General features: G+C 41.1%; 1 protein-coding gene across 1 annotated transcript; it reads right to left on the bottom strand.

Moving 5' to 3' along the window:
* Nucleotides 1-31,768: 31,768 nt before the first annotated feature.
* Nucleotides 31,769-62,171, bottom strand: LOC103347594 (uncharacterized). The gene is made up of 4 exons (XM_089312501.1): nt 61,658-62,171; nt 39,358-39,484; nt 39,021-39,113; nt 31,769-35,593 (listed from the first exon to the last, which is right to left on the bottom strand). Exons 1-4 carry the CDS (start codon nt 61,682-61,684, stop codon nt 33,105-33,107), a joined length of 2,736 nt encoding a protein of 911 aa, XP_089168627.1. The 5' UTR covers nt 61,685-62,171; the 3' UTR covers nt 31,769-33,104.
* Nucleotides 62,172-72,089: the final 9,918 nt, after the last annotated feature.

Genomic DNA, 72,089 nt, shown 5'->3' with positions numbered 1-72,089 from the left:
TGGAATTTTAGGTATATAAAATCTGGAGATACTCTATTGAAACATGCTAACATGGCATCCCAAGGGTGTCCCTGTATTAAGAGGAACATAGTTAATATCATTGATTTATTTTTCCATTGTTCAGTTGTTAGTGACACATGATCTTTCTTTGGAATTCTGTAATTAATTTGGGTAATAATTCTTAAACTTATATTATCTTTACTAACTTAAATTTTTAAAAAAATCAGTAGCAAATGAATGTCTTCATGAAACTAAGTTGTGTTTAATCATACCAATTAATAAATTGTGAGTGTCCTTTCAAGAATGTCTTTCCAGCCTGTAATCATGAGTGAAACACTATTTTTGCAGAGGGGGGTTTATTGTTTTTGTTCTTCAGCTTATATATCTGTTTTTCTGTATACATTTCTATCATAATCTTGTTTTGCACAGTAGAATGTAGGTACAATCCTGACCAGTTCTCTCACTACCACCTTCTTTCATTTTCTCTTTCAGGCATAGATCTATTGACTTCCACATGTCTACATGTTTCTAAGACCAGAGAAATTAATATATCTCAGTAACTTGCTTACTTCATCATTCATCAGCTCATTTTACATTGTGCTTTAGGACCTTTATGAAAATTTGTTAATTAAAATGGAAAGGCAAACACAACATTCATCATTAGAGAATGCACATGAACAAGATAAAGTTGGCATGGTTCTAAGACAATAGAGCCATGTAAGCTGAGAGCAAATTATTATCTTGTCTTTCTCCCATCCATGTACTAACCAGGCCTGACCCATCTTAGTTTCCAAGATCAGATGAGATTGGGGGTGGGAGGTTCAGGGTTATATGGCTTTAGACAGTCTCTTGTCTTTCTGATGCTATAGCAAAAAGACATATTTGTTACATTTCAAGTTAAAAATTAAGAGGAAATTTGCTAAATACCTATGAGATGTATTCTGAAACAGAACCTTTATGAGTCATAAAGGTGATGTTGTGCATAGTGTTTTAGTTCAAGCCTGGAAATAAACACTCAATATGCTGCAGAGCCAAGAATTATCTAGTGTTAAAACATAAACAAGGGTCAGTGCCATGGCTTAGTCAGTTAATCCTCCACCTGTGGTGCCAGTATCTCATATGGGCACTAGAACCCATCTGGGTTCTAGTCCTGGTTTCTCCTCTTCCAGTCCAGCTTTCTGCTGTGGCCCAGGAAGGCAGTGGAGGGTGGCCCAAATGCTTGGGCCCCTGCACCTGCATGGGAGACCAGGAGGAATCAGCTGGCTCCTGGCTTCAGATCAGCACAGTGCCATCCATAGCTGCCGTTTGGGGGCTTAACCAACAAACAGAAAGAAGACTTCTCTCTCACTGTCTAACTCTACATCAAATTTAAAAAAAAGCATAAAGAGGTTATTTAGGTTATTTTGGAATTGCTAAAACAGTATGATCCTTGAGAGCTTTTTGGAGCCTGTACTTATATATAGATAAGACCAGGAATGTGTGGAGGACAGAATCTATTGTGTGGCCTTAAATAATTCTCCATTCATTTTTCTCAGTCTATTAATGTAGGTTTCACAGACACTTTTTAATGTTATATTTTCAGGCAAATCATTCTATTATACATTTGAATTTTAACCTACTCAAATTAGTCTTAATTGAAGCCCTGAAACCCTTACCAGTAACATAAATTATAGTCAGAGCCAAAGGCTATCCTCTAATCATTGCATTAATTGAACCTTTTGTCATGTCTAAAAAATATTTTTATCTTCAAGAGAAAGGGAGCTAGGAAGAATGAGACATATAGGTAGAGAGAACACTTTTTTGCATTAATTCATTCCTCAACACCCACAGCAGCCAGACCTGGGCCAAGACTGAATACAAGAGCCAGAAATGTAGTCCCAGTCTCTCAGAGGTGTGATAGAAGCCTAGTTAATTGATTCTGGAAGTCACATCCAGGCACTCTAAAGTAGAACTAGGATATCTTAATAGGCATAATGGGCTGGTGCTGTGGCTCACTAGGCTAATCCTCAGCCTGCGGCACCAGTACTCTAGGTTCTAGCCCTGGTTGGGGTGCCAGTTCTGTCCCGGTTGCTCCTCTTCCAGTCCAGCTCTCTGCTGTGGCCTGGGAAGGCAGTGGATGATGGCTCAAGTGCTTGGGCCCCTGTACCCACATGGGAGACCAGGAGGAAACACCTAGCTCCTGGCTTTGGATTGGCACAGTGCGACAGCCGTAGTGGCCATTTGGGGGTGAACCAATGGGAGGAAGACCTTTCTCTCTGTCTCTCTCTCTCTCACTGTCTAACTCTGCCTGTCAAAAAAAAAAAAAAAGCATCATAACCACTACACTAAATGTATAATGCCCATTTAAATGTTTTTCTTTGTCATATTTGAAAGTACTATATATGATTTTCCCCTGGTAATTCCTCTCTGTTTCTATCATAACTCTACTGATGGTTTCTTGTATTTCCCTCCTGAAGCCATCTGCACTCTCCTTAACATTACCCATCTAGGTATTCCCTCTAATCTCCCATTCATCCCAATCTCTGATTCTGCCTGACTGATTTTGCCATTTGTAATCAGACACTTCTCTTTCCAGTATGAACGTCTTCCATGACCTTTAGACTATAGTTCCTTCTCCATCTTGAATGCTTCTTTGTAGCTGTTCAAATAATACCTCATATTTGATGAATCTCAAATGAATCCTGCAGCATTCATTCTTCTTTTTTATTTGTATATGGTATTAGTACAGGCCAGCCATGTCTTAAATCAACATAATGGGATTTTTGTTGGACTCCTCATTTTCTATCAGGTCTAATTTCAGATCTTTCTGTTTCTTTGCCTTTAAATTTGTAAACTCATTTTTTTCATCACTTGATTTCATTTTTACACTAGGTGGACAGAAAGCAATCCTCCTTAATAAAGTTGACAATTAGCTTCACTCAGAACATTTTTAGCAATGCACGTTAAAAATTCACCTTACAAACTGTTCTGCAATCCAAATATACAACAACTTGAAAAATGATGTTTAGAAAACAAAAGCCAATGTAAAAAGACAGATTAAAGGCTATGGAGATGTACCTGGACTCAAATTGAGTTTTGTCCAAAAATTGCTATATGTTGTCATCTTGCTTACGCCTGGTCCCCATGACAGTCTGGTTTATGTAATCTCTGAACTGCAATTCTTCCTGTTCCTTCATGGGTCTGAAGACTCTCATTTCCTCCTTGAATGACTTTGCATCCCTGTCCTCTGCTGAGAGTTGGGACAATGTTGGATTGCTGGTGGAACCAAGCCCACCACAAACTATAAATGCACTCTTCCTTGACTGAGCAGGTGATGGAGGAGGCTCTGCATAAGAAGGCAGATCTCATCTTTTCCTGCCTTCCACCTATCTTCCTACACATAAAGCATATTACCTGGATTTCCTGAAAGGAGCACCCGGTGTTCTGGGTTTTGGAGAACAGAGTTGGCATCTACTCTCTTCACACAGCCTATGATGCTGCACCCCAGGGATTGAAAAACTGGTTTTCCAAAGGGCTTGGAGCCTGCACATCCAGGCATATATATCCTTCCAAAGCTCATGGCTATCCTATAGAGGGAACCACTGAGAACAATTCAACATTAAGCATACCCAAGATATGGACAAAGTTGTGTCTGCAGTGAGAGAAGTTGAAGGTGCTCCTGTCACTTCTTTTTCTGCTAGGATTGATGAGAAGAAAAACAAGGATCAGCCTGAATTGTACTGAGAAGTCTTTGATACAGGTGGTGGCTCAGCTCTCTCAAAACAGATAACTTTACCAGAGAACTGAAATTGTGTCCCTGCAGAAGCCTTTGCTCTACATACTGGAATAGGTCGATCATGCACCCTGGATGAATCTGTTGCCCTGGCAACCATGATTGAGCAAATCAAAAGACACCTCAAACTAACTCGTATTAGCTCTTGGGGTAGGAAGGACCTTAGCATCATAAGTCAAAGCTGTGGCCCTGTGTGCTGGTTCTGGGAGCAGCATCCTGCAGGATGTGGAAGCAGACCTGTACCTCACGGGTGGGATGTCCCATTATGATGGTCTGGATGCTACTTCCTAAGGAATAAATGCCATCCTCTGTGAACACAGTAACACTGAATGAGGCTTTCTTTCTGACCTTTGTGATATTCTGGGTGCCCACTTGGAGAATAAGATTAATATTATCTTGTCAGAGACAGACAGGGATCTTCTTTGTGTGGTATAAGGCATACACAAACATCAAGATGATACAACCTACAGATTGCATCTCCACTCATGTGGATGTGTAACATGAGTCAGTGGAGTTGATGTATCATTCTGGAAGAGTATCTTAAGATGTATGAGGATGCTTCAAAAAGCTGATGGAAATGTTTATTTTGAGAAAACTGCATAGATTAAAAAATTCACAACATAAACAACTTTTAAGTCCTTTTTCTGCAAACCTTTTGAACTGCCCTTATATTATCTTTTCTAGTTTATCTGGTTCAACAAATGTTTTCTAGTTCATAAGGAAATAACTGAACTACCATAATGAAGAGCAAATATTAAGAAAGATCAACTAAAATCAGTTTACTAAAGATTCTTAAGAAGTAACCAAGTAATTCTCTCCTTAGTTTAATTATAGTTGGGATATGTTAACCTAGATGTCTCTGCCATAGGTTAGTTTTAAAATGTCCTTTAAAACTTGGAATTGAACACCAATTTTTAGGCAGTAGCCAGTTTGGGATGATATGGTCTGTCTCTGTGTCCAGTTCTGTAGATCCACCTAAATTCCAGTCTTTCACCTCAGTTTTAGAATCAACATGAGATTTATTAGGAGGAATTTTTAAAAATATGATTGCTATTCATATTACTATGTCTTTATTGCTTTTCATTTTATAAAAATAAACCAAATTAATAACATTAGTCCAAGCCCTAATCCTTACCCTGGCCCTAGCCCTAGCCTTAGTCCTAACCCTAACCCTAAACCTAATCCTAGATCTAAACCGATTCTGAAGCCTAATACTAGGTCTATCCCTAGACAAAGCATTAACCCTAAATTTGGCCCTCATCTTAACCATAACCTTACCTTCACTCTATAGTTAGCCAAAATCCTAATTGTATCCCAACATGGTGCTTTAACCCAATCTAAACTCTGATCCTATCCCTAACTTTAGCCTTAATAACTCAAGTATTAACCTTAATCCTAATATGAGCCCCAACTCTAACCCTAACACGAATACCAAAACTTAAACCTAACCCTGCCTTAACCCTAACCCTAACCCTAACCCTGGCCTAAAACCTATCCATAGTCCTAACTTTAACTATCACACGAGCTCTAACCATATTCCTAACTCTGGCTCTAACTCTAAAATTCACCATAGAACTAAAATAACCCTAATCTTAAACTAATTTTAAACCTCTCCCCAACACTAATCCTATCCTTCTGCTTTGGCCTAACCCTAAAACAAACTAGCATTCAGTGTGAACCTGAACATAGTCCTGAAGCTAATTTTAATGCTATATCTAACACTAGCCTTAAACTAACCATCATGCTAACCAAAGACTAAGCTTCATCCTAGTGATGATGACCCTAACTTCAACTATAACTGTACATTATATATAACCACAGCTCTCACTCTATATTATATATAGATATATAACCATATATATTTATAACCATATATAAAAATATATATTATATATAATGTATATAAAACCACAGCTCTAACTCTATCCCTAGCCCTACACCTAAACTTATCCCTAATCCTAGCTCTATCCCTAGGCCTAACAATAGTCTTAACCCTATCTATAACTCTAATCACAAATCTAATCCTAAATATAACACTAGTCCTAGACCTAATCCTTATTCTAACCCTAAAGCTAAACATAACTCTATGTGTAGCCCTAACCCTAAGCTAGCCCTAACCATAACCCTAACCATGGCTTTTAATCTAATCTAGACCTAAGCCTAAACTTAACAGAACCCTAATCCTAAAACTAGCCCCGACTCTTGCCATAAGCCTAATACTAACACCGACACTAAACATAAACCTAGCTCTAAATCTTACCCTAACCCCAACCCTAACAATAGCCTTAATAATAGCACTCATTCTAAACCTTAACACCAATGCTAGCTCTCATCCTAGTCCTAATACTAACCGTAACATTCATCCTGTATCTAGTCGTACACTTACTTCTAACCCTAAATGGCAGAATTTGCATTCACATGAACTGTCAGGGTTTATATACACTTGAGTAACTGAAATGGTCAGAGAAACAGAAAGAGAGCCCAAGCCCTTTTGTGTTTGAATGGTGCCATCCTTAGTCACCAATTCTGAAAACACCCCATTTTCAAGCAAATTGTTGTTAAACTTCTAGGTGTCACTGTGGTGATACATATGGGAAGGCTTGTGGCTTAGGATGAGGAAAAACTGCAACTTGGCAAAAAAAAATTCAGAAAACATCAGTCAGTTATTGAAGTCTAATAGAGGCTTTATGAGTAACTGCCATGGATTGGCCCTCCAGTCCTAGTGTAAACTTCGTTATAGGAGGAAAGCAAACAAAATGCTGAAAATGTATCATTTGAAACATATTAAGTGGAAAAATCAAATATAGAAGGCAGGTCAAATGAATTTTTTGTCTACAGATAAAAAAATGAGCTGAATGCCAACAGTGGCTGTGCTCTATGATGAAAGATAATATCTGAGTAGTACTTGTGAAAATAAACTGCACCTTCTCAGGAAGGCCTGGAAAAGTGATGCTCACAGTCAAGCACATAGATGTAATGGCTAAAACACTCCACAGAAAAAGAAAACCTTGGATTTGATCCCAAGTCCAGCTCTAAATAACTCTTTTTTTTTTTTTTTTGACAGGCAGAGTGGATAGTGAGAGAGAGAGAGAGAGAGAGAGAGAGGTCTTCCTTTTGCCATTGGTTCACCCTCCAATAGCCACCATGGCTGGTGCACTGTGGCCGGTGCACCACGCTGATCCGATGACAGGAGCCAGGTGCTTCTCCTGGTCTCCCATGGGGTGCAGGGCCCAAGCACTTGGGCCATCCTCCACTGCACTCCCTGGCCACAGCAGAGAGCTGGCCTGGAAGAGGGGCAACCAGGACAGAATCTGGTGTGCAGGCGCCGCAAGGTGGAGGATTAGCCTAGTGAGCCATGGTGCTGGCCCTAAATAACTCTTCAAACCACAAAAGAGAAAACAGGCATTTTGCATTTTTCCCCATCAGAATAGCAGAAAAATATGCAGTCATGGGAGCAGAGAGGAAAGGTAGGACTGAGAAACAGTGAGCAAACCTAAATCTGTTTGTGATTTAATGGTGCTGTGACTTTGCACCTGTTCTCAAAACTGCCCATTTTAAAATAACTTTATCTTTTTATCTTTGTGTGGTGCATTGGCTTTGGGAAGTGGGTTGGCATGGGGACACGGGAAGTCAACTGGACCATTGGCCACCTTGTGGGCTGCCTTAGATGCTGGAATTGAAGGCATCAAGATCAGCAATGGGGTCCATCTCTGAGATTAGACCCAAGAACTCTGGGGCTGGCTGAGGTATCTCAGCTTCCAAGCAGATCCTGGAGGCTGGGGGTGCCTCATCTTGCCAGGCTCTGCCAGATTTCCCCAGGTGCCAAAGTCTGTGCTGCAGGACAGGGTGCTGATGCGTCCTTGCCCCCACTCCTGGCTTGCTCCCACCACTTGCCTCATAGCAAGCAGCACTGGTTTCTTGAATGGATTCACTATTGTGTACATGGCAGCTTAATTTTCTGACTTTGTGTTGACTTTGAAACCAGATGCTATGGAGTTATAGAGATTTACTGTATTTACCCAGAGTAACTTGTGGGGAGCAACCCGGACTAGACTAAGTTACTGGAATTAAGACTTATTCTATGCATCTGCTCTCCCACAATATGGCGCTGGGAGAGGAGAAAACAGCTTCTACGCAGCTGCCTCCAGTTCAACCAATAAACTGTAGGACCTACTCCTGATTGGAGGAGAGCAGCGTACTCGGCGTGTGGGCAGCCGAGTTGGGATTGGTGGAAGAGGACTATAAAGGAGGAGAGAGACAACATGCACCAGGAACATCTAAGGGGAACATCTACCTGAAGGAACACCTGTCAGCCCCCGAGAGAGCCCGCCGGCGGTGTGCCGCTCCCCTGCGGAAGTGGGGAATGTGGCAGGGGGAACCGCCCTTCCACGGAGGTGGAAGGGACGGTAGCCAACCCGGGAAGAACCAGCAGCAAACCCAGGGAGGGCCGAGCAGACAAAAGAACAGCGCAGGGTCCTGTGTCGTTCTTCTGCGAAGAGGGGGAGCGACAGTAACTGAAATGCTGTTTGTAAAAATTCACCTGAGTATTTATTTTAAATACATAATTTAAGGTTTAGATGGTTTCATTTTTAGATGCTTAATTTTGGTAGCAACCACAATATTTTGACAAAACTATTTGTAGAGAGTTCTTTCAACCATGAATTCATATAATATAAAATGGGTGTTGTGACTGATGTTATCATTTGCTGCTGACACTGTAAGCTCATGAAAACCGAGGAACTCAATAGTAAAACCTGCCCAGTTCAGTAAGAGGTGGAGCTCGCTTGTGCATTTCATTCCTTTCCAGCAGATGTCTCCCAGACTTGTTTCCATTACAGAAAAGATCCCTTTTTTGCAACATTTTATGTTTTCAGGTGGGAATGCTGCTTTCATTTTACAACCACAATGCTCTTCACAAGTGCCAGTAGTGGGAGGATTGAATAAATGCTGAGATCCCTTTCAACGCCAGCTCAGTAAAGTAGAATAAACAGGAAATCAGATGTCATTTAAGGAATTTTTTCCCAAATGTACAAGGTTTTATATATATAATATATTTTATTATATTTATATAATTATATATTATATTCATTATTATATTAGTATGTTATGTAATATTTATTTTATTATTATATATAATAAAAGAACAAGCACTTGCCAAAAACAAATACAGTGCTAATCTTAAGTGATTTGGAGTGCTAGTTTATTGTGTTTTATATCTCAGCATATCAATTATATTCTTTTGTATGCATCAAATATTACATAAGAATGTATAATAGTCTTTACAAAAGAGAAGTAAATATAAGAAAAGTAAATATTACTAATATGCAGCAGCACATATTTATTATTTGCAAATGGTTCAAAGATTACAAGGCCCATTATTAGTAACAACACATGTGAATCATGACTTAGCAACATAGAGTGTAAAGGAAGTTACATATTTATATGAAAATACACATGCAAATGTATTCCAGTCTCTCTCAAGCACTCAGCATACACTGCTTCAGAAGCAGGAGGCATGAAGCTGTAGCAGTTTGAATATACACAGCATACTGAAATCTCTCAAGCATAAAAACTGCACCTAATTTGCCATAATAGTTTCTTTCTTCAAGTATTTGGATCTGAACTCAAGCAAAGAAAATAATGAACACCAATGATTTTCATACTATGAAAATATAAGCAGGTTAACAGTTGTAAAAATCTTGAAAAATATGGAGCTTATGAGAATGAGAAATGCATTTCATAAAAAAGGCCATAGTGGATCTATTTAATTGGGGCTGTATTTTTTTTTTTTAATTTAAGATCTCTTACTCAGCAGACTCATAGAATGGCAGATGTCCTAAATAGCACTCTGGCCTCAGAATCAGCCCTAAAGGCATTCCGATCTGGCTGAAAAGCCCATGAGAGTGTTTCAGGCATGGAAAGCCAAGGCACTCTGGTAAAAGATCTCTGTGAGTGAGATCCCAGTGGAAAGAACAGGTTTTCAAAGAAGGAGGTACCTTTCTCTGAAGGGAGGAGAGAACCTCCACTTTGACTATGACCTTGTCTAAACAAGATAAGAATCGGAGAACTCAGAGGGCTTCCATAGCCTTGGAAACTCATGACTGGAGCATAGGGAGATTACTGATGCCATAGACAGGAGTGTCAATTGGTAAAGTCAACAACAGGAGTCACTGTGCACTTACTCCTCATGGAGGATCTCTGTCCTTATTGTGCTGTGCATTGAGATTTAATGCTGTAACGAGTACTCAAACAATATATTTCACTTTGTGTTTCTATGGGGGTGCAAACCTTTGAAATCTTTACTTAATGCATACTAAACTGATCCTCTGTAAAAAAAAAAAAAAAGAAATTATCAACTCCCAACTTGACTCTCACTGGGATTAAACATGACAATAGGTCTGATCTGATTTCATCATCATTTAAGAAAAATCATCTATTATTTTTGACTTTATGTTTCTGTGTGGGAGCAAACTGTTGAAATCCTTACTTAATGTATACTAAGCTGATCTTCTGTATATTAAGATAATCGAAAATGAATCTTGATGTGAATGGAAGGGGAGAGGGAGTGGGAAAGGGGAGGGTTGTGGGTGGGAGGGACAGTATGGGGGGGAAGCCATTGTAATCCATAAATCGTACTTTGGAAATTTATATTCATTAAATAAAAGTTAAAAAAAAAGATAGATTCCATGGCTTACACAAAATTTACGAAGGAGAATCTTGGAGAAAATCTTTTAAAGTGCATTTTAGAAACAATTCTTCTATTGGACAAATTAAGATGAAATTCAATATGGAAACAATAGATTAATCAGTTGGAAAAGATGGACTCCCTCAAATGTAATCAAGTAAATTTTTTTAACGTGAAAGGCATTTGAGCATGTACAAAAAGGAACCGTCATCTCCCAAGAAGCTGAAACTGAGAGAACATGGGGATATTTCTAAATGCTGCTGGAGGTTTGCTACATGTGTCAAGAATCATAGGAAAATCATAATTTCAAACATGAACCCCAAATTGTTCTTGCCAAGGAATGTGATATTGGTTCAGTGTTCAAATTTCAATACTATTTCTCAATGTGTATGTTTTCTTCTTGGAAATACATGTTGGAATCAAATAATGAGTTTCTAGGAGGACTCAAAGCATCTTTATTGGGGTTTGGTGGTGGAGTAGATTAATTTACAGGTTGGGATGCCTACATTCCATATCAGAGTGCTTGGTTTGAGTCCTGGATACTCAGTACTTCCAATCTAGCTTCTTGCTAATATACCTGGAAGGTAGTAGAAGATGGTTCAAGTATTTGGGTTCCTACCACCTATGTGGGAGACCCTGTTGGAGCTCCTGACTCTTGACTTAGACCTGGCTGTTGGAGACATTTGAGGAGTAAACCAGTAAATAGAAGATCTTTCTTTCTCTTTATGTCTCTGCCTTTCTCATTTTCTGTCACTCTGTCTTTCAAACAAACAAATCTTTATAAAAAAAAAAAAACCTTTGTTTAGATCTGTGGAACATCCTATCATGATTTATAATTATACATTTTAATAGATGTCATTAGATACCAAGAAATCCCTACTATTATTCCTTCATTCTGTAGTTTGCATTCCTGATGAGTATTACTTCTGCCATCATTAATAATAATTCATCACAAAGGCAGGCACCCACGTATGATGGGTATTTAGCATGCAACCAATATTCATTTCACATTGATAACTCTATGTATCATGCTCCAAAGATGATTTATATGGGTCTTAAATATGTGAACCTCACTTTTGACAGATGTATAAAGATCTCTTGTTAAGAAATTTAAATTTATTTTTCCCTTTAGCTAATAAAATTATAGAAAATTAAAAAAAAAAGATCTCTGTCTCTTTTTCTTCCCCCTGCCTCTTTGTAACTCTGCCTTTCAATTAAGTAAGTAAACCAATCTTTAAAAAAAGAGGGACAGATATGGCTGCACATACCCAAAGGGATAGATACACAAAGGGAGAACGTTGGATACATGTAGTCTCCAAGTGCAGGATTTGACTGGTACAAAACAATCAGTGGTAGGAGGACAGCTGCACTGCAGTTATTTTCAGATCAGTGGCAACCCCTAATTCCACAATCCAACTTGAAAAAGTTAGAATTTGAAACTCTCTTTTCCCACTCAGGGATTACCTGAGCCACATGTACTGAAAAGGAACTAAGAGGGAGGATCTTCAAGCACATGTAGTCATCATTCAATTTCAAAGTCAGAGCTTTAAATGCTAAGGTTAGTCTGAAAGATATCAGGCCCTTTTAGCTTCTTAGGGAACACACACTATATCTTTATTTTTTAAGAAAGCTTTTATTTAAGAAATATAAATTTCATAGGTACAACTTTTGGAATATAGCAATTCTTCTCCCCATACCCACCCTCCCAACCCTAGGTCATCCCACCTCCTACTGCCTCTCCCATCCCATTCATCATTAAGATTAATTTTTAATTATCTTTATATACAGAAGATCAACTTCATACTAAGTAAAGATTTTAACAGTTTGCACCCACACAGACACACAAAGTACAAAGTAATGTTTGAAGACAAGTTATACTATTAATTCTCATAGTACAATTCATTAAGGACAGAGGTTCTACATGTGGAGCAAGTGCACAGTGACTCCTGTTGTTGATTGAACAATTGACACTCTTATTTATGATGTCAGTGATCACCTGAGGCTCTTGTCATGCGCTGCCAAGGCTACGGAAGCATTTTGAGTCCACAAACTCTGTCAGTATTTAGACAAGGCCATAAGCAGAGTGGAAGTTCTCTCCTCCCTTAAGAGAAAAGTACATCCTTCTTCGATGGCCCCTTCTTTCTACTGGGATCTCACTCACAGAGATTCTTCATGTAGATCTTTTTTTTTTTTTTTTTTGCCACAGTGTCTTTGCTTTCCATTCCTGAAATGCTCTCATTGGGTTTTCAGCAGCTCTATGTTTTTAAGAATTATAATTCTCGGGCCAGCACTGTGGTGCAGTGGGTTAATGCCCTGGCCTGAAGCACTGGCATCCCATATGGGTGCCGATTCAGGTCTCGGCTGCTCCACTTCCTATCCAGCTCTCTGCTGTGGCCTGGGAAAGCAGTAGAAGATGGCCCAAGTCCTTGGGTCCCCGCACCCATTGGCAGACCAGAAGAAGCTCCTGGCTCCTGGCTTCAGATCGGCACAGCTCCAGCTGCAGTGGCCATCTAGGGGGTGAACCAGTGGACAGAAGACCTTTCTTCTCTGTTTCTCCTTCTCACTGTCTGTAACTCTAACTCTCAAATAGATAAAATCTTTAAAAAAGAATTATAATTCTCTATACTCAGCTGCAAGTAAAGCCAGAACAAGCCTGTGACAACATCTGAGAAAATTTGTACTATGAGGTTCCTGAGTTAAAGGGATTTAAGTAAATAGATGTGGTTGATTTCCAATGAATCTTTATTTACAAAAAGAGGTGAATCTTGTTTTTTTCAGAATATCTTGCATGCATGTTATTACCCATTTTACAGATACCAATGTGTGCCACACCACATTTTTCAAGTGAAAATTCAAATAAAACTTTCAAATCTTTAATTATAAAATAAAGTTTCTTTCTGCTTTTTTTCTTTTATTTTTTAAGTAATTCAAAATTTAAATATGATTAAGAAATTTTATATTTGACTAGGGTAGAACTACCAAGTCTTTAAGATTTTCAAACATTTTATGGTATCTACAAATCTAAGCAAGATGATAAATAGTATACATAATACATATTTGGGAATTTTGAAGAGGTCGTTTTATTCTTTAGCTTTAGATGTGTATCATTTAGTACCTTGATCTGCCTGTTACTGCTATATATTCATTTCATAGTTTAAAAGCTTTGAAGTATTGCCAATATAATTTGTAACTGTTATTTAAGGATTAGAAAACTCAGATAAAGTAAAATTAGATTGAGTATGATTACGTCACTCAGCAATGATGACTGTGAAAGGACTGTCTTTACGCATTGTCTCAAATATCCTTTTCCTTTAGTCCTTAACTCATTCCAGTAATTTCCAGTCCCCTGACCAATCAAAGTTTGTTCTCTCCAGGTTGACAGTTATTTTTATAAAATTAGAGGTCATTTCTTCAATGTCATTTAATATAACCTGTCAGTAGTATTGTTCTCAACAGAAAACTCTTCTCCAAAATAGCTTCCTCATTTGTCTTCCAAAATATTTGCATCTAGGGAGTGATTTTAGCTCATTTGTCAAATGTTAGTTGGTTGTCAATGTGTGTGTTCATTTCTGGGGGTTCTATTCTGTCCCATTTGTTTACATGTCTATTTTGTTCCAGTACTAGGCTGTTTTGATTACAGCAGACCTCGATTATGTCTTGGAATCTGGTATTCTGATGCCTCCAGCTTCGTTTCTGCTTAAAATTGAGTAATTGGGGTCTTCTTTTTTTCCATATGAACTTTAAAATCAGTTTTTTCCATAATCGTGAAGAATGTCCTTGGTATTTTGATTAGGATTGCTTTGACTCAATCAATTCCTTGGGGTAGTATGGACATTTTGATGATATTACTTTTTCCATTCTATGAACATGAGAGATTTTTCCCATTTTTATGTCTTTTGTTTCTTTAATTAAGGTTTTATAATTTTCATTGTAGAGATCTTTCACATTCTTGATTAAATTTATCCCAAGGGTCTTTTTTTTTTTTTTCTACTGTGAATGGGCCTAATCTTACAGTTCTTTCTCAGGCAGAGAATTGTTCATGTATAAGAATGACTCTGGTTTTTTGTGTGTTGATCTTACATCCTGAAAATTTTCTTAATTCTAGTATGAGTTCTAATAGTCTCTTAGTGGAGTCTTTTGGTTCCTGTATATAAAGGATTATATTATCTGCAAACAGGGATAATTGGAATTCCTCCTTTCCAACTTGTATCACCTTTTTTTTTTTTCTTAATGCCTGACTAAAACTTTCAGAAGTCTACTGAAAATATAATAATGAAAATGGTCATCTTTGGTTCCAGACTTAGTGAACTTCCTCACAGCTTTTCCTCATTCAATATGATGCTGCCTGTGGTTTAGTCATATATTGCTTTGTGTCAATGTATGCTTCTTCTATCCCGAATTTTAAGAGTTTTTATTATGAAAGGATGTCATTTTATCAAATGGTTCTCTACATCTATCGAGAAAATCAAATGACTTTATCTTTCATTTTATTGATTTTAAATAACATATTTATTTATTTGCATATGTTGAACTACCCCTGAATCCCTTGAATAAATTCTACTTGGGGTCTTATTGATGTATTATTGATGATTTTATTGGCGTATTTCATACCATTTTGTTGAGGATTTTGAATCTATGTCCATTATGGATATTGGTATGTAGTTCTTATTTATTGCATCTCTGTGCTTTTGTAATTGAGCTCATTCTTGTCTCAAAGAATAGATTTGGATTGACTTTATCCCTTTCAATTGTTTTGAATAATTTAAGAATGGGGATCAGTTCTTCCTTCAAAGTTTGATAAAATTCAGCTGCTTCTGGGCTGGCTCTGGGGCATAGAATGTCAAGCTTCCACCTGCAGTTTCTGCATCCCATCTGGGTGCTGGTTCAAGCCTCAGCTGCTCCATTTCCAATCCACCTTTGTTCTAATGCACCTTGGGTCCCAGCTCCCATGTGAGAGACCCAGAAGGAGCTCTGTGCTTCTGGATTTTACCTGGCCCAGCCCTGACAATTGCAGCCATTTGGGGAGAGAAACAGCAGACTGAAAATCTCTTTCTCTGTCTCTCTATCTCTCCCCCACCCCGTATCTCTGTCTTTTAAATAAATAAATAAATATTTTAGAAATGAATTCTGTCTCTTCTATAAATGATGTTTGGAAAGTTGGATTTCCACTGCTGTAGTTCAAAATCAAACCTATATCTTACTCCCTATACAAGAATCACAATGGATCAAGAATCTAAACCCAATACCTGAAACCATCACATTACTGATAAACAACATAGGGGAAAGGCTATTGGCCTAAGCAGTGAATTCTTGAATAAGATAGCAGAAGCACAAGTAATAAAACAAACACCAATAGACTAATGTGATTACATCAATCCAAGAAATTGTTTCACAAAAAAGAAAATAATTAACAAAGTGAAGAGGTAATCAAAACAATGAGAGAAAATATTTGGAAACTATGCATCCAATAAAGGATTAATATCAAGAATATATAAGGAGTTCCAGAAACTCAACAACAACAAAATAATCCAGTTAAAAATGTGCCAAGGCAGGAACCAGCATTTTCAAAGGATGAAATAAAAAGGGCCAACATAGGGCCAGTACTGTGGCATAGCAGGTAAAGCCACCACCTGCAATACCTGTATTCCATATGGGTGCTGGTTCAAGTCCTGGCTGCTCCACTTCTGATCTGGCTCTCTGCTATGGCCCAGAAAACAGTAGAAGATGTCCCAAGTCCTTGGGCCCCTGCACCCACATGGGAGACATAGAAGAAGCTCCTGGCTCCTGGCTCCAGACTGGTTCAGCTCTGGCCATTGCAGTCATTTGGGGAGCGAACCAGTGGATGGAAGCCTCCCCCCCTTCTCTCTGTGTGTAATTCTGACTTTGAAATAAATAAATAAATCTTAAAAAAAAGGCCAATAGACAGATGAAAAAACTCCATGATCACTGTCATCAGGGAAATGCAAATACAAATTACAGTGTGAGTCCCCTCACCCCAGTTAGAACAGCTGTCATTCAAAAATCAAAAATGGAAAATGCTGGTCATTATCACTCATAAACATTCTGAAATAAGTATTAAAACTATCACTCACCTGACTTTCCTATTGCTTTTCTAGTGTATCCATAATAGCCTGTTTCTTTTGATTTTTTCTCATCTCTTCCTTTTTAAAGAGAAGTGCTGTAGAGCTCAATCTTTGATATTCTTTCTAATGACTTTTACATCCTTGTTTGTACTAATGGTTTCCAAATTTGTATCTCCAGCCCAGGAACCCCTCCTTAATTTCAGATCGGTATATCACACTGCCTACTTGAGACCTCTCTTTGATTATCTATTGTGTATTTAAATCCCAACAGGTCCAAAATATTATTAATGTTATTCTTTCTCATACCTGTCCTTTAGGTAGTTTTCCCTATGTGAGTTAATGGCAACTTCTGCTGAGATCCACAGTGCAATTATTTATTTATTTATTTATTTGCCAGGCAGAGTAGACAGTGAGAGAGACAGAGAGAGTTATAGACAGTGTGAGAGAGAGACAGAGAGAAAGGTCTTCCTTCCATTGGTTCATCCCCCAAATGGCCACTACAGCTGGCATGCAGCACTGATCTGAAGCCAGGAGCCAGGTGCTTCCTCCTGGTCTCCCATGCGGATGCAGGACCCAAGCACTTGGGCCATCCTCCACTGCACTCCTGGGCCACAGCGAAGAGCTGGACTGGAAAAGGAGCAACCGGGACAGAATCCAGTGCCCCAACTGGGACTAGAACCTGGGCTGCTAGTGCTGCAGGTGGAGGATTAGCCTAGTGAGCCACAGCACTGGCCCACAGTGCAATTCTTGATTAATCTCTCTTTAACAACTCCTCTCTTGTCTGTAAACAAATCCTATCAAGTTTACCTCAAAAATGTTTCCAGAGACGAGAAATATCTACCTTTAGTTCACCAACAGATGCAGTCTATATTAGTAGGCTAATTGCTTTTCTTCATTGTTTTTTTATATGAAATACTCAGTTAATTGATTTTAATACAGGAGTCTGCTACAAGTGAATGATGAAAACTGTTTATGTGATCAGGATAAAAAAAGGTAAACTAAATCCGTCATTTTCTTTTGCAAAAATGTTAGCAGTGACAACTTTTCTGGAAATAAAACAGGATTGTATCTCCCCTGGGTCAAAGCAAGAAAATATTTCACTATATCAATGACCTTGAATACTTTACAGCTAGCTGATAATTGAATTTGTTAAGGAACCATTTCAATAGATGGTTGCTATAGAATTTTGACTGATATGGTTAAGTTCAGAGAACTTAAAACAGTTTTACTAAGCAAGGCAATAGAAAAGTTGGTGATAATTGAGAAATGTGGAATTCTAAGAAGTTTTCTTTTAAAAATTAATCAATTACAATATGTTTTTACAGTGCTTTAAGTGATCTGGTAGAGAAGGCTGTGTTTATTCTATATACTTTTGTTTGCATGTGTAGGCAGTACAAATCTTGAAACATATTTTATAAATTTACTGTGACAAAATATACGTATGTTAGCAAAATTGAGACTGTAAAATGTGCATATTGTTTACTGCCCTTGTCTATACTCTTGAAGAACAGTGGTTTTCTTACTTGATATCTATTGAATTCTTTACTTAGTGGAGTTTTAAAAGTATGTCATTGTAAAAATTAAAAGAAAAATTAAGAAGAGAAGGAAGAGGGAAGAAGGGAGCTAGGGCAAGAGTGAGAGTTGGTGGGAAGTATTACTATGCTCCTAAATCTGTACATATGAAATGCATGGATTTGTTCACCTTATGTAAATAAAAAATTAAAAAAGAATTCTGTTTAGAACTTCAATTGCTTTATAGTTCATGGTTAGATGTGATTCTTTATTAAATGGCTCAGAAATAGAATTAATGTCATTTTTTAAATTTGGAAGGCATAGAGACAAAGAGATAGGAATGTAATGAAAGAGCTAAACTCTTCATGTCCACTCCATGAGTGCCTGAACACTTGGGGTTAGGTCAGCAGAAAAGGCACTCAATCAAGGTCTCCTAGGTGGGTAGCAAGAGCACTTATCTGTCTCCCAGGGTCTGGATTATCAGGAAGCTTGAGCCAGGTTCTAGAGCCAGAAATGAAACCTAGGTACTCTGACCTCTGACATGGGATGCAGGCATCTTAACTGCTAGGTTACATACCTGCTCCACAAATGAAATATTCTAGCACAACTGAACACTGAAATGCTGAACTGAAAGTTGACCTATCATAAATTTATGTGATAATAAACAGAAACACTAAGGACATTCTGAATATAATTTAGCCATTTCTTTCCCTCCCTAGGACTCCTGGAAAAGGATGACATGAGGCAGCTGTGAGAATCTCTTCGGTGTAGACACTTGAAAATTAACTTTTTTTATTGGCAAGATAATACTGGGTTATGCTGCAAATTTGGGCTTTAGGTTTTGTAATTCACTTTCATGAAATTAATTTTATTTTCCATTTAGAGTTCTGATGGTTTCTTGTAGTAATAATTATTCCTTTTTATGCAGAAGTGTAAGTTTACTTACTTAGAGCTTTGAATGTAGTAAATTATCCAAAGGAGATAGCTGCTGTTGAGAGCACTGCATTTCTAGTAATAATGTCTATTACTGTATGAGTGTCTCTAGAGTAGTTGCCACAGACTTGGTGTTCTTTTCCTTTTGAGAATTACCCTAACAGTTACCCCAGGAGGCCAATGAAGTGATCTTAACCACCCCCAAACTTAGAGAAAGCAAATGAGGACATTGATTACATCCTGGAAGGTCTTTATTTGTGGTGAAGAAATAAGCAGAACTCATCATACATTTTGGTTATTAACATCAGTTTTGTTTAGATAATTCTGATTTCCTAAGCTGGGAATTTGTACAACTGTTGCATGTGCATGTATATTTTGCTGCATCAAAGTAGCTGCTATATGTTATTCAGATTTTTTTATATTCTCAGAGTTATATTGTAGGATTTGTGTCTAGTAAAATATAATTCTTGCCTCACGTGCATTTGGGATTGTCTTTTAATAAAGAAATAAGAATTTTAATTACTGTTTTCTGAAGGCCAACCTCATATGTATTTAAATTTCATAGTAGCTCTGCAAAGTCGGTGTTTTATCTCTGCAGATGAGGAGACAGATGCTGAGGAGCAAGATAATTGGCTCAAAGTCTTGTTACAGACTAACATGTTGTAGGACCTGGATTGGAACAAAGACTGGTGAGTTAAGTACATGTTGTCTCTAATACTCAAACCTGAATTACACACTTCTCCATATTTCTTTTTATTGTGCCTTGTCTTCACTCGAGTTTGGCTTACCCGTCTCTCTGGTCCATCCAGCTACAGAAGCTGGGGATGTTGAAGTAGGGCTTGGGGATAGGGTATAGGCTTCAGTGCTGCTGACCAGGGTAGGGGCCAGCCAATGAATGATGATGGCTACAGTTCAGCTAGGGGAGAAGTATGGCATCTGTTTGATGGCTGACATTACCAAGAAGGCACCAGACCCTGGACAGATGCTTCATGAGGTGGAGAACATACTTCAAGCATCATGTTGAAAAATGTGTTTCTCTTCTGGTCTCACTGGAGTCAGCCTAATTGGATTCTTTAGCTGTCTTTTCTTCCTGGGGCATCTCAGTTTCTGGGAAGCTTGCTTCTGAATTTTGGAAAGGAAGAACTTTTGGTGTGGACCATCACTCTTTCAGCTAGGGTTGGCTTTTGCTGGTTCAGAGCTTGCACTCTTGTCCAAACTCTTTTCTTCCTCAAACTGCCAGCTGCCTCCATGAAAAAAGGAAAAAATAGCAGCACCCTAGGTTCATTTTCTTATTCATTCCATGATGCTATGTTATCTCTTTGTCCTAATGTAGTAAGTAGCTGATCTAATAATCTAACACATTTTAATTGGCTAACACAAATGTGTTAGAGGAAGACCTGACTTTTTTTTTTTTTAAATAGGGAACTCTATGCTGTCTGTCTTGATCCAACTCCTTGGTGACCTTAGCCATGAGAATTTTAATCTACAAGCTCTGGGAAGACACAAAACCCATGAAGTGTGGGATTCTCTTGTCTTTTTTTTTTTAGTGCCTGTTTGTTGAAGGACGTAACAGTGACCGTTGAATGACAGAGTGGCTGTTTTTGGAGGTAGAAGCACACAAGTGTCCGAAAAACAGCATCTAAACAGGAGATGAAGTGATTTGCTCTTCACATTAGTTGGCAGGTGCATTCTTTTTCAGAGAGTGAAGATGATACAGAATCCAAGTTAGAGAGGGCAGTTTGTAGGGAGGGAGGTGCGGTTGGGAAAATGAGCTTAGGGTGAAGCCTTTCTAATAGTGTTCTCACAAGCATGCATCCAATAAAAGCAATTTGAAAGATGAAATTTAGCCATTCCTTAGCATTATATATATGACAGTGTCATTGACCCTGTTATCATAAACGGCTATGATTTTTCAGGGTGCTGTATAATAGTTGTTTATGCTCTAGGGAAAATGAGAAGACTTGGTATATGTACTTTAGAAAATAAAATATTGGCAATCTATCACAGATTACCATTTTTATTATAAAATTTTAAAATTTAAAAGCCATGTTTCTTTCCACCGTGACTATTATGGACATGCATTGGTTGTTCAATAAGTGTTTGTTGAACCCAATAATAAGCAATTGAACAGATGAGTAAAAGCCTATTGATGAATTTCTTGAGAAAAATAAATCAAGGATTGGATTAAGATGGAGGAAGAGAGGGAGCTTACTGTTGTAGAAGATAGTATGAAAAAAGTGGAGAGAGTACAGTCTCAAGGAAGAGTTAGGGAAAAAATGGCAGAGGAAACTCCACACAAATTAGAGGGACACTGTGGACCATGTGCAGGGTGTGGACATGCACAACTCAGAAACCCAGCAGCCAAGAACCTCAGCAGCAGCTCAGGAAGTGAGACCAGACTGGAACAACCCAAGCCACTGGTGATGAAGTTGCAGAAAGATCCTGGTGGGAATCCAGCTAGGAGCCCTAGGTAGGACAGTGTACCTGCCATGTTTCTGTCTCCCTGACCACCCTGAAACTGGCATTCTGTAACAAGCTGATAGAGAGCAGGCATCATTTTGGACATATGTAATAGATGCACCAGTGTCTGCACACCCAACAAACAGCAGAGCAGAGAAACTTGAATTTGGTGGAGAGAACTGATGGAGGGCTGAGTGCTCATGACTGTGGGAGGCTTGTGTGCTGGGACTGTGAAAACACTGATGCTGTGTGGGAGGGCTCAGGGTGTGGCTGGGACTTTGGGCAGTCACTGTGGGAAGTTGCATGTACTCAGGGCTCGCTGATTATCTGGTGAGGATCACTGCATATCAGTCTCCCACATATGTGCCAGGGGGTCAGAATATGTGTGGAATCCACTGCTGCTTTCCCAGGAGCATTACTATAACTGGTTTGGAAGTATAGCAGCCAGAATTCAAATCAGCACTCATATAGAATCCCAGTACTGTAGGAGATGGCTCAAACCCATTATTAAACAACAGCTCCCTCTCCTGTCTTCTGTGGTGAACTATTTCTAACATGCTTACTATTTTAGAATTAAGCGTTGTTTTGTTGGCATCTTATGTATTGCACTATAAAATTTAATTTATCAGGTACATTTTTCCTTTTTCTTTTTTTAAAAAAGATTTATTTATTTACTTGAAAGTCAGAGTTACACAGAGCGAGAAGGAGAGGCAGAGAGAGATAGGTCTTCCAACTGCTAATTCACTCCCCAGTTGGCTGCAATGGCTAGAACTGTGCCTATCCAAGCCAGGAGCCAAGCATTTCCTCCGGATCTCCAATGAGGGTGCAGGGGCCCAAGGATTTGGGCCATCTACTACTGTTTTCCCAGGCTATAGCAGAGAGCTGAATCAGAAGTTGAGTAACTGGTACTCAAACTGGTGCATATATGGGATGCTGGTACTCTGGGCAGAAGCTTTACCCACTATGCCACAGAGCTGGTCTCATAGTATATTTTTCAAGGATTTTTTTTTGCTTTGACTTTCATTCTTTAAACAGCATTTTTTTTAAACTTTTCTTTAATTAATATAGATTTCCAAAGTACAGCTTATGGACTGCACTGGCTTCCCCCACCCCCCTGATGACTTCCCTCCCACCCGCAACCCTCCCCTTTCCTGCTCTCTCTCCCATTCATATCAAGATTCATTTTCAATTTTCTATATATACAGAAGATCAGTTTAGTATACATTAAGTAAAGATTTCAACAGTTTGCACCCCCATAGAAACACAAAGTGAAATATAATGTCTGAGTACTCATTATAGCATTAAATCTCAATGTACAGCACACTAAGGACAAAGATCCTACATGAGGAGTAAGTGCACAGTTACTCCTGATGTTGACTTAACAAACTGACACTCTTGTTTATGGCATCAGTAATCTCCCTATGCTCCAGTCATGAGTTTCCAAGGCTATGGAAGCCTTTTGAGTTCTCTGACTCTTATCTTGTTTAGACAAGGTCATAGTCAAAGTGGAGGTTCTCTCCTCCCTTCAGAGAAGGGTACCTCCTTCTTTGAAGACCTGTTCTTCCCACTGAGATCTCACTCATGGAGATCTTTCATTTAGGTCATTTTTTTCTTTTTTGCAAGAGTGTCTTGGCTTTCCATGCCTGAAATACTCTCTCGGGCTTTTCAGCCAGATCTGCATGCCTTAAGGGCTGATTCTGAGGCCAGAGTGCTGTTAAACAGCATTTTGAAAAGAAGTTTTTGGGGCCATGCTATGGCATAGTGGGTAAAGCTGCTGCCTGCAGTGCTGGCATTCCATATGGGTATGACTTTGAGTCCTGGCTGCTCCATTTCTGATCAAGCTCACTGCTATAGCCAGGGAAAGCAGTAGAAGATGGCCCAAGTGCTTGGGTTCCTGCACCCACATGGGAACTTCAGAAGAATCTATTGGCTCCTGACTTCAGATCAGCCCAGCTCTGGTCATTGTGGCCATCTGGGGAGTGAACCAGCAGATGGATGATCTCTCTCTCTCTGCATCTGCCACTCTGTAATTCTGCCTTTCAAATAAATAAATAAGTCTTGAAGAAAAGAAGTTTTAGACTTTGATTAAGTGTAAATTATCCCTGTACTCAATTATAGATTTTAATTTTTTCTTGTATCTAGGAAATCTTTGCCTAACTTAAAGTAAAAAAAATTTCTTCTATGATTTTTTTTCTGGAAGTATTGTAGTTTTCAGAACTACAGTTAGATCTGTGGCATATTTTCAATTTTGTAAATAGAAGCTATTTTATTGGAAATTAGTATCTCATTGTGCTAACACCAAGTGTTGAAAATGCTATACTTTCTCCCCTGCACTGCAATAGTGCCTCTGTAGAAAACCTGTTCACTGTGTTTGGATCTTCTCTGGAACCTCTTTTGTGTTCCAGTCATCTGGCTTTCTGTATGACAACAGCACACTTTAGGTTAGTATAAATTTATAACACTTAAAAATCATCCCTTTGATTTTATTATTTTTTCAGAGTTATTTTGGCTATCCTAGATTCTTTGCATTTTCATATGCACTTATATCAGCTTGTTACTTTAAAAATAACCAGGTTGCTAAATGAAAGATCTCTGTGAGTGAGATCCCAGCAGAAAGAATGGGCCATCAAAAGAGATACCATTCTCTGATGGGAGGAGAGAACTTCCACTATGATTATGGCCTTATCTAAATAAGATCAGAATTTGTGAACTCAAGAGGCTTCCATAGCCTTGGCAGCTCGAGATAAGAGCCTTGAGTGATTACTGACATCATAAACAAGACTGTCAATTATTAAATCAACAATGGGAATCACTGTGCACCTGCTTCCCATGTAGGATCTCTGTCCTCAATATGTTGTACTATGTGAATTAATGGTAAAACTACTACTCAGGCTGGCGCCATGGCTCACTGGGCTGATCCTCTGCCTGTGGCACCAGCACACTGGGTTTTATTCCCAGGTGGGGTGCCGGTTCTGTCCCGGTTGCTCCTCTTCCAGTCCAGCTCTCTGCTGTGGCCCAGGAAGGTAGTGGTCATTTGGGGGGTGAACCAATGGAAGGAAGTCCTTTCTCTCTGTCTCTCTCTCTCTCTCACTGTCTAACTCTGCCTGTCCAAAAAAAAATCAGGCAGATTTTATCTTTTTTTTTTAAGATTTTATTTATTTATTTGACAGGTAGAGTTACAGACAGAGAAAAAGAGAGACAGAGAGAAAGATCTTCCATTTGCTGGTCACTCCCCAAATGGCCAGAACTGGGCCAATCCAAAGCCAGGAGCTTCATTCCGAGTCTCCCACCTGGGTGCAGGGGCCCAAGGACTTGGGCCATCTTCCACTGCTTTCCCAGGCCAAAGGAGAGAGCTGGATGAGAAGTGCAGCAGCAGGGACTCAAACTGGAGCCCACATGGGATTACAGCACTGTAGGCAGAGGCTTAGGCCACTACACCACAGTGCCAGGTCCCAGATTTTATCTTGAAACTTAACTTTACTCTGACTGAAGTTATCCCATCTCACAGATATTCATCTGCATGTTCAGGCTGTTGAAACAGGATGTGGTATAAAATGCTAATGGACCACATGATTTGTGAGCTCATTTCCTTTAGCAATAAAATTTTTTGTATGATATGTTATGCCCACTTAGATTGTCCCCAAAGACCACCAAGGAGCCTATACTGTTGTAAAACACATGAGTTTTATTGCAGGTCTGGGCTTGGGTGATCAACTATCACTGATGCCTTGGGTCTGGTTGAAAGCCCCAACTTCAGTGAAGGGGGTTTTTATAGGGTTTTCAGAGACAATCTATACATTCTAGCACCATTCAGCAAATCATCTCATTCCATGAGAAATTTAAAGAACATCTCTTAAAATTGATTAGTGCATCCAGCGGCAGGCGTGGACCTATTAAAAGTGGTGGGATGGCTTTTGGGGTTGATGCCTTTTAAAATGATTGGCTAAAGTATAGGGTCTGAGCCACTAGGGTATATGTGCCAAACTGCAGGGTCTCAGGATATTATCAATTACCTTAAGTGCCTGAAAAGACACCTGAAACTTTAGGTATCTCCCTGCTATCTGATGATTGGCTGTTGCTAGGTGGGGTTTATTGCAAGGGGAGTTCATTTATTTATTTTTTCTTTCATGAGCTTCAGGGTTCAGGGCCGGTCAGGCCCGAGTTACAAGATGGAGGCCTATTCTAAAATAGCTGTGCCTTGATCCAGGCTCAGGTCTCTCAGAGATACAACACAGTCTACTCATACATTCACCTATTGAAGAATATCCTGTTTCAAAATTTAGTTTGATTTTTATATTATTGCTCATGTGGAAATTTGATTTCTTCAGTCATTGCAGTTGGATAATGTTTGCATTTTGGATTAGTCCGGATGTATTCTTCTTCTTTGTCTTTTGAAAAGTGTGTAGAATTACATTAGTTTTTCCCACTTTTTCTCCAGTTTTATGGACGTCTTCATCCTGTCACAATGAAATTGATTATGAAAACAGGCTGGTGTTCAGACATCGGGATAGACAAGTGCTTTCGGGAGCTTGGCTCAGGGGCAGTGGTGTGGCTTCTTTATGTTGACACTATCCTTGCTGACAGAGGCCATGCCATGCACTGAGCAGTGCTCTGGGGCCTGTTTGGCCATGTCTGAGATTAATTCTAGGCAGCCAAGGCATGAGCCAAAATTTGCATGGAGCTAAGGCCTCACAGCCAGCATGATTCATGTAGTAACCAGTCCTGAAGTGAGCAATCCTCTGCCTGCAACAGGAAGTCCACCAGAGGCACACTCACTGTCCTCTGTGAGACATGGGGAACTCCTGGCCACACTGCCATGGGTCCTTGCCCCTTGTAGAGACTCCAGCTCCAGGCTCCACCTCTGTCACTATGGGACTGTCCTGTTCTCTGCAGTGATGCTGGCAACCCAGTTTCCTGTAACAGAGAATGGGGAGCCATGCTGGGATCATGCTGAGGTCAAGGTGGTCAAAGTCAGAGGGGCCTCTGGGTCCATGCAGGAGGTGCTGCAGATCCTCAGGCTAAGTTTTACTGATTTTCAAGTGCAAATGATCTATGGCCTGACCAGAGTCACTCCATTTTGTCCCTGATTGTCCTCTATTTTTTTCTAACCAGTCCCACAACTGCTAGCTACTCAAAAACTAATCTTCTGAGAGGTTTTTTGGTAAGTTTATTTACATTAAGTACTGGGAAACTTGTTAATATCCCCAAGATAAGCATAATGTTGCTTGCTCTAGCTCCTGTAACAAATGCTTGGCTTTGTAATTAACTTCAACAAGATATGGTTTTGGCCTTTAGAAGCTTAACCTTGAGCTCCTTCAGGGCAGTATGATTTGGAGAGTACACGCCCCTGTGCAGCCACTGGCTTTTAGAAATAAAAGACTCCATAATTAGGCCCTGAGACTTCAGCACTTATTAATATTTCTGAAATTAATAATCTGTGGGTTCTTGCCATGAATTCAGAGACAAATTCTGAATACTGGCTCAAATAGACCAGATGATAAGCTGAGTTTTTAAGCTTTTATTCAGTGAGAGAAACACATCGGAGAGTGAGGGTTCTATCTAAAGGAGAAAGGAAAGTTTGGAAATTAAGTAGGGGCCATACCAAGCAGGGAGCAGGCCAAGAGCTGTGGACTTGTCCTGTGAGGCCCACACCATCGGGGAGGGTGAGGCAATGGTGTTCTTCCACAGGAAGCACCAGGGACAGGCTTCAGTGAACATGTCCACCTTTATTAATGACCATGTACATTTTCAAAGGGCAGGCAGAAGGGGCATAACTAATTCAGGGCGATCCTAACTCTATACGATAGAACCAACACTGGCACCAATATGCATCTCCAATTAGCTTGAAGGTCTCATAGTTAGGGTAGCTTTCCATGTGGGCCTGGACCACCCCAGAAACAGTTTACCTAATTGGCAGAAGGTGAAGGTGGGAGAAAATGTGCCCGAGGTTCCCACCTCCTACTATCAGTCAGGCTAGCCACATGGGCTAGGCAGAAAGTCTCACAGGATCACCCACATCTCTCCCCTTTGTTTTAGGGCAAGTGTGACTCTGGTTAGTGTGGCACGGCAACAAGCCACAGCCCACAATAAGCTTTAAATTAAATTGAAGAACGCCTAGCATGGTGATTAAGGGCAGGGCGGAAAAGAAGGGCAAAGGGAAAAAGGCCAGGCCCACCATGTTTCAGGCCTTTGTAATTGGCAGGCGGTGCACAGGTATGGGAAAGCAGGGGCATGAGATCACACAGCGGCTGAGGACAGTGTGATGAAGGTGTAGCCTTCCAGTTCTCAAGTCTAATGATATATGACTGCCTGCATCATCCCCCTTCAGAGACTCCATTCCCTTAATCCTAGGGATGTTGAAGGGTGTAGAATCATCACATCTTCTATAGCTGCTTCCTGTTTATGAGGGATGTAGTGCAGTCCCTATCTCTGCCTATCTCATCTAACAAATTCTCTCTGTGAGCTGGAGCAATCTTGGTCACCACCAATGTCTGTGTCCCCTGCATGGTCAGTGACTCCCAGAAGTTGTTGAGTTCTGGAACATATAAGTTTGTAAATTCATATGAGCAAAACTGGAACATGACCAATTGTAAGTGGAGTGCCCCTTTAAGATGAAAAGACCACATCCTACAGACTCCCAGATAGTGGGTGGTGATACATAAACCCATTTAGCTTGAGTATAGAGAATTATATTAGAAGAACACATTAGGAGTTTTATTGTTAATAACAGAGAGAATCAAAGAGGCAGGTACACCATGCTTGCCTTCAGGTGCAGCACTCTTGATGTGAGGAAAGCAAAGGCTTTACTTTTCTTTTTGCTTAAGATCTCTGGCTTACAAGAATAATCAGGCATGTCTTTTGAGTACACCTGTGAGGACTTGAGAGGCAGACAATCCTAATTTTACTAAGGTAGTCATGTTCAGTAGCACCTGGTAAGGTCCCTTCCATTTAAGCTGTAGCCCATCTGAAGAGGATCTTTCTATGAATGGCTTGTTCAGGGAAAGGTGCTGAAGTTGGTTTGTAGAGGGTCAGCTTTCAGAGACTGAGTCCAGGGTTTGGCATTTCAGGCTGCCCTCCACACAGGCTGCAGAGTGATCTCTGGAAAGCACAAGCAAAACCTTTGCCCATCATTATGAGGGGATCAGGCCCCTTCCATTGTTGGGTGGTTGGGTCCCTCCATCAAACCAGAGGCAATTGGGTTGCACCTGTGAAAGGTCTCCAGTGTCTCACTGCTGGTGGCTCTCCAGGGGGTGAGACCAGTAAGAACTTTACGGTGAAAGGAGCAAAGTTAATACACTCATAGTGGGGGTACCGTACTCTCCCCTCTGTTTTTTAAGCATAGTCTTAAGGTCCTGCATGGGAAGTTAATGCAGTGACTCCTATGGTTAATTTCACAATTTACACTCTTTTGTGTGCTGTCAGTGATCACCCAAGGCTCTTGACATGAACTGTCTAGGCTATGGAAGCCTTCTGAATCCACAAACTCCATCAATATTTAGGGAAGGCCGTAAGCAAAGTGAAAGTTCTCCCTTTGAAGAGAGTACATCCTTCTTTGATGACCACTTCTTTCCACAGGAGTCTCACCCAGGGAGACTCTCCATGTAGGCACACCTTTTTGCACAAGTGTCCTGACTTTCCATGCCTGAAATGCTCTTGTGGGCTTTTTAGCCAGACCAGAATGCCTTTAGGGATGACTCTGAGGTCATTGAGCGTTACTTAGAGCAATTGCCATTCTATGAGTCTGCTGTATGGACTACTTCCCATGTTCAAGCATTTACTACCCTTTAATTCTGTTGATATGATCACTTTAACAATGCCTCCTACATGATCAACTTAAAGCTTAATGCAATCAAATACAGTCACTTTTAAACATAATCATATATATATATAAATGTTAATACTTAAGATGTCACTTTCACCATCTAGCCCAAGGACCAGATTTGATCAAATCATAACTCCTTTAAAACTCAGTTGTTTTAAAAAATTAGAACTTAAGAGGCAGTAAGAGAGCATAGTAGATTACTTTAAAATAACACAGAATCTGTCTCTTTGGTTGTTCAAAAGTCAGAAATAAAACCTTAAATTTAAGACCTGGTGCATTGAATCAAATCCCATAATTTGGAACAGTTTTAAGAGTCAGAAATAGGGAAGAAAGAATAGCACCCACATGGGAGACCAGGAGGAAGCACCTGGCTCCTGGTTTCAGATCAGCACAGCATGCTGGCTGCAGCGCGCCAGCCGTAGTGGCCATTTGGGGGGTGAACCAATGGAAGGAAGGCTTTCTCTCTGTCTCTCTCTCTCTCGCACTGCCTAACTCTGCCTGTCAAAAATAAATAAATAAATAAATAAAATAAAATAAATCAACAAATGACAAAACTGATGAGGATGTGGAAAAAAGTTACCCTGGCCCACTGTTGGTGGGAATGTAAACTGGTGCAAGCCACTGTGAAAGACTGTATGGAGATATCTTGCAAATCTGATCATAGGCCTACCATTTGATCCAGCCATCCCACTCCATGGAATTTACCCAAATGAAAAGAAATTAGCATATGCAAGAGTTATCTGTAACCCCATGTTCATTGCAGCACAATTCACAATAGCTGAGATCTGGGAACAATCCAGATATCAATCAATTGTTGACTTGATAAGAAAATTATGGTATATACACACTATGGCATACTACTCAGTTATTAAAAAAGAAAGAAAGAAAAAGAAACCCTGTCTTTTGCAACAAGATAGATGAAACTGGAAACCATTATACTTATATCCTATGTTTTCCCTGATCTGAGGTAGCTAATAGAGTACCTAAAACGTAATGTATTGGAGTTAGATACACATTTTGAGATTTGATGATTGTTTAGAGCCCTTGTCTCTTCCATTGAGGAACAGTGATTTTTTTTTAATTTATTTTTTTGCTTCATACTATTTGCTGAATTGTTGAACTCTTACTTAGTGTAGGGTTAACTATATAATCATTAAGTAAACTGAAAACAGATTTTGTAAAAGTTAAGTGGGAATGTGAGAGGGAAGAGGAGAAAGGGTTGGAGTGTGTGTGGGAGGGAGGGTATCAGGGGACATGTCACTTACATTCATTAGTCTGTATATATGAAATATATCAAACTTATATTAAATAAAATTTTAAAAGTAAATATTTAAAATTCAAAATATTTATACCACTAACAAGAAGAATTTTAAAGGTGTTTATATATATAATATATATGTGTGTGTGTTTAATTTATGACATTACAATATAAATGTACATATAATTTGTAATATAAATATATAGAGCAACCTTTTGAAATTTTTATAATGTATTTATCATCAGAAAAGAATAGCTCAGCTTTCTGTAATAATCCAGTTTCTGATCATTACAAGAATGAAGAGTAAGCCACCAAGTTGTAGCTCATAATCTCTGTTTTTCTGTGTCTCCAAGTCTACCAACCTCTAAAATTAAACACACACACATAATTCTGGGATAAAAATCACATTAAGATCCCACTATTTTCCTGCATAATTTTCAGGAAATATATTAGTATCTAGACACACAGTGGCAAATTTATCTATGTATAAAATATATGTATGTTATATGTTACATATATTCATATATATATATATATATACTACATTGAGAAGAAAGAATTATTACCCTTGGCTAAAATGGCCCTGATACACTGTGTACCTGACAGTTTCCAGGGCAACTTACAGAATGTTGGGGGTGATGATGATCTTACAATAAAAGTGAAATCACCATGGCCATGGTACATGACTTTTCTATGCATGTATGTTTTCTCATTTTGGAGTCTCTTCATGTGAATTGATTAATGGCAGAAAAATTTTTTCACATGCATTAAATTGAAATTTTACTGTATGAATTCTCTGTTAGTTGATGTTTAATTTCTTGTTTTTTTTTTTTTTTTTTTTTTTTAAGATTTTTATTTATTTGACAGGTAGAGTTACAGACAGTGAGAGACAGAGATAAATTCTTCCTTCTGTTGGATCACTCCTCAAATGGCCACAATGGCCAGAGCTGCACTGATCTGAAGCCAGGAGCCAGGTGCTTCTTCCTGGTCTTCCATGTGGGTGCAGAGGCCCAAGCACTTGGGCTGTCTTCTACTGCTTTCCCAGACCACAGTAAAGAGCTGGATTGAAGAGGGGCAGCTGGGACTAGAACTGGCACCTATATTTATGCAAGCCTGAATTCTATGAAAATATACTTCCACATTCATTACACTCCTAAGAAACCCCTTGTGTGAATTTTGATGTATAATGCCATTTCTGACAAATGGCTTTTTGTCACACTAATAATATTTCTGAACTTCTTCATTTTTTTTTAACAATTTTTTTATTTGAAAGACAGAGTTAGAGAGAGACAGAGAAGCAGAAAGAGGTCTTCCATCTGCTAGTTCACTCCCCAGATGGATGCAATGGCTAGAGCTGCAGCGATCCAAAGCCAGGAGTCAGGAGCTTCTTCTGGGTCTCCCATGTGGGTGCAGGGCCATCTTCTACTGCTTTCTCAGGCCATAGCAGAGAGCTCGATCAGAAGAGGAGCAACTGGGACTAGAACCAGTGCCCACGTGGTATGCAGGCATTTCAGGCCAGGGCTTTAACCTACTGTGCCACAGCGCTGGTCCCAACCTTTCTTCCTTATGGGAGTGCCTATTGTATGGGATGTAATTTCCAGCAAAAGGCTCTATCACATGGTTATGTTGATTTTGCAAAAAGTCCTTCACATTCATTATATTCTTAAGTTCTCTCCCTTGTTTGATCTACATGTTATGAGGTATTCCTTCTGACAAAAGGCTTTCCCACATTTATTACAAGATTTCCACCATGTAATAAATTCTCTGATGTTATATTGTGTGATTTTGGCAGAGTTTTCCAACATTCATTCCATTCATAAGGTTTCTCCCCCATGTGAATTCTGATGTTTTATGAGGTGTTACTTATGGATAAAGGCTTTTCCATATGCATTATATCCGAAGTGTTTTCCCCCATATGAATTAGATGATGTGCAATGAGGGCTGAATTATGGGGAAAAGCTTTCCAAGTCATTATGTCCAAAAGGTTTCTCTTCATGTGCATTTTCTGATGCATTCTGAGATGTGACTTATTGCCAAGGGCTTTTCTACAGTCATTGCATTCATGAAGTCTCTCCCTGGTGTGAATTCTGTGGTGTGATATGAGCTATGATTTATAACATATGATTTATAAAGGCTTTTCCACACTTACTAGATTCATAAGGTTTCTGCCCTGTGTGAACTGTTTTGATATGAATATAACTTATAGAAAAGGCTTTTCTGCAGTCATTACATTTATAAGGTTATTTCCCTGTGTGAATACTCTGATGCATTTGGAGTTGGAACTTAAGTTTTTCCACAGTCATTACACTCATGAAGTTTCAATACTGTGTGCATTCTCTGGTGCATTCAGGTTTGACTTTTGTCCAAAGGCTTTTCCAGTCATTACATTCATAAGGTTTGTGCCTTGTGTGAATTCTCTGATGCATGATGAAGGTTGACTTATGGCTAAATGCTTTCCTCAGTTACTACAATTGAGTTTTCTACCCTGTGTGAATTCTCTGCTGTGATATGAGGTTAGTCTTTTGTCCAAAGGCTTTTCCACAGTCATTACATTTATGAGGTTTCTCCCCTGTGTGAATTCACTGGTGTATGATGAGGTCTGACTTTCGTCCAAAGGCTTTTCCACAGTCATTACATTTATGAGGTTTCTCTCCTGTGTGAATTCGCTGATGTTTCCTGAGGCCTGACTTGTGTCCAAAGGCTTTTCCACAGTCATTACATTTATGTGGTTTCTCCCCTGTGTGAATTCGCTGATGTTTCCTGAGGCCTGACTTGTGTCCAAAGGCTTTTCCACAGTCATTACATTTATGTGGTTTCTCCCCTGTGTGAATTCGCTGATGTTTCCTGAGGCCTGACTTGTGTCCAAAGGCTTTTCCACAGTCATTACATTTATGAGGTTTCTCCCCTGTGTGAATTCGCTGATGTTTCCTGAGGCCTGACGTTTGTCCAAAGGCTTTTCCACAGGCATTACATTTATGAGGTTTATCCCCTGTGTGAATTCGCTGATGTTTCCTGAGGCCTGACGTTTGTCCAAAGGCTTTTCCACAGGCATTACATTTATGAGGTTTCTCCCCTGTGTGAATTCGCTGGTGTATGATGAGGTGTGACTTGTGTCCAAAGGCTTTTCCACAGTCATTACATTTATGAGGTTTCACACCTGTGTGAGTTCGCTGGTGTATGATGAGGCCTGACTTTTGTCCAAAGGCTTTTCCACAGTCATTACATTTATGAGGTTTCTCCCCTGTGTGAATTCGCTGGTGTATGATGAGATCTGACTTTTGTCCAAAGGCTTTTCCACAGTCATTACATTTATGAGGTTTCTCTCCTGTGTGAATTTGCTGATGTTTCCTAAGGCCTGACTTGTGTCCAAAGGCTTTTCCACAGTCATAACATTTATGAGGTTTCTCCCCTGTGTGAATTTTCTGATGTATGATGAGGTGTGACTTTTGTCCAAAGGCTTTTCCACAGTCATTACATTTATGAGGTTTCTCTCCTGTGTGAATTCGCTGATGTATGAGGAGGGTTGACTTCTGTCCAAAGGCTTTTCCACAGTCATTACATTTATGAGGTTTCTCTCCTGTGTGAATTCGCTGATGTTTCCTAAGGCCTGACTTGTGTCCAAAGGCTTTTCCACAGTCATAACATTTATGAGGTTTCTCCCCTGTGTGAATTTTCTGATGTATGATGAGGTGTGACTTTTGTCCAAAGGCTTTTCCACAGTCATTACATTTATGAGGTTTCTCCCCTGTGTGAATTCGCTGGTGTATGAGGAGGGCTGACTTATATCCAAACGCTTTTCCACAGTCATTACATTTATGAGGTTTCTCCTCTGTGAGAATTCGCTGGTGTATGATGAGGCTTGACTTTCGTCCAAAGGCTTTTCCACAGTCATTACATTCATAAGGTTTCTCCCCTGTGTGAATTCGCTGGTGTATGATGAGGTGTGACTTTTGTCCAAAGGTTTTTCCACAGTCATTACATTTATGAGGTTTCTCCCCTGTGTGAATTCGCTGGTGTATGATGAGGTGTGACTTTTGTCCAAAGGCTTTTCCACAGTCATTACATTTATGAGGTTTCTCCCCTGTGTGAATTCGCTGGTGTATGAGGAGGGCTGACTTGTATCCAAATGCTTTTCCACAGTCATTACATTTATGAGGTTTCTCCCCTGTATGAATTCGCTGGTGTATGATGAGGTCTGACTTCCACAGAAAGCCTTTTCCACATTCAAGGCATTTATAAAGTTTCTCTCCTGTGTGAATTTGCTGATGGTTTATGAGGTATGACTTTTGTGTAAAGGCTTTTCTACAGTCACTACATTCATGAGGTTTCTCCCCTGTGTGAATTTGCTGATGTTTCCTGAGGACTGAATTTTGTCTAAAGGCTTTTCCACAGTCATTACATTCAGAAGGTGAATTAAAACTGAGTGATTTTCCACAAGGTTTACATGTGTAAACTTTTTCCCTTGTATTTAGTCTCTGGTTTATTGTAAGATGTGACTGGTGAATGACAGGTTCAACATACATAATGTACTTATAAAATTTCTTTCTTGTGTGAGTTTGTTGATGCATATTGAGGCTAGAATTTTCATGGATAGCTTTTTCTATTTGCGTTGCTTTTCCAAAAGTGACAGTTGACTTATTACAGTTTTCTGCCATATGAACCCTCTCAGATTTACAGAACATCTTTCTTGTGAAGACTTTTGCTTGTCCAGTGGGTCCAAATGGCTGCTTCATGATGTGAATATTGTCAAGCTGGCTAAGAGGCTCACAGAACTGGAGAGATTTTCCAGGTATCTTAGTGTTATCAAATTTCTCTCCAGCCTGTAGTTGATCAGGCCCCCTGGGGGGATACACAGTGTGACATTTATTGCATTCCTCAGGCTTCAATCCTGAATAGATTCCCTTTTTAATAATCAGTGTTGGAACATGGCTTGAATTTAAACTAAGTGTTCTTCTTAATTCAATTCTCTTGAGAGCTGATGTCTTGTTATTTTTCATAAAATCCTGATTCAGATTTTTGTCCTGACTTTCCTGGTTGATCCTAATCAGGTCATCCCTTTTCATGACCACTGAAATGAGAAAAAAGCAATCATGTCACTGAATCACATGTAACTGTTTCTCCTGCCATACTCATGTAAAGGGAATGAAGTTACTTGTTATCCAAGTGGCATAAGATGTTCACAAAATCAGTATGAGGTACTTATTATATGGTTTTTCTCCTTAATACATTAATATACCATGAGGTTTCCCAATGTTCAAACATGATCCTTTTTACTATGGGAATTTGTCAAGGATGGTAGAATGACTTTTGTGCTATGATGTGTAGGATGCCTGCATCTCAAAACAGTGTCAGTTTGAGCCCTGGCTACTCTGCTTTCAGTACAGCTCTCTGCCTATGTAAACTGGAAGGAAGCAGATAATGGTTCATGTGCCTGGGAACCTGTGAGAAACCAGGGACTAGAGGGATTCTAGAGTTTTGGCTTCAGACTAGTTAGACCTAAGTGTTGCAGGCATCTGGGAAGTGAGAGCTAATAGAGGACCTCTTTCTCTCTCTCTCTTCTCTCACTATCACTCTGCCTTTCACAAAGATGAAATAACTATAAAATATTTTAAAGAATGGGCAAATATTTAATAAAAATATTCACCCACTACCTAGCAACCATTTTTTTCCTTGTGCTTTTTCTCCAGTTTATTTTTATAAAAATTGTGTGCTTTTTGCTTCTCTGATATCTCAACCATAAACATGAAAAAGTTTCACTAATCATTTACTTGCAAGTGGAGAAGAGTGAAATGTGCCTGTACTTTAAGCAGGACAACATTTAAGGAGTAGGATTTGAATCTATGAGTGTCTCATGCTCAGTCTTCCTAGGTAAACATCATTTGTGGGATTTTTCAAATGAAAAACGACTTTGTCTCTACTCTATGACAGCTTCCCCAAATTCCTAAGGACACCCAACACCTTCAGCTTCTCAGAAGTACAACAGGTACAGAAAATTCCCAATATACCACTTTAGTTAAACACTCCCAATCAGTTTGAAGAATTTGTTTCTGCAAATCGGGATGTGCTCATCTTCTTTGAAAAGTGTTTTCTAACTCATTCTGAAATCATCAGTACTGGTTACCTCCTCTAAATTCTTTCTAGAAACATTCCTGTGTGATAATTGGAATTTCTGGAGGCTTTTGATCAGTTGCCTCCTATTTTCACTGAAAGCTTCATTTCCTATGCTTTTCTTATCTTTTCATTGGCTTTTTTTCAATGATACTGAAAATAAGAGAGAAATCATACTTCAAACTCCACCCTTAAAGAAATCTGAGTCACTCAACATAACCCCATGAGGCTACTTGACCTTGGGTCTCAAAATCTCATTATTTTCTTGGTGAGTCTAGGATCACTTATTTTCATGTTTTATGTAAGTTAATGCTTAGTTTAGGATTTCTTTTTTTCAAAGATTTACTTTATTTATTTGAAAGCTAGAATTATAGAGAGAGAGACAGAGAGAAGTCTTCCATCTGCTGGTTCACTACCCATATGGGCACAACAACCAATGCTGGGCCAAAATGAAGTTAGGAGCCGGAGTGTCTTTCTTGTCTCCCACATGGGTACAGGGGGCCAAAGACTTGGGCCAACCTCTGCTCTTTTCTCAGGTGCATTAGCAGAGAGCTGGATTAGAAGGGGACCAGCTGAGACTTGAACTGGCACCAATATGCAATGCTAGTGCTGCAGGCTGGAGCTTTAACACACTGCACCACAGTGTCATTCCTAGCTTCATAATTTCTGATGTCACAGCACAGAGGCTTACTCATGACCATCTTTTATTTTTAAAGATTTATTTATTTATTTGAAAGTCAGAGTTACACAGAGAGAGGAGAGGCAAAGAGAGAGTAAGGTCTTCCAACCAATGGTTCACTCCCCAGTTGGCCACAATGGCCAGAACTGTGCTGATCTGAAGCCAGGAGCCAGGAGCTGCTTTTGGGTCTCCCTCAGGTGCAGGGGACCAAGGACTTGGACCATCTTCTACTGCTTTCCCAGGCCATAGCCGAGAGCTGGATTGGAAGTGGAGCAACTGGGTCCCAAACTGGTGCCCATATGGGATGCTGGTGCTTCATGCTAGGGTGTTAATTCACTGTGCCACAGCGCCAGCCACATGACCATCTTTTAACATTTACTTATTTACTTACTTGAGAGTCAGAGAGACAGAATGAGAGATAAAGACAGACTGAAACAGAGGTTTGCCAACTGTAGGCTCACTCTTCAAATGTTTCCAACAGACTATAATTTTCTTATTTATTTGAGAGGCACAGAGGAAAAAAAAGAAAGAGACTAAGAAAGAGAGAGAGTTCACATTTATTGATTCAGTCCTGAGCAAGTCCTATGCCTGGGCAAAATCATGAGTGGGAACGCAATCTGAGCAATGAGTTAGAAATAAGTTTCTGGGGGCTGGCATTGTGGCATAGCAGGTAAAGCCACCACCTGCAGTGCCAACATCACTTATAGGCACCAGTTTAAGTCCTAGGTGCTCCACTTCTGATCCAGCACTCTGCTATGGCCTGGGAAAGCAGTAGAAGATGGCCCAAGTCCTTGGACACCTGTACTCATATGGGAGACCTGGAAGAAGCTCCTGGCTCCTAGCTTCAGATCAGTACAGCTCCAGCCTCAACAGCCAATTCGGAAGTGAACCAGTGGATGGAAGACCTCTTTCTCTCTCTGCCTCTCCTTCTTCTCTCTGACTTTCAAATAAATAAATAAATCTTAAAAAAAAAAAAAAAAACAGAAACAGGCTGGTGTGGTGGCTCAATAGGCTAATCCTCTGCCTGCGGCACCAGCACACCAGGTTCTAGTCTCGGTCGGGGTGCTGGATTTTGTCCCAGTTGCCCCTCTTCCAGGCCAGCTCTCTGCTGTGGCCCAGGAGCGCAGTGGAGGATGGCCCAGGTCCTTGGGCCCTGCACCTGCATGGGAGACCAGGAGAAGCACCTGGCTCCTGGCTTTGGATCAGCGTGGTGTGCCAGCCACAGCACACCAGCCATGGTGGCCATTGGAGGGTAAACCAATGGCAAAAGTAAGACCTTTCTCTCTGTCTCTTTCTTTCACTGTCCACTCTGCCTGTCAAAAAAAAAAAAAACAGAAAAATTAATCTTAAAAAAAAAAATAAGTTTCTGTATGTTACCTAATTAACAAGCACTGAAGGAACTAATAAGTGCATGAAGGGAAAGGTATGAAAGTGTAGAGAAGGACAAGTTAGAATTGGGGGAATGTATCAAACCTAGATAAAAGCCTTAGTAACATCAGAAAATGACTGGATTTTTTTTTTTTAATCAAAGAACATCTTCACTAAGAACAAAAGTTAGGAAGATACTGGTATCTCTAAATGCCTGTGTCTGATGCACAAAACCAGCTGTCATCAGGAGTAAGGCTTGAGAAAATTTCATGGAAAGAACACCAGTCAACATCTGCACACTTTCTGCCTTGGCCTCCCTGTCTCTTATGTGCAGACTGACCTGAAAGGCTCAGATTCAAGCATTCATCCACGATCCATGGCTCTTCTCCTCGCTCCAATTTGAAGATCAAGTCAGGTTTGGTAATGCAGTGCCCTATTAATGGAAACAAAGTAAGACTTTGTAAAATCACTATCTTGGGTTATTTAAAGGACTACAGCTTGGTTCAGGAGCTATGCAACAAATGTTCCAATTTGAATCTTTTGTTAGATGGTAGATATTCAGATTATTCATGGACTCAAATTCTAATCCTGCTCAATATTAAACATTATAAAGTGTTCCCTTATTTGTCAAATAGCAAGAAAATGTTATCACTGGGCATGTGATGGGTGTCACTCACCCAAGGAGAACAGGCTGCTGTAGGTCTCCAGCATCACATCTCTGTACAGGATTTTCTGAGCATTGTTCATTTTCTGCCATTCTTCCCACGTAAAGTACACAGCCAGGTCTTCAAATGCTGTCATCACCTATAATAATACACTTCCAGTCAACATGTTAACTCTGTCACAAAATAAACACTGACAGTTGTGTATGGATATGAACGAAAAAAGGAAGGATATGGTTTCACATTAGACTTGTGGAGTGTTTAGAAAGCCACACGGAGCATTCAACAGAGTCAAACCCATGATCTACAGGCTGTGAGACATGCCCAAGCTGGAGGGAAACAGGAGGTTCAAATCACAAAGGCCACATCTGTCAAGGGGAATTGCACAGCAGGCTAGAAGAGGGGCAATACTGACTCTTGACTGGGCAATGTTAAGGAGAAGTATGTAGAAGCATTGAGAAAAAAGGCAAGAAACCATCAGTGAAACTACGATGGGAATGAACAGAAAACAATTTCCAGGAAAACACCATGCATATCATTTCCAATATGTCAGAGGAAAAATATATTAAAAGACAGGGCAGACATTTAGCTTAGTGTTGTTTATGATGCCACCTCAGAGTGTCTATGATTTCCAATGCCAGCTCTAGTTTCTAGCTCCCAGATAATGCAAACCTGGGGAAGCAATGGTGATGTCACCAATGAAGGAGGCCTAGATTCCATTCCCCAATCCTGGCTTCAGTCCTGCCCCACCTGTTTGGTATGGTTATCTAGGAAGTGAATTAATGTGTCAAAGCTCTCTATCTCTCAGTCCATCAACTTTTTTCTCTATCAAGCTAATAAATATTTTTAAGTAAGAGAGAAAATACAGGTAAGACAAAGAATACAAATTAGCTTTTGCCCTTGTCTATGATTATTCTAGTGATAAACAATTGAAATAACATTATACCTAATTAAAGTGAAAGCAATGGAAATACTTGCCCAAAACATTCAAATGATAAACATTTGAAATGACATTATACATAATTAAATGAAAGCAATGGAATTTTTTGCCCAAAAAGAGAACCTGGGAATGTCTGCAGTACAATCTGCATTTGTGACTCACTGAGAAAAATGCTTAGAGATTCATTTCAGAACCTGCAATAGTCACCAGAATTGTGATCCAGCAGGCTAAGCCTCCACCATCAATGCTGGCATCCCATGTAAACAGAGGACTTGAGTCCTTGCTGCTCCACTTCCAATCTAGTTCCCTGCTAACCTGATTGAAAGAGCAGTGAAAATGGCCTGAGTATTTGGATCCTTCCACCAATGTGGGAGACCCATGGAGTCCCAGGCTCCTGGCTTTGGCCTGGCCCAGTCCCAGCCATTGTGGGCATTTGGGGAATGAAACAGTAGATAGAATATAACACCTTTTGTCTCCCTGTCTCTCCCAATCTCTGCAAGTCCACCTTTCAAATAAATAATCTTAAAAAATAAATGAGCCTCCAGTAGATTCTTTTCTCCACACATTCCTTATCCTATTCCAGAATCCAATTCAGCTTCTCAAAGGTATTAAGAACTCCATTACTCTAACAATTTGAAAACAAACTTAACTGATTTGTGTTCCAGCACTAGGTAACTCTTCCTCTTGCAGAATGCTAAGTGTTTACTTCATAGGTAGCACTAAAACACTGTTCAGTACATCATCTATGTGTAGAATGTTTCAGACATGACCCCAAAAATGTAGCATATTGTGCTTAGTTTCAACTCAATTCATGTAACAAATATATATTTTGCTATAGCAACAGAAAGACAAGAGACCAAACTGCATTATTATAGATGACAGTAATGTTTCATAATCATGCCAAATTCATAATTCATTTCTGTATATTCTGTGATAACAAATTTTATGTTTATTTTTCTATTTTAAAATTTTGTAAAGATTTATTTATTTATTTATTTGAAAGTCAGAGATACACAGAGAGAGGAGAGACACAGAGAGAGAGAGAGGTCTTCCATCTGCTGGTTTAGTCCCCAGTTGGCTGCAATGGCTGGAACTGCACCAATCTGAAGCCAGGAACCAGGAGCTTCTTCTGGGTCTCCCACATGGGTGCAGGGGCCCAAGGACCTGGGCCATCTTCCACTGCTTTCCCAGGCCATAGTAGAGAGCTGGAGCAGAAGTGGAGCAGCCGGGTCTCAAACCTGTGCCTATATGGGAAGTCGATGCTTTAGACCAGGGCATTAACCCACTGAGCCACAGAGCCAGCCCCATATTTTCCATTTTAATTAACTAGTATACTGGGACTGGCACTGTGGCTAGCAGGTAAAGCCACTGCCTTCAGTGCTGGCATCCCATATTGGTGCCAGTTCAAGTCCCAGTGGCTTCACTTCCAATCCAGCTCTCTGCTATGGCCTGGGGATTCAGTAGGAGATGGCCTAAGTCCTTGGGCCCCTGAACCCATGTGGGAGACCCAGAAGAAGCTCTTCACTTCTAGCTTTGGACCAGTGCAACTTCGGCCATTGTGGCAAACTGGGGAGTGCACCAGCAGATGGAAGACTCTCTCTCTCTCCCCCTCTGCCTCTCTGTAACTCTGACTTTCAAATAAATAAAAAAAATCTAAAAAAATAAATAAATAAACTAGCATTAAACACCTAAAATGAGTACTGACAAGCTGGGGAATAATTAAAAAAAAAAAAAACACTTACAGGTGATATATTAATTTTCTTTCCTCTTAGAAACATGTGGAGGACCCAGAATCATACCTGGGAGAGAAGGTGAATGGCAGGAGTTCAAAGAAAACTCGGGAGGCCAACACTGTGGCATAATGGGTAAAGCTGCTGCCTTCAGTGCCAGCATTCCATATGGGGTCTGGTTCAAGTCCTGCCTGCTCAACATACAATCTAGCTTTCTGCTATGTCCTGAGAAAGCAGTGGAACATGGTCCAAGTCCCTGGGCCACTGCACCTGCATGGGAAACCCAGAAGCTCTTGGGTCTTGGCTTTGGATCGGCTGAGCTCCAGCCTTTGCAGTAATTTGGAGGGTGAGCCAGCAGATAGAAGACTTTCTCTCCCTGCAACTCTTTCAATAAATAAATGAAATCTTAAAAAAAAAAAAAACCCTCTGGTTTCCTTCTGCACTGAACATTGGGGAAAAAAAGGATATAATAGAATGAATAAAGAATAATAAATACATTAACCAAGAAAACATCAGCTTCACTGTGGAGGAATAAACCTCTAAAAATAGAAATACATAGGAAAATGCACCCACCTATATTAAGTGGCAGAGATTAAACAGAAGTTAGCATTGGTTTAACGAAAGCATTATCTACAAATTTTGTAAAATAATAATGTAAAAGTAAAAAGAAAAGTTGAGTGTTCAAATGAATAAGGTTATCAGAGATAAACATTATGTTGTTATTAAAGTTTATACTAAAGAATGTTAACAAATACACATAATGTATATTTAATGCAGTGCACTTTACCAGTAATGATTCCAAGTAGCACCTTTCCCTGTATTCATCCCTTCACAAAACCCTGGATTGGGGCTGGCACTGTGGCCTAACGGGTAAAACTGACACCTGCAGACTGGCATCCCATATAGGCACTGGTTTGATTCCCAGCTGCCCCACTTCTGATCCAGCTTTCTGCTATGGCCTGGGAAAGCAGTAGAAGATGGCCCAAGTCCTTGGGCCCCTGTACCCATGTGGAAGACCCAGAAGAATCTCCTGGACCCTGGCTTTGGATTGGCACAACTCTGGCCATTGCAGCCAACTGGGGAATGAACCAGCAGATGGAAGAGCTCTCTATCTCTCTCTGCCTCTCCCTCTCTCTGTGTGTAACTCTTTCAAATGAATAAATAAATCTTTTTGAAAAAGACCATGAATTTCACCATTTCAATTGATTTACCCCATGAGATACCAGTAAATGTGATAGAAATAGGCAATTTGTTAAAATATTTATTTATATGAAAGAGTTACACAAAGAGAGAAGGAGAGGCAGAGAAGAGAGAGAGAGAGAGAGAGAGAGAGAGGGAGAAGGAGGAATAAAGAGAGGTCTTCAAACTGCAGGTTCACTCCCCAGATGGCTGCAATGGCTGGAGCTGTGTAGATCCAAAGATATGAACCAGGAGCTTCTTTCAGGTCTCCCACAAGGGAGCAGGGGCCAAAGGACTTGGGCCATCTTCTACTGTTTTCCCAGGCTGTAGCAAAGAGCTGGATCAGAAGTAGAGCAGCTGAGTCATGAACTGACACCCATATGAGATGCTGGCACTGCAGGCGGTGTCTTTACTTGCTATGTCACAGAACCAGCCCCAGAAATAGACAATTTGTAAAGTATTTGCCTTCTCAGCTTTTCTTTTTCTGACAGTTATCTTCTGAAAAACCCTGGGGCCTGCCTGTTGAAGAGATAGTATGTAGGCTGGCGCCGTGGCTCACTAGGTTAATCCTCCGCCCGTGGCACTGGTACTCCAGGTGACAGTCTCAGTTGGGGTGCTGGTTCTGACCCAGTTGCTCCTATTCCAGTCCAGTTCTCGGCTGTGGCCTGGGAAGGCAGTGGAGGATGGCCCAAGTTCTTGGGCCATGCACCCACAAGGGAGACCAGGAGGAAGTGCCTGTCTCCTAGCTTTGGATCAGCACAGCATGCTGGCCATAGTAGCCATTTGGGGGGTGAACCAATGGAAGGAAGGCATTTCTCTCTGTCTCTCTCTCTCTCACTAACTCTGCCTGTCAAAAAAAGAAAAAAGAGATAATATATAGCCAAGATTCACCACAAACCCCAGACACTTAAGTGAAGCTTCAATCAGTTCCCCAAATGGCTAAACTCTCATTTCTGCTCCTGGACTGATCATAGGAACTGCCCAGCTGAGTACAGCCCAAAACAGAGTCTGAACTGCAAATCAAATGGCTATTTGTTAAGCCATTGTGTTTTCTGATTTGTCCTACATCAAATGCTGATATATATCAGTAAGTATGGCAGAAAGTTGAATTACATGCAAACTACAATGCATACAACTTCAAAATTTCATTTGGAAGTTCCCATAAAACAGGGCCAGCATTGTCACATAGCAAGTAAACCTACCGTCTGCAATACAAGCACCCCATATGAGCACTAGTTCATGTTCTGGATCTTCTGCTTTTGATCTAGCTTCCTGCTGATGGCCTGAGAAAAGCAATGGAAGATGACCCAAATACTTGGGCAAATGCTACCAATGTGGGAGATCCAGGTGAAGATCTTGGTTCCTGACCTCATTCTTTCCTGGCCCTGCTCAATGCAGCCATCTGTGATGTGAACAAGCAGAAGGGAGATCTCTCTGGGTCTCTCCTCTATATACAATACTTTCAAATAATTTTTTTTAAAAACTTAGAAAAAAGCTCCTATAAACACAATCTTTGCCTATCAATTAGACCTTAGAGGTTTCACCTCACCCTGGTTAGAACGGCTCACATACAGAAATCTACCAACAACAGATGCTGGAGAGGATGTGGGAAAAAAGGGACACTAACCCACTGTTGGTGGGAATGCAAACTGGTCAAGCCACTATGGAAGTCAGCCTGGAGATTCCTCAGAATCCTGAATATAACCCTACCATACAACCCAGCCATCCCACTCCTTGGAATTTACTCAAAGGAAATTAAATTGGCAAATAATAAAGATGTCTGCACCATAATGTTTATTGCAGCTCAATTCACAATAGCTAAGACCTGGAACCAACCCAAATGCCCATCAACAGTAGACTGGATAAAGAAATTATGGGACATGTACTCTATAGAATACTACATAGCAGTCAAAAACAATGAAATCTGGTCATTTGCAACAAAATGGAGGAATCTGGAAAACATCATGCTGAGTGAATTAAGCAAGTCCCAAAGGGACAAATATCATATGTTCTCCCTGATCTGTGACAACTAACCAAGCACCTAAAAGGAAGCCTGTTGAAGTGAAACAGACACTTTGAGAAACAGTGACTTGATCACCCCTTTTCCTAACTATTGATGAACAACTTAATACTTTATCCCTTTTAGTACTTGTTTGTTCTACTTAATACTTTGGTTGAACTCTTTAATTAACACACAATTATTCTTAGGTGTTTAACTTTAACTGAAAAGTGGTCCTTGTTAAATATAAGAGTGTGAATAAGAGAGGGAGGAGATGTACAATCTGGGACATGCTCAATCAGACTTGCCCCAAATGGTAGAGTTAAAAACGTGCCAGGGGATTCCAATTCAATCCCATCAAGGTGGCATGTACCAATGCCATGTCACTAGTCAAAGTGATCAATTTCAGTTCAGAATTGATCATAATGATAGGATTAAGAGTCAAAGGGATCACATAAGCAAGACTAGTATCTGCTAATATTAACTGATAGAATTAAAAAGGAGAGAACTATCCAACATGGGAAGTGGGATACACAGCAGACTCATAGAATGGCAGATGTCCTAAACAGCACTCTAGCCTCAGAATCAGCCCTTAAGGCATTTGGATCTGGCTGAAGAGCCCATGAGAGTATTTTAGGCATGAAAAGCCAAGACACACTGGAAAAAAAATTTAAAAAAATAAGAAATAAAAGCCTAAATAAAAGATCCCTGTGAGTGATATCTCAATGGATAGAACAGGCCTTCAAAGAAGGAGCTACCTTTCTCTGAAGGCAGGAGAGAACTTCCACTTTGACTATGACCTTGTCTAAGTAAGATCGGAGTCGGTGAACTCAAAAGGCTTCCACAGCCTTGGCAACACATGACAAGAGCCTAGGGTGATTACTGATGCCATAAACAAGACTGTCAATAGTTAAATCAACAACAGGAGTCACCGTGCACTTATTCACTATGTAGGATTTCTGTACTTAATATGTTGTTCAATGTGAATTAATGCTATAACTAGTACTCAAACAGTACTTTACACTTTGTGTTTCTGTGTGGGTGCAAACTGTTGAAATCTTTACTTAATATATGCTAAATTGATCTTCTGTATATAAAGATAATTGAAAATGAATCTTGATGTGAATGGAATGGGAGAAGGAGCCGGAGATGGGAGGGTTGCAGGTGGGAGGGAAGTTATGGGGGGGGGGAAGCCATTGTAATCCAAAAGAATACAGTGGGCAGAAGCATAGCCCAGGTACCAAGTATATAACAGACTAGATTTTAAAATGATGCTTGATTTTACCTATTAAAATAATTTGTGGACCATCAATGGATCATATTTTACAGTAAAATAGTAATAATTTGTTGCATTAATATGGCTGGAAAACAGGGTGAATGCCTTGTAAAGTCTTTGTGAATATTTAAAACTGCACTATCTAGAAATTCTTTACCCAAAACATCCTGAATTCATCTATCCATCACATCCAGTTATCTGTATATTTTTAACAAAGCTATATTAAAAAAAAAAAAAAACCTGCAGTTAAGTAGTGGTTTCTGACACAAATTAGGCAAGAGACAAATATTAGGGTGTCATGGAGCTCCTGCTTTTACTCCTCTTCTAGTCTAAATGAGAATTGCCATGAAATTATAGACAAACTCTTGAGGATTTGAGTGATGGTCTCATGGGCCATTGACTGTTGGCCCACAGCTACTGGTCATTTTTTCTATGTATAGTGTATGAATTGTGCCATGCAAATGCCTGTATCAGCACTTATCTGGTAATTGCCTTTCAGTGACTTCATTCTGCAAATTGAAGGACCTCAGTCTTGAACTTCAATCTTACATAACTTCACCTCAGACCCAGAATAAAATTATTACTTAGTTCCCAGCATCATACAGTGTAAACAGAAAATGAAGTTGTAGGCATCAAACAAGAATAGTATCATGAAATAGTGAATTCCCTTGTCCTTTCTAAAAATTATTGCTCCCCATAGTGGTAGCCACACACTTCTGACAGCAGGAGTTGCTGATTTTAGAATTATGCTGGAAAATTCTGTGGGGATTCCTGAGAAGAAAGTGGGAAGGCAGCATGCAACACTCAATTGTTGTTGATTGATCTTTTACAATTCATTTTCTCTCACTGATTTTAAATACACCTTTGTTTTTATTTGACAGGTAGAGTTATAGACAGTAAGAGAGAGACAGAAAGGTCTTCCTTGTGCTGGTTCACTCCCCAAATGGCCGCTGTCACCAGTGCTGCATTGATCCAAAGCCAGGAGCCAGGTGCATCTTCCTGGTCTCTCATGGGGGTGCAGGGGTCCACGCACTTGGGCCATCCTCCACTGCCTTCCCTGGCCACAGCACAGAGCGGGACTGGAAGAGGAGTAACCAGGAGTAGAACCTGGTGCCCATATGGGACGCCGGTGCCACAGGTGGAGGATTAACCAAGTGAGCCATGGCACCAAACCCTAAATACACCTTCTGACCAGCATTTCTAATTTCAAGCACTTAGAAATAGGAGCTCTAACACTTGATTTTACTGAATCAATAATGAAAAATATAGTCCCTAAGATATGAAGAGAGTGAGGATCACAGACTGAAACTAATTCAGGATCCTACAAGGACTAAATTTGAGGTCAAGCTTGAGCTACTTATCACTAATAGAAGCAACCAGTGTTATCTGATCAAGTTTTACTAGATGGGAATTGTATCCCATATTTGTGCCAGTTTGTGTCCCAGTCTCTCCACTCCTGATACAGCTCCCTGCTATTGAACCTGGGAAAATAGCAGCAAAAGATGGCCCAAGTGTGTGGGCCTCTGCCCACACCAAGTGCCAGCCCTAAGAAGTCTTAAAAACCTAAAGAAAGAAAATGTATAATATATCAATTATAGTTGTATATAGGTATAAATTTCTGAAAAGTACATAATTTCATCCTTTTTGTCATCTAAAACTTATTTATAATTATATAATTTAAAAAAGATAAAAAGACATTGATTCTTATGTCTCTTCAACATAAGACATCAACTTTTCCAGGTTCTAGATGCATTTATTCACAGAGTTTCATAGAAGTAATCAGTAATGTGTCTCAAATAACAGTCTTACCCAGGGAATCCCCCTAAATTTAAACAGGGTGCTCAATACCATTTTAGAAAAGTTCCAAAATATGTATCAGAAGAAAAAAATTATTTATTTGGTACATCTCATTTTAACTATAGTATTACCTAAATTTCCAATAGTCAGATGTACTCAAAAATTCCCACAGGTGGGAGAGATGGCCTAACACAGCGAGTAATTATTAAAATAAAAATTTTAAGCTACAACTTAACTAGGGAAAATAACACTCCACAGGTCCCAAACTAAAATAATTAAGATGACATAATAAAAGGAAACTCAATGTCTTCATGCATTAAAATGTATTACCTTAAACTTAATAAACAAAAAGGTGATTATTCCAGCTGTTTCCCACTTGGCAGCCCAATTTTACCTGTTGAATCTGGAAAAAAGTAAATGGCATCTCATGGTAGATTACTAAAATCTTAATGCTATATGCCATCGATTATGTTCACCATACTTTATATCTAATATTAACATATCTGATGCCTCTTAGTAGATAAATGACCTGTCTTAACTATTACAAAAGTGGCAAATGTGTTTTTGCTCAAAGCTTTTCCAACAGCTCCTCAGTCTAGTTTGCCTTCACTTTGGAAAGACACTTTTTCTAGGGTATACATGAGCATCTCATTGACTTGGCCATCAAACATAATTTTTGCAAAGAATTTAACTGTACCCAGCTTTTATCAGGAGCACAAGAATATATCACATTGATGACTTCTTCTCTTCATGAGACTATTTGACACACTGTGAAGAACATACAATGCTAATACCTTTTAGTCCTTCCTGGGTTTTGGTGCAATGCATGCCTCATTTAAAAAATTAATTGTCATGGATGCTACAAATCAGTCCAGCTTATATGGCCCCCCTTCCAATGAAAAGTCAAATTGAATACTGTAGGCACTATCCTTAGTGCTCTCAGTGACTTCTTCACTCGAGGAGCTCATATGCCTTCTAAATTCTCTGGATCATTTGTGATACCCACTGCTTCTCAAGGGCTATGATGCAAGGAATAACCTCTCTTGGAACCTTGCTATGTGCCAGTAAAATTAAATTAGATTTCTATTAATTGTGCTAGACTGGAAAAACATTCACCTACACACCTTGAGCCTGTGATTCTCCAAACCTTGTTATCTAGTAGGACTTTGGCCATGGATATAGAACAGTAAAACATGAGAATGGCTACTAAGGCCTCCTTAATAGATGATGGACCCAAACTTGGCATACTCCATTTGGCAAAGGGGATGGCTTCCAATGTCTGCTGTCTATGTCCAGATGCCAGGGTACAGCAGGAGGTCACTATTCTAACAATAATAAAGAAAAACCATTTAAGTTCAGCTGGACACCATTCTACTGACTGTTGATTTCATTACTATTAATCTGGATGCCTTCACTGGTGACAATCCAGAGACCCAAAGTAGTCACAGCCGTTATCTGCTAACAAAAACTTAAACCAAGAGTTATGGATTAATATCTGTTATAACATGATTCCTCAGAACCCATCTAGTCCAAACCTTGAGAGTTGGAAGCTGTTATACTTGGCCCACCCATATATAGAACGTAAATTGTGCCAGATGGGCTCTATATCCTTGTACTGCAAGGAAGATGTCATAGATATTGATGCTCCAAATTTATCCAGCTCCCTGCTAATGTGTCTGGGAAAGCAGCAAAGGCTTGCCCAAAAGCTTGGGCCCCTGAACCCATGTGACATCTGGAAGAAGCTCCTATCTCATGAGATCAGCCTGGTCTAGCCCCAGTCATTGCAGCCATTTTGGAGAACAAACCAGAAGGAAGATCAGTCTCTCCCTTTCTCACTCTAACACTGCCTTTCAAATATATAAATAAATCTTTTAAAATGTAATCATTTCAATAGATTCCTCAGTGCTCAATCATGATGACTTTTACTATCTTAAGGACATTTTCATTTCTTTTTTAAAGATTTGTTTATTTGAAAGGCAGAGAGGAGGACAGTGTGCTGCAGTATGCAAAGCTGCCATCTGTTATACTGGAATCCTATATAGGCACCAGTTCAAGTCACACTTGTTCCACTTCTGATTTAGCTTCATGCTAATGGCCTGATAGAGTGGAAGATGGCCCAAGTACTTGGGCTCCTGCCACCCCCATGGGTGACTCAAAAGATGCTCCTGGTTTCAACCTGGCCCTACACCGGCCATTGGAGAAACAAGGGGTGTGAAACAGATGATGGAAGATCTCTCTATGTCTCTCTCTCTCTCTCTCTAACTGTGACTTTCAAATAAAGAAGTAAATAACTTTTAAAATGATTTTAGAAAGGGCAGAGAAACACACAGAAAGTGGGTGGAGAGAAGAAGAGAGGTCTTGCATATGTTGGTTCACTCTCTAAATGTCTGCAACAGCTATGGCTGGACCAGGCTCTCAGGTCCCCTAATAAGTAGTAGATCTTGCATTTAGGTGAAAGGAACTGAAGAATTTGAGCCACTACCCCATGCTTCTCAGAGATATTAAGCAGGAAACTAGTTTGGAAGTGAAACACTGAAAACTTAGATTAGCACTGCAATATAGAATGTGGGCATCACATGCAATGACCAACAAATTAGAAAACCTGGAAGAAATCAAGACACATGCTAGGTAAAAAAATTGAGCCATGAAGACATATAGAAAACCTAAACAAACCAAAAACCAAAACAGATATTGAATCAGTAACAAAAACCCTCCAAAGAAAAGCCCAAGACCAGAAAGCTTCACTGCTAAATTCTACCAGACTTTTAAAAATAGAACTAATTGGCCAGCGCCGTGGCTCAATAGGCTAATCCTCTGCCTTGTGGCACCAGCACACCGGGTTCTAGTCCCAGTTGGGGCGCCGGATTCTGTCCCAGTTGCCCCTCTTCCAGGCCAGCTCTCTTCTATGGCCCGGGAGTGCAGTGGAGGATGGCCCAAGTGCTTGGGCCCTGCACCCCATGAGAAACCAGAAGAGGCACCTGGCTCCCAGCTTCAGCATTCCAGCTGCGGCGGCCATTGGAGGGTGAACGAATGGCAAAGGAAGACCTTTCTGTCTGTCTCTCTCTCACTGTCCAGGCTACCTGTCCAAAAAAAAAAAAAAAAAAAAGACTAATTTCAATTCTCCTTAAGCTATTCAAAGCAATTGAAAGAGAAGAGTATTCCCAAACTCCTTCTGTTTGACAAGTGTCACCTTATTTTCTAAACCAGAAAATTATACAATAGAGAAAGAGAATTAAAGAACAATATCTCTGATAACCACAGATCCCAAAATTCTCAACAAAATACTAGCTAATAAAATCCAACAACAGATCATAAAGATAATTTACCTGGACCAAGTGGAATGTACCTATGGTATGCAGGGATAGTTCAACATATGCAAATCAATAAATGTGATATGTGACACTGGCAAACTAAAGAATAAAAACCACATGATGATCAATAGAGGAAGAGAAAGTATTTGATAAAAAACAGCCTTTCATTATAAAAATAGAAGGAACATTCCTTATCACTATCAAGGCAATATATGACAAATCTTCAACCAACATCATATTGAATGGAAATCATGGAAGCATTTCCACTAAGATCTGAAACCAAAGTTGCTCTCCCTCACTACTGCTGTTCAATACACTACTGACAGTTTTAGCCATGGCAATAATGCAAGAAAAAGAAATCAAAGGAAAACAAATTAGAAAGGAGAAAGTCCAATAATTTGTTTGCAGATGACATGATCCTAAATATTGGGAAACCAAAAGACTCCACCAAGAGATTATTGAAACTCACAAGAAAGTTTGGCAAAGTTGTAAAATATGAAATCAACACACAAAAATCAATAACCTTTATATACACAAAAATGCCATGGCTGAAAAATAACTTATCAGATCAGTGCCATTCTCGATAACCATAAAATTTTTTATTACCTTGGAATAAATTTAGTCAAGGGTGTGAAAGATCTCTATAAGAAAAATTACAAAACATTAAAGAAAAAAAAGAAAACACAAAAAAAGGAAAAATCTTTGATGTTCATAAATTGGAAGAACAAATATCATCAAAATTCCCATTCTACCAATAGAAATTAGTTTTAATTTTACTTTTACAATCATTTATTTATTTGAGAAGAAGTTATAGACAGAGAGACGGAGAGACAAAAAGCGATGCCTTCTAACTGTTGGTTAATTCTCCAAATAGCTGTAATGGCTGGTGCTGGGCTGATCTGAACCCAGGAGCTAGGAGCTTCCTCCTCATCTCCTATGTGGATACAGGAGCCCAAGCACTTGCGCCATCTTCCACTGCCTTCCTAGGCCATGAGCAGAGAGCTGGATCAGAGGACCAGCTGGGACCCAAACTGGCATCCATATGAGATGCCAATGCCACAGACAGAGGCTCAAACTACTATTCCACAGTGCCAGCCCCTCAAAAGTAATTTACAGATTCAACATGATCTCAATCAAAATACCAACAACATTCAGAAGGAAGACCTTTCTCTCTGTCTCTCTCTCACTGTCTGTAATTCTACCTGTCAAAATAAAAAAAAAAAATTTAAAAAATAAAAGAACATACAGCATCACCTGATGTTTCAGGAGCATGACAAGTATGGCCCTGTGGTGGCCTATTACTGAACAGTTGCTCAAGAATTGATCTGAGGGGTGTTTCTTGTCAGCCATTGTTTGATCATTATGTATTTCACCAAGGGGGTCATTTATATGCCATGCAAACTAGAATGAAGATTCATAATAAAACTCATGAGTGTCATAAATTTTTTATCAAAATTAACAGGTCAGTTAGGAGCTCTTAATAAATAGTTGGGGGGCTGGCACTGTGGTGCAGCAGGTTAAAGCCCTGGCCTACAGTGCTGACACACCATATGTGCTCCAGTTCAAGTCCCAGCTGCTCACTTCTGACTCAGCTCTCTGCTCTGGCCTGGGAAAGAAGTAGAAAGATGGCCCAAGTCGTTAGGCCCCTGCACACATGTGGGAGACCTGGAAGAATTTCCTGGCTCCTGGCTTCAGATCAGCACAGCTCTGGCCACTGTGGCCATTTGGGGAGTGAACTAGCGCATGGCAGAGGCCGACTCTCTTTCTGTTAGACCGAACTTGGATGGAACTCAATTATCCCAATGAGAGACTTCAATGATGCAAAAGCAAAGAGGTTTATTGTTCTAGCTTGATCTAGGGTCCACTCCAATCATCACAGTGGTCATCTGATGAGGACCCATCCCATATACTTTGTGGGGTTTATATAGAGTTTTCAGAGACATTCTACATATTATAGCACCATTCAGCAAATCATCTCATTCTGCGGGAATTTAAAGAACATCTCTTAAAATTGATTAGTAAATCCAGTGGTGGAATAGACCTAGTAAAGGTGGTTAGATGGCTTTGGGGGTGATGCTTTTTAAAATGATTGGCTAAAGTGTAGGGTCCAAACCGCTAGGGTGTATGTTCCAAACTACAGGGTTTTGGGATGTTATCAATCGCCTTAATGGCCTAAAAAGACACCTGGAAAAGATTCAGATTCCTTTTGAAGCATTCATCAGTAGCCTCAACCAGTTTTTATTGTCCATTTAATGGCTCCAATAATTTATGGGTACATAGGGCTGATGTTGGCAAGATCCTAAAAACACCCTTTGAACCCTGCTTCAGCAAATGAAAATACAGAAAATATATATTGGAAATAAGCTTTATTAATTTACATACATGAAGAGAAGTTTTTAAAAGGCATTCTATTTGGACAGATCATATTACTTTGCTGTAAAATTCTAAATCTAATGAAAGAGTCCAGAATTGTCTAGATTAGAGATTATCTTTTTGTTTTCCTTAAGGCTTATAAAACAAATACAAATGTCCTAAAGTGCTAGATTAACCTGAAAAAATTATGTTCAAAACACAATTTTTATTCATTAGAGTTTAACATTGACAGAAGGGAAAGTCATTCAGTAAAGAGGTAGAAATGCTTTCAGACTTAATATTAAGAATGTTGGTTTCCCAAATGCTTTTTCTTATCCATTCAGCTTAAGGTGAATTGGTATTTGTGCATCAGCAGTCTGACTGCATGTCTTAGGGAATGAAAAATAGAGGTCTGTAGAGATGCCTGAAGAGTTGGTGCTTTTAAGTTAAGATTCTTCTCAGCTGCTGAGGAGTACGTTCCATCGAGTGCATAACTATGAATGATTCAGAAGATTTATAAGACTTAAGATACTCAGTTGTTAAGTTTATGAATTTTGTGGGAAATTATGGACTTACTGTGTCACCTGAGTTTGCTGTGTTAAAAAAAATGAATACAAAGATTCTTTTTAAATAAAACTTAAAAAAGTATAGGCTTGTATTGAACAAGATGTATCTAAACTTCATAAAATGCTGTTATTTTAATACAAAACATACATAAGCATATGTTTTAAACATAAATAATTGATTATGAAAGCTTGTGTTTCTACTCAAATACACTTGTGAAAAGAAATTACAATTTATCCCCAAATAATCTAGAATTTCCTAACAGTATCTAACTTAAATAATGAAGGAAAACATCCTAAAACATCTTTTGTTTGTGTGAACTTAATTACAGTACCTTAAATTAGCATTCTCCATCCCAAAGGCTATTAAAAGTTTTGAAAGGGAGATAAACTCCATGAGGTTGTTAGATTTTCTGTTCTAAATTCTTCATGTACTTGGGGCTGGTGATGCAGTGCAGAAGTTAATCCTCTGCCTGTGGTGCCAGCATCCAGTATGAGTACCGGTTCTAGTCCTGGCTGCCCCTCTTCCAGTCCAGTTCTCTGCTATGGCCTGGGAAAGCAGTGGAAGATGGCCCAAGTGCTTGGGCCCCTGCACCTGCATGGGAGACCAGGAAGAAGCAGCTGGCTCCTGGCTGCAGATTGATGCAGCTCTGGCCATTGCAGCCATCTGGGGAGTGAACCAATGGAAGGAGGACCTTTCTCTCTGTCTCTCACTCTCCCTCTGTCTGAAATTCTACCTCTCAAATAAATAAATAAAATCTTAAAAAATATATTCTTTAAATATTCATATTAATTACAACCTCTTATTTTAGAAAAATGAGGGTTAATGGTTAATGACTTCTGCTAGTCTGTGATTGTTACAAAGTAAAACTTCTAGTCAAGGTATGAATTTGTAAATTCCTTATTGGCAATCAAATTATTATAACAAGAATTGTCATACTGAGTTAATAGTCTTTAAATAAATACAAATTAAGAGAATATTTAGCAACTTAAAAACACCTGGCGGCTGTCACCATGGCTCACTAGGATAATCCTCTACCTTGTGGAGCTGGCACACCAGGTTCAAAAAAAAGTAAAGGAGCAAGGGGTCCAAACCCTGTGTGGCAGGCTGGCAGTCCCCTCCTCACTCTGTATCTGAGTTTCTGGTTAGAGATGGAGACAAAGGCAACTCCAGATGCTGCAGTGGTACACAAACAGCCTCAATCACAGACATGCCTTGTGTGTGTGCAACAGAAGGAGAGCACAGAGCACTATGTAAGGGAGGAATACAATGAACAAAAAGGAAAGGATGTGAATGGACATAGCTAAGAATTTTCCCCACTCTGCTGATCATGATCTCAAGGATGTCCAGGCCAGAATTCCATTTCACTTTGGAAAACCCACTCCTTGAAGTTTTCTCCTCCAAGGTGTATTCTTCTGTGAGGAATCTGTCCTCCTGTGAGAGAGGGCACCACCACAAATTGAAAACCAGTCAAAAAGCAGAGTGATGGCTTTAATTCTCAGAGGTGAATGGACAACCACATCTATGAATTCTGCATTAAAAAATAAGCTTCCTTCTGCTCTAGGAATCTGATGTAGGTTTGGGCTAAAATGAGAAACACAGAGACCAGCTGGGTCTGTTAGGTGAGAAGAAAGGAAGCTTGATTTCCAGTTTTTACTTTGTAGCTTGTTACTTTTGAGAGGATTTCATTTTCCACTTCTACTTGAAGAAATGGAAAGGTAGAATCAGTGCCAGCCTAACACACAGCAGCTTTAGCCACTGATGACATCACAGCTTGCTACCCAAAAGTGGCAGCCAAAATAAACTCAACAAATGAGAACCAAAATAAAACAGAAGAGTCTACCATAATACCAACAGTTGTTCAGCAGATATTACCCAGATCTTGACACACAAGTCACCAGGATAAAGGGTAGGGCTGGCTTTGTGGCACAGTGGATTAAACCACCACCAAATAAAATGCTGGGATCCAATATGTGTGTCCATCCTTTAAAAAAGATTTATTTATTTGAAAGTCAGAGTTTTGGGGGCCAGTGCTGTGGCACAGCTGGTTGAGACACTAGCCTGCATCCCATATGGTCCCTGGTTCAGGTCTTGGCTGCTCCACTTCCAATCCAGCTGCCTGCTAATGTGCTTGGGAAAGTGGCACAGTATGGCCCAAGTCCTTGGTCCCCAATATCTACGTGGGAGATCCAGAAGAAGCTACTGGCTCCTAGTTTCAGATCAGCTCAGATCTGGCCACTGTGGCCATTTGGGGAGTGAACCAGCAGACTGAAGACCTCTCTATCTGTCTCTATCTCTATCAGTAACTCTGTCAAATAAATAAAATAAATCTTAAAAAAAAATGTCAGAGTTATGGAGAGGAGGGAGAGTCAGATGGGATGGCATTGTGGACTACCAGGTAAAGCTGTTGTCTGCAGTGCTGGCATCTGGTATAGGCACCAGTTCATGTCCTGGCTCCTCCACTTCTGATCCAGCTCTCTGCTAGTGGCCCTGGAAAAGTAGAAGATGGCCCAATACCTGGGTCCTTGACACCCAAGTGGGAGACCTGGATGAAGCTCTTGGTGCCTGGCTTGGGCCTGGCCCAGTCTTCGCCATTGGAGCCATCCAGGAAGTAGACCAGCAGATGGAAAATCTCTTTCTCATTCTCTCCCTTTCTTTATCTTTGCCTTGTAAATAAATAACTAAATGCTAAAAAAGAGAGAGATCTTCCATCTGAGATGGCTGCCATGGCCAGGGCTGAAGCACACAGAAACCAGGAGCCAGGCACTTCATCTGGGTCTCCCACATGGGTTACAATGGCCCCAACACTTGAGTCATCTGCTGCTGCTTTTCTCAAACCATCAGCAGGGAGCTAGGTTAGAAGTGGAGCAACTGGGACATGAACGGCTGTTCATCTGGGAAGCTGGCATTGCAGATGGTGGCTTTCCCCATTGTGCCACAATGCCAGCCCCATGAGTGCCAGTTTGAGTCACAGCTGTTCCACTTCTGATCCAGCTCCCTGCTAATGCAACTAGGGAAGCAGAAACAGATGACACAAGTACTTGGGTCCTTGCACCAATGTGGGACACTGGGTTGGACTTCCAGGCTGGGCCAGCATTATTCATTGCAGTCTCTTGAGTGAACCAGCAGATGCAAGATCCCCATCCTTCTGTCTCTGCCTCTTCCTCTGTAACTCTGCTTTAAAATAAAATTTTTAAATCTTAATAAAATAGAGAGGGTGAGAGTAGCCACAGTAAAGTAACAGAGCAAAGCTACAGTTGTGCTGTCCCTCAGCAGCCTTCTGCCTTAAGTGGGAAGTCTCCAGCATACAGACACTGACATAAAAGACACATTCACAACACATTCCAAAACAAGAGATGAGAGGTTTACAAGGCATATTGACTTTATGATGACTTTCATTCAATAGGTACACTGGGTTTAGATATATGCCTTTTGTGCATCCAAGTTAACCCAGGGTCTAATTCAAAGAGACGTAATGAGGAAGATGTGCTGCCAGGGGAGAGAGCTGCAATGTCCCACTGCTCTTGTAACATCATAAAGAGAAGGAAAAGGGCTACTCATGTCCGTGGTTATAAGGAGGACAGAAGCACAAACATTTCAGAAGGGAGGAGCAAATTTCAAATATAGTTATTTTCAGAAAATAAAAGGAAGTAAATTTCAGAATATAATGTGGGGTAGAAACACACCATCAGCTCATCAATTCTCACAGGGATCCAGGAAAACTGCCCTGCCTACCCACAGACCAAATGTTTCAAAACACATTTTTTGATTAAATTCAAAAGATTACAGGAATCAGCACTCTGGGTGTTCAAACGCCAAATTAAGTTTTAGTTTCCACTACGGGCAGATGTAGCCAATCACTCAGATCATGAGAAAAACTTTTCCATAAGAAGGAACATGAAATATGCAGTCACACAGAATAACTGTGCTTAGTACACCCAGAAAACCTGTTAGGTCTTGGGGCCAGCACAGTGGTGTAGCATGTAAAAATTTATTTATTTACTTAAAAGGCAGAGTTACAGAGAGGCAGGGCACAGAGAGAAGTCTTTCATGCACTGATTCACTCCCCAAATGGCTGCAATGGCCAGAGCTGGATCTATCTGAAGCCAGGAGCCAGAAGCTTCTGTCAGGTCTCCCATGCAGTGCAGAACCCAAGAACTTGGGCCATCTTCCACTGCTTTCCCAGGCCATGGCAGGAAGCTAGATCTCAAACAAGCACCCATATGGGATGCCAGCACTGCAGGTGGCGGCCTCACCTGCAATGCCACAGTGCCAGCCCTCAAAATAAACCTGTTTTAAAAAACATTTTAACTGAGGGATGGGAGAGAGTTTGTTTATCCAAAGCAGGGATAACATAACATAACTACTACACAGAAGAAGCTCCTGGCTCCTGGCTTTGGATCGGCACAGCTCCGACCACTGTAGCCAATTGGGGAGTGAACCAGCAGATGAAGACTTCTCTCTCTCTGCCTCTTCTCTCTGTAACTCTGACTTTCAAGTAAAATAAATAAATCTTAAAAAAAAATAAGATAACTACTAGTACTCATTAACTTAAAAAATATTGAAATTTAATGAAACTCAAAATATAACCAAAATCATCATCTACTACACATTATAATCTTTATTTTGAGAGTTATATTAGAAAAAATGTAACCCCTCCCCCTCTTTGAAACATGCACATGGGACTGGTGTAGTAGGTTAAGCAGACCCTGGCAGTGCCAGCACCCCACATGGGCACTGGTTGTTTCCTGGGTGTGAAGCAGCTCTTCTCAGCAGAAACACATCACTGCTTGCCCACTCGCAAGCACTGTGATAGGGAGTACATGGGAGAAAAGGTCAAAACACACTGGGTTTGAGAGGAAGAATGCTGTCACCCTAGCAACCTCTATCCAGGATTCCCTTTCTATTCTTACTTCCTAGGTAACCTTACTATGCTAAATGAGTTTCACAGATTAGTAATCTGGTGACAACAGGACTCTAACAGAATCTATGAATCACTCAGTTAATCAAGTGAAAACTTCATTACACTGAAAGTTAGTCTATAGCAATAGTTTTCAGGGCCACATTTCTCGTGTTTTAAAAGATGTTTTATTTATTTATTTGAGAGGTAGAATTACAGATAGTGAGATGGATAGACAGACAGAAAGGTCTTCCTTCTGCTGGTTCACTCCCCAGTTGGTCAAAATGGCCAGAAGAGCTGTACTGATCTAAAGCCAGGAGCCAGGAGCTTCTTCTGGGTCTCCCACATGGGTGCAGAGGCCCAAGCACTTGGGCCATCTTCTACTGCCTTCCCAGGCCATAGCAGAGAGCTGGATCAGAGGAGCAGCTGGGACTCAAACTGGTGCCCATATGGGATGCTGGCACCACAGGCAGAGGATTAACCTACTAAGCCACAGTGCCAGCTCAAAGCCACATCTTTTACCGTACTGTGTGGGCATCTCTGTGGGGGAGAGGGGCACATTTTCTCTTTTCTTCCTTACCCGTCTTCACATCAACACCTTGTACAAAGTCTTCCACAGACCAGTCATTTTGCAAATCTATCACTAATATCCTCCCATGTTGAAAATATCATGGTGTTAAACACAGAACCCAGAATAAGAATAGTAACTTGAAGCTGGTGTTGTGGCTGAGCGGGTAAAACCATATGGGTGCTGGTTCCAGACCTGGCTGCTCCACTTCTGATCCAGCTCTCTGCTATGGCCTGGGAAAGCAGTGGAAGATGGCCCAAGTGCTTGGTCCCCTGTACCTGTGTGGGAGACCTGGAAGAAGGTCCTGGCTTTTGGCTTCAGATCCATGCAGTTCTCGCCATTGTGACCATCTGGGGAGTGAACCAGCAGATGGGAGCGCTCTCTCTCTCTCTCTCTCTCTGTGTGTGTGTGTGTGTGTGTCTTTGCCTCTCTATAACTCTGCCTTTCAAATAAATAAATAAATAATTTTTTTAAAAAAAGTAACTGGCCGGCACCGTGGCTCACTTGGTTAATCCTCTGCCTGCAGCGCCGGTATCCCATATGCACACCGGATTCTGTCCCATTTGCTCCTCTTCCAGTCCAGTTCTCTACTGTGGCCCAAGTGCTTCAGCCCCTGCACCTACGTGGGAGACCAGGAGGAAGCGCCTGGCTCCCGGCTTCGGATCAGCCCAGCACGCCAGCCATAGTGGCCATTTAGGGGTGAACCACCAGAAGGAAGACCTTCCTCTCTAACTCTGCGTGTCAAATTAAAAAAAAAAAAAATGTAACTGGCCCCCTTAATTAAAACCGTATGGACTGTAAGATAATCAGCTTGGTGGAGCATTGAGTGACTGTAAAGAACTAGAGAAGAAAAATTGATACTTTTCTGTATTTATGTTTTTGTAGCTCTCCACTATGAAAATGCAGATTGAAGTAGCTCATTATTAACTCACACGGTAGACTTGCATTAATTTCAGCTCACTTCTCACTTTGCAAAGGGATTAGCAGCAGGTAATAAAAGTTCACATCCCTAATAACATGAGAAGAAAGAAGGGTTGAAGACAGAAATCGAAACGCAGGAAAATAAATCAGTTACATTTCCATGGCCTCAAGCTCCAGATTGAAAAAGAGTCTGTTAATTAAACACGGAGCAGCGATCAATCCACAAAGCTACTGCACAAGCTTCACGTGCTGCTGGGAAAGTCAGCCAAACACACAGCGCCCCAGCTGAAAATGTGTCCGCGGGGTGCAGCATGGGGGCCAGGAGCCAGAGCCTACTCTGATCTTCCATCTCCACCTCTCCACTGCCTCAGGCTCTGGCTCAGGGCCGCCGAGCCCCGCCCAGCTGGAACTACCAGGGGATATAGCCGGAGGCCAGCCACAAGGCATTCTCTGATCCACCCAAAGTGAGAACTGGGCTTATTTAAATCTAGGGAATGGGACTCCTTCCTTCAGCGTGCTCTCAACTGCCCTGCTGGTGCCGTTCCTCGTCCAGTGTACTGTAAGGAGAATTTGAGCGAGGCAGCCCGTGGGACTGGCCGAGCATCGGGAGACTGGGAAGCGGCGGTGGGAGACACAACACCTGGGCCCCAGACTTGACTCTGCCAGAGAAGCTCCCAGCATCACTGAGAAGCAAGTGATCGAGGTCTGGGAGCCGCCACCCGCCATCGCACCCTCCCCTCTCCCACACACACATCTGTGCCCCTCCTGTTCTCCATACTTGCTGTGGAAAATCTCGGGAGCACATCCCCTTCCTTCAGGACACACAGGGAGCAAAGCGGAGAGTGTGGGACAGGAGAAGTCGCTGGAACTTGGGGCCCACGGTGGCAGATGCAGAGGCACAGAAGCAGTGGCGGCAGGTCTGGGGTGTGTGCTCCCGAACCGCCTGCAATTGCACTTGCAGAGCAAGTCTCCCCAGTGAATGTGGGAGAAGGAGCAGCGCGGCCTCTCAGCGACCTCTCTGATAGTAAATGAACTTCTGTTCCCAGCCCCGAGCCACAGGGAAAGGCACGCATGCGCACGTTCTCCCACATGCACACGCACAGGCGTTCAGAGCACGGAAAACGTTGGAGCACCAGGTGACTCTGGGAAATGGAGTCCAGGCCAGGGCATTCCTAGATAGACTTACTGGCCCTCTCCTAGGGCTTCAGTGCGGGGTGGGTGGAGACAGGCTGGGAACCAGAGAGCGTTTGCTTTTGTTTCCATCCCTCCTTCCCTTCCTTCCCACCCCAGATCTCAAGGGTCAGCTGCTGTTCTTCCTTTCTTGAATAAAATCTTAAGAAGTGACAGCCACTGCTGCTGAGTCCCAAATCCCGGTTCCCTCACACATGCTGTTTCCCTCAGGAAAATCCCCTGCTGCTTTATTCCTGGACAGCTTCTCTCAAGTAACCCATGACAAGGATTTCAATGTAACTCTCAGCACAGGTGTACACGGCACAGTTTAACATCTAGATTTGAGAATACGATTTTTACTTGTGTCTTTTATTTGTGGTTCTTTTCAAAGCATTTTACACCACCCTCTAATTCACCAAGTACAAAAAAAAAAAAAAAGAAAAAAAGAGAACTGGATACAGGGCTAACATTGTCAAGTATCTTCTAGGGGCCAGATTAACAGAGTAAATGCCTTACTTTGTATCAATTATACCTTGGGTTAATTCTGGAGACCATATTCTCAATTTACAAAGAGAAAGCTGAGGTGGAAAGAGATTAGAATTGAATTTGCCCATGGAAGTATGGTAAAAAAAAAAAAAAGTCTAGGTTATAGGCCAACCAACATGAAATATTGGTTTAAGAAGTCTTTCGGGACCAGCACTGTGGCATAGTGGGCTAAGCCTCCGCCTTCAGCACCGACATTCTATACGGGGGCTAGTTCAAGTCCCTGCTGCTCCACTTCCAATACAGCTTTCTGCTGTAGCCTGGGAAAGCAGCAGAAGATGGCCCGAATGCCTGGGACCCTGTATCCACATCAGAGACCCAGAATTTCCTGGCTCCTGGCTTTGGATCAGCTTAACTATGGCTATTGCAGCCATTTGGGGAGTGAACCAGTGCATGGAAGACTTCTCTCTCTCTTGCTCTCTCTCTCTCTCTCTGCCTCTGCCTCTCTGTAACTCTGCCTTTCAAATAAAAAAAATCTTCTTTTAAAAAAGAAATATTTCTTTTATCTTGGAGCTCAGTTTCTAAAACCCCAGATTTCTCATCTCTAAAATAAAAAGTGAGGGAGAGGAAGAGTATCTACAATCCTAATCTTCACTGTAGAGAAACACATAGGATTATAACTTATTTAAAAAAGAAAGGAGGTTCAAAATTGCTATTGCTGTATGGTTATTTTTCTCATGCTTAATATCAAGATAGCATATAAATATTATGCATTCTTAGGTATATTTGTGGTGTTTGAATTTTAAGATTTTAAGTAGAAATGTAAATGGAAGCAGGATGACATGGAGCTCTGTTTGTGATTACTTCTGTCAATTCTAATTCATGGGATTAGAATTGCTGGATTAGGAATGCTTAAATGTATCCATTCATTTCACACTAATGTTTATTATGTCAGGTGATGTTCTTTGTGTAGACTGCTTTTTCTTGCCAGATTGAAAATTCAGGAGGGCAAGAAACATGTTTGCTTTGACATTGAAACTCAGCATCTTGATAGAGTCATTCTTTTAGTTGAATGAATAAATGAGGCTATAAAAATTAAACAAATACAATTTCTGATCCCCAATAACTACCTAGTTGAAGAGACAATGAAATAGATATCTATTTGATAACACACACAATTAGATGAATGTATAATTTGTTGCTCAGAGACAACTTTGATAATAAAAGAGACATATTCATAATGACACAGGGTTGAAATGTATAAACAGAAACCATCCAGGGCCAAGCAGGTTAAATGTTCACCCTAGCTTTGTAAGACTTCCCATTCACTATTTAGTAAGCATTTACTGAGCATTCTTTTGTGTGGTGTGTTGAAAGAACTACCAGCCACATGATTTTCCTAGTTATTGGAGTAAGAGAACCTGAGCAATCAGAAAAATGTTTGGATGAACTAAGAGGCTTTACACAAAGGTAAGAAAAACAAAAAGCAGAGAGGTCAATTAAAAAGTATATCAAAGGTAATTTAGTAGGACCTGAACCAAGGTATGGTGGTAGTGGGAATGAAGAAGAGGCAACAGATTACAGGGAGATCCAAAAGGCAGAAACAACAGGATTTCAATGGTAGATGAAGGCAGGAGGGAACTCATGTGTAAATCTTCATTTGGATTTTATTATTTAATGGACAAGGAGTTCTCAGTACATTCATGTTCATCAGTAATTAAAGGCTACCTCCAACTGACATAAACTTCCCCTAAATCCAAGACACAATCTCATGGGTAGCTACTATCTATAAGCCTTATGTTGATCATCAAGCCAAATATTTTTAACTGCTACAATCTACAATGGTCCTCATTATGATGCAGTTACTTAGAAACTAGAAGACATAATCCATTTCTATAAGAAAGGTCTAAATAAAAAAGTAAAATTCAGGGGCTGGCGCTGTGGCACAGCAGGTTAATACCCAGGCCTGAAGTGCCAGCATCCCATATGGGCCCCTGTTCAAGACCTGGCTGCTCCACTTTCAATCCAGCTCTCTGCTATGGCCTGGGAAAGCAGTAGAGGATACTTGGTCCCCTGCACCCACATGGGAGACCTGGAGGAAGCTCCTGGCTGCTGGCTTTGAATCAGCACACTTCTGGCAATTGTGGCCAATTGGAGAGTGAACCATCAGATAGAAGACCTCTCTCTCTCTCTCTCTCTCTCCCTGCCTACCCTCTCTCTGTGTAACTCTGATTTTGAAATAAATAAGCTAATAAATATTTTTAAAAAGGAGTAGTAATGCTCAATATTTATAAAAAAGGCCAGCGTCGTGGCTCAATTGGCTAATCCTCCAACTTGCAGCACCGGCACACCGGATTCTAGTCCCGGTCGGGACGCCAGATTCTGTCCCGGTTGCCCCTCTTCCAGGCCAGCTCTCTGCTGTGGCCTGGGAGTGCAGTGGAGGATGGCCCAAGTGCTTGGGCCCTGCACCCCATGGGAGACCAGGAGAAGCACCTGGCTCCTGCCTTTGGATCAGCGCGGTGCGCCGGCCGCAGCACGCTGGCCGCGGCGGCCATGGGAGGGTTTAACCAATGGTAAAAGGAAGACCTTTCTCTCTATCTCTCTCTCTCACTGTTCACTCTGCCTGTCAAAAAAAAAATTATAAAAAAAGTTGTTAAAGCTGATCTTCTGTATATTAAGATAATCGAAAATGAATCTTGATGTGAATGGAAGGGGAGAGGGAGTGGGAAAGGGGAGGGTAGTGGGTGGGAGGGACGGTATGGGGGGGAAGCCATTGTAATCCATAAATCGTACTTTGGAAATTTATATTCATCAAATAAAAGTTAAAAAAAAAAGTTAAGTTAAAAAACCCACAAAATCATATATTTCAAAGCTAAATTTGGAATACCTCACTAATTCACAATTTATAGATTCATCAACCTTAGGTAACTAAAGCACAATTAAGCAGGAAAGAAGTAAAAAAAATTCCTTGGGAAGGTCCAGCACTATGGCATTGTGGTTAAAGCTGCCACCTGCAGTGTGGCATCCCATATGGGCATTGGTTCAAGTCCTGGCTGCTCCACTTCTGATCCAGCTCTCTGCTATGGCCTGGGAAAGCAGTAGAAGATGACCCAAGGCCTTGGGCCCCTGCACCCATGTGGGAGACCTGAAGAGGCTCCTGGCTCCTGGCTTCAGATTGACACAGCTCCGACCATAGCAGCCAATTGGGAATGAACCAACGGATGGAGGACCTTTCCCTCTCTTTCTTCCTCTCCTTCTCTTTCTGTGTAACTATTTCAAATAAATAAATAAATCTTTAAAAAAAAACACAATTTCCTGGAATAGCCAAAATGCACATTATAAAGTCCAAGTAAGGTGTCTAGCCACTGGCTCTCCATATCATGACTCATAAAAACTCACTGTCCTGGCTATTCTGATATGAGTGGATGGACACAAAGCAGAAAAGAAAGCAATAGGTTTGAGCAGTGAATAAATGGAAAGGGCTCCAACAACAATGCTGCAGAGCTCTGTGGCTCCTAACTGAATGGCATATGCAGGCAGGCATCTCCTTAATTTCTGCCATGCTCTCAGTTGTCATAGGACCAAAGAACTGAGCACAAGAATCAGAGCTTTCAAGGCCAACATCCACAATTCACTTAGTGATAGTGGAGCTCTGTAGCTTCGCTTCATGAGTACAACTAAACCTCCACACTTGATATGTCATCCTGTTAGGATCCACTGGAACTGGAGAGTGTATGGGGTCAGAGGGAGTAGAGGAGCATGGTGTGTGGGTCTCATGGTGGTGGTAGCTGTGCAGAGGGAGGGGTGGAGGAGGAGAAGAGCAAGAGCTCCTAGCACTGTGGGAACGAGGAGCAGAGGAGGAAGGGAGACAGGGGTGATTTGTCTGCATTATGCCTGGTACTCTCCTGGGTATGATTGATGCAATACGAATAATGTGAATGTCATGATTACCCTAAAGGTGATTTCAGTCCTGGTGGACAAATGACAAGGACATAGATAATTAAAAACAATGTGACAAAAGTTGTGGTTGCAGAATACAATCACCTACATCATTTGTGGATGCCATGCCCATCAGGCAGGAACCCACCAGGTTAAGGTCAGATCTCAGGGCTGGCATTGTGGTGTAGAGGGTAAAGCTACCCCCAACAGTGCCAGCATCCCATATGGGCACTGGTTCAATTCCCAGCTGCTCCACTTCTGATCCAGAACTCTGCGGTGGACTGGGAAAGCAGATGGCACAAGCCCTTGGGCCCCTGCACCCTCATGGGAAGACCTGGAGGAATCTCCTGGCTCCTGGGTTCTGAGCAGTGCAGCTCCAGCTATTGCAGCCACCAACTGTGAAGTGAACCAGTGTATGGAAGACCTCTTCTCTCTCTGCCTCTCCTTCTATCTCTGTGTAACTCTGACTTTCAAATAAATAAATAAATCTTTTTCTAAAAAAGAGTCAGATCTCAGAGGTAGCAGAGCCCAGAAATGACACCATTGTATGAAATGAAAATAGGCAGATGGTAGGTAGAAGCTTGGTAACTAAAGCTGGGATCAGCACATGGATCTTGACTGGCAGGCTGTCAAACCAATCATCAACTTGGACTAGGCTGGGATCTCCCAACTTGTATCCTAGTGCCCATGTTTTGGCAGAGAGGCATAACCAAGAAAGAGAAAATGATCTCTGGCCTTGGCTGAGGGGACTGTGGGAGCTCCCCACATTTGAAGCCAGAATCTTTTTAACCCTGAGATTCCCTCTTTCATAGGAAGGCTCATTCCTGACCTTGTCTACTTAGCATAAACCTCTCAAGCCACCAGACCTCCCATAGCCCCACATCACCGGGCACATGTGAATGTGAATGGCTGAATGAACAGAATCTTGAGGTATCATGTAAATGGAAGACTCATGAATCTATTCTCACCTTATGGGTGTACTTGAAGGTGAGAAAACTGAGGCAGGGGACTTTGGTCATGTTCAACCATAGAGTCCTCCTTACAAAGCAAAAAAAAAAAAAAAAAAAAAAGAAAGAAAGAAAAAAAAGAAAACAAAACAAAACACAGAAAATCCTGTTCACACTTCAGAAGTGCCCAGCCATCCACCCCTGAGTACATGCTCCTGGAACAATGACAAATCCCCTAAGACCAGAGTTGGGCAGGCACTGTCTTGACAGTGTAGAAAACAATTGGGGAGGAAAGGCCCTGCTCCTCTAGAGCCCATTGGTTAAAGGATCCAGCAGAAGACTCAGAGGCTTGCCACATCACACATCTGCCCACAGAATAGGATGGTCACAGATGTGCTGTGAGCTGTGGCCTTGTGGTACTGGCTGCAGCTGTTGACACATCAGGGATGACTGGTGGCAGTGGTTTGAGCTAATCCTGCCTCTGTCTGGCCAGCATTGCAGTATGCATGGAGCGAGTCTGCTCCTGGAGTGCCTGATGAGGCCAAGGGATGTGTGTAGACCTACAGGCAGAGGAAGTATGCAGCACTGGCCTCAAGGTTGGAAAGTTGCCATAGCAACAATATTTTCAGAAGGTGATGTGGCAGGGGTAGCCCTGCAAGGCAGGGTGGACTCCTGACTACATGTCCATCCCCTTATGCTCCTCTGAACTTAGAGGCGCCTGAATTGAGTACAACAAGCTGGGTGGGTGATGTTGAGAGACCACCAGATGAGATTCTGGTTAATGTATGCAGGTTATGGGTCATAATGACAACTTGATGTGCAATGTTGGGTGCTGTCCCATGTGTTCAATCACATGCCTGATATGAATGAGGGTCAGACAGAGGGAGAGTGGGCAATGGGATTTTCTTTTCTTTTCTTTCTTTCTTTCTTTCTTTCTTTCTTTCTTTCTTTCTTTCTTTCTTTCTTTCTTTTTTGTTACAGGCAGAGTGGACAGTGAGAGAGAGACAGAGAGAAAGGTCTTCCTTTTGCTGTTGATTCACCCTCCAATGGCCGCCGTGGCCAGTGCGCTGTGGCCGGCACACCACGCTGATCCGATGGCAGGAGCCAGGTGCTGCTCCTGGTCTCCCATGGGGTGCAGGGCCCAAGCACTTGGGCCATCCTCCACTGCCCTCCTGGGCCACAGCAGAGAGCTGGCCTGGAAGAGGGGCAACCTGGACAGAATCTGGTGCCCAGACCGGGACTAGAATCCCGTGTGCCAGCGCCACAAGGCGGAGGATTAGCCTAGTGAGCTGTGGCGCTGCCCACGCCACGGGATTTTCAAGAAGAACCTATGAGCAAGTGAGGCAGGCTGATTTCTTGCCTGGGGCTACTAGAGAAGAAGAAAGGTTTGCAGGCTAGAAAATGAGCAAAGAGACAGGAAACACAGCATCTCCTTTGCCCCTTCCCCAAGATGCACACCCAAGGTTAGCAATTGCCTTCCTCTTAAATCTGAATTGGTGCCAGTAATGATGTTGGAACTTGTGAATAAAGGGCCTAATGTGGCTAATATTCTGCTTATCTTTCCTACACATGGCCCAACAAATGATATTTGCTTAAAACAAATATAGGCATGCACATAGCTTGAGACTTGACTGAGAGTTTTTGCAAAATGTAAGTACTCCTTGCTGACTTGAAAGATGCTAAATGTGTGGCTCCATATTGGGATTGGGAGTTCTGTCATTAGAGCTGGATTTTGCCATTGGTGGTGCACATCATTTTCTCAACTAGGTCTCTGACAACTCCTACGGCATTCACCCTTGCTAGACATTTCCTCAGGTTCCCAGCTGAAAGGCAGCCAAACATGAATCCCATTACCTAAAGACTGACATCTGTGGTCTCTTTGCGTGAGACCCTCAGCTGTCAGGCTGGAAGAGCAACAGCATCTCTCCACAAGAAACACTGGAGACAGGCCTGATGAGCCTGTCTGTTTATTAGCAATCAGGCTCAGAATTTATAGGGGAAGAGGGGAAGAAAAAACCTTGGGTGGCAACAGCAAGTCTGTAGAGCAGAAGGGGCAACATGCCAAAAGGCCTCCAATTAATTGACTTCTAGGTCACTTAGCACACATAGGCCCCTGGGCTCCTTTGTGCAACCAGCCCATGTCTGGGAGTTGCTTATCAGCTCTCTGTTTATGAACCACAAAAGCATAGCCACAAGGCTTCCAACAGGAAGAGGGGATGGAGGAAATGGGCCTGGAGCTCCTGCCACTTGCCAGCAGCCAGGCTGTGGGGTCCCTCCTGGGAGGCATAGCGCACCATGCCCTCTCAACCTCCTGCATGGGCAGGGCAGGCAGTCCCATGGGATCACCCACAGAAATCTATCTGAACTGCAAAAGATTGTGATTGGTTAAATTTTATTATAGAATTTATATCAGAAATTTCCCACCAAAGTCTGCTCTATTCTGACTTTGTCAAACACAGTGATGGAGAAAGGACAAAAACCTTATGTCCATGTTGATCTCTCACCTACACAACAAGCAGTCCCCTGTTTCTCTGACTTGCTAATACAGCCTCCCCCCCCCCCGCCTTGACCAGCCTTGCTCTGCCTCAACTTTTAGACACAACACTATGTGAAAACTCTGCTATCAGCCTGAGATCTCCCCCACTCCTCCCAAGCTGTCTCCCTCTATCTCAGTGCTCAGCCTCAGAGCCCAGCCTCAGCCCAAACCCCTCCCAGCTCACACTGTGACCTCAAAGGACCTTTAAATCTAGCCCAAGCTCTTCTCTATCTCAGCAGCCCTGCTTTAGCTCAGACCTCCAAGCTCCTTCCCACCACTTTGTGCTATATAAAGCACCAGTCTGTAAGACAGGGGGTTCTCTCTTTGCTGTGTTTGCTGGGAACTCTCTGCCATGCATTCACCTTGGAGTGAATCAACCTTCTGAATAAACCTGGCCTGCCTGTGGCTCCATGCTCTGTCTCCTCTTTCTTGGCACACAGCTTGTCTTGTTTTGTGGACTTGTGCATGGAGATTTAAGATTACTACCCCAATCCCTGACCATTTAAAAGCTAATTTATAAACATGGACTTGGAATGTGGCTCCATTAATGTGTGTCTGTGATCTTAGAAGTTCTTTTGGCTGCTTTTATTGGGAGGTGACTGTCAGGAAATAAACTGCTAGGAAGAGATTGATGAGATTTCCTTTGAATTCTGTGGTGCTTCACTGAAACTTGGAACACTTTGGTGATCTAAGATGAAAAGCTCATTAACAATTCTTGCTCAAAGATGCTAAAAATAATCAGCTATCTAGATCATAGACCTTGGATAAATGTTCTCTCCAACTTGAAATTTCTTTTCTTTTTTTTATTTGACAGGTAGAGTTACAGACAGTGAGAGAGAGAGACAGAGAGACAGAGAGAAAGGTGTTCCTTCTGTTGGTTCACTCCCCAAATGGCCACAATGGCTGGAGCTGCACCAATCTGCAGCCAGGAGCCAGGTGCTTCTTCCTGGTCTCCCATGCAGGTTCAGGGGCCCAACCACTTGGGTCATCCTCCACTGCCCTCCTGGGCCACAGCAGAGCTGGACTGGGAGGGGAGCAGCTGGGACTAGAACCTGGTGCCCATAGGGGATGCCAGCACTGCAGACAGAGCATTAACCAAGTGAAATTTCTAGAGAAGACTTCACTTAAATGATTTCAGCATTGATGTTTTCAGAAAGGAAATACAAAGAGCTACCCTTTTCCTTTGACTTAGCTGAACTTAGTTGTGGGAAGGAAGGGGAATGTGGAACCCAGTGACTGGTGATGTCTGGAGACCTAAGCTCCTAATGGCTACTCCCATGATTTCCTACAGCTTTTAAATCTGAGTGAAATCAGGTGAGAAACTCTAGTGTGCAAGCAAAGCACTCTGACAATCAATATGTGGTCCACAGTAGAGACTAGGGTACCTGAGGAGTCAAATAGTCATTTTTCAGCATGGTGACTGCCTTGGAGCCATGAGCTTCAGCCCCCTGGGTGTAAGAAATTCCCAATTTTTGGTCCCCCAAATCCAGAGAGGATTCAGTACAGCTCATGACAAGAGAAGTTTTGACCAAACATGTGAAGCCCTTTTTGCATTCTTGATAGGGCTTCTCAGGATCAAGGTTCTAAGCATTTTGACCTTGAGATTTCTAGCTGGACCCTTGGATATGTCAAAGGATAATTTTGTATTTTCTAAAAACACTTGAAATCAGTTTAGCAGAAAATATTCTTAAATACAGATCTTAGGCTACTTTAGACACTAATTTCCAGAATGCTGCAGGAAAGAAAAAAACTAAATATCCCATTAAACTGCTAGTAGAGGGGCCAGTGCTGTGGCACAGTGGGTTAAAGCCCTGGCTTGACACTCCAGCATTCCATATGGGCACCAGTTTGAGTCCTGGGAGCTCCACTGTTGATCTAGTTCCCTATTCATGTTCCTGAGAAAGCAACAGAGGATGGCTCAGGTCCTTGGGCCTCTACATCCACATGGGAGACCAAGAAGAAGTTCCTGGATCCTAGCTTCAGATCAGCTCAGCTCCAACTGTTTCAGCCACTTGGTGAGTGAACCAGCAAATGCAAGTGCTCTCTCTCTCTGTGTCTCTGTCTCTCTCTGTAACTGTCTTTCAAATACATAGAATTAGTTACATGAGATTGAATTAATCATATTTATGGACTTC

The sequence above is a fragment of the Oryctolagus cuniculus genome, chromosome 13 (genome assembly GCF_051225735.1).
Source record: "Oryctolagus cuniculus isolate XC-2025 breed Fujian yellow rabbit chromosome 13, ASM5122573v1, whole genome shotgun sequence".
In the NCBI taxonomy this organism is placed as follows: Eukaryota; Metazoa; Chordata; class Mammalia; order Lagomorpha; family Leporidae; genus Oryctolagus; species Oryctolagus cuniculus.
This window is presented reverse-complemented; position numbering and strand designations above follow the sequence as displayed.

Excerpts from the sequence above, each read along its gene's own strand:
- LOC103347594 (XM_089312501.1), bottom strand. The coding sequence starts at position 61,684 with ATGTGCTCCCGAGATTTTCCACAGCAA. Across the intron at positions 39,485-61,657 it reads CCCGAGATTTTCCACAGCAA|GTGATGACAGCATTTGAAGA; the intron begins GTATGGAGAACA and ends GTATTATTATAG. Across the intron at positions 35,594-39,020 it reads CTTGAATCTGAGCCTTTCAG|TGGTCATGAAAAGGGATGAC; the intron begins GTCAGTCTGCAC and ends TTCTCATTTCAG.